Source organism: Aedes aegypti, chromosome 1, assembly GCF_002204515.2.
Source record: "Aedes aegypti strain LVP_AGWG chromosome 1, AaegL5.0 Primary Assembly, whole genome shotgun sequence".
Classification (NCBI taxonomy): domain Eukaryota; kingdom Metazoa; phylum Arthropoda; class Insecta; order Diptera; family Culicidae; genus Aedes; species Aedes aegypti.
In genome coordinates, this window is record NC_035107.1 from 103,090,140 (window position 1) to 103,162,228 (window position 72,089).

The 72,089-nt window shown below is 37.3% G+C and overlaps 1 protein-coding gene across 2 annotated transcripts; it reads right to left on the reverse strand.

Annotated features, from left to right (window-relative positions):
• Window positions 1–36,069: 36,069 nt before the first annotated feature.
• Window positions 36,070–54,024, reverse strand: LOC5569694 (transcription factor btd). 2 transcript variants are annotated; one of them, XM_001658625.2, is made up of 3 exons: window positions 52,840–54,024; window positions 39,239–39,585; window positions 36,070–39,168 (listed from the first exon to the last, which is right to left on the reverse strand). In XM_001658625.2, the coding sequence occupies exons 1-3, from the start codon at window positions 52,912–52,914 to the stop codon at window positions 37,641–37,643; spliced, it is 1,950 nt and encodes a 649-aa protein (XP_001658675.2). In that variant the 5' UTR covers window positions 52,915–54,024; the 3' UTR covers window positions 36,070–37,640. The 2 variants fall into 2 exon arrangements, with proteins under 2 accessions (XP_001658675.2, XP_021699792.1); XM_021844100.1 differs by lacking the exon at window positions 52,840–54,024 and adding an exon at window positions 39,776–39,917.
• Between the last annotated feature and the right edge of the window lie 18,065 nt (window positions 54,025–72,089).

Below are 72,089 nucleotides of genomic sequence, written 5' to 3' on the forward strand. Positions count from 1 at the left end.
TCCCGGGAAACGTCGTTATTACATGTCATAAATGTTACTACATAAACCAATTCTTCAGCAGCTTCAAACACATCCTCATCAAGCACTACCTCAGCAAAAACACCACGAAGCCTACCTCTACCTCTACCTGCAATCATGTGCTTCGTTTTGTTAGAATTAATGGTCAGGCCTATCTTCGCTGTCTCCCTCGAGGCTTCGAGAGGCTCGAAGGCCTCCTCCAATGACAGGCAATCGATTCCAATTAGGTCGATAACGCCCGCAATGTCAAGGTGCACGTGCGATCGTATGAGGATAGTGTCGTTTTTCTGCACGGCAGATCTCCTAATAGCACCCTCGAGTGCAATGCTGAACAGTTAATACGTCTCCCTGTTTCAATCCATCTAATGTCACAAACTGAACACTTGATTTCGAACCATCCACCGTTGTACGTATCAGCCTTATAAGTTTCGCCGGAAAACCTTATTCAGACATTATCTGCCACAGCTTATTTCTTTTCACTGAATACGTACATTGCTTTGAAATCATTAAACAGCTGGTCTGCAAGTTATATTCCCTGAATTAATCTAACATCATCCGCAAGGTAAAAACACCTGTTCCGTTGTCGAGCGGCCCTCACCAGTGTCGTAAAAATTCAGCCGAATGATACCCGATCAGTGCGAAAACGAACAAAAACAAACTCCGCTAGCAAGAAGCCAATCTGACTTCGAGTGCGAATGCGACGAGAAAGAGAGTGGGTGCAACACACGCACACATTCAGTTTCACCCACTGTTGGTGTCATTTCAAAATTCAGTTTCACCTAGAGGCACTGAGATTGAAAATTGAATATAAAAAATTACAAATGAATTTTATGTTACTGGTGTAAGAAAACGGCAATGTGATGCCTCCAGTTGATGAATCATGATTGTCTTTTAATAAAAAAAATACAACTTTTGCAATTTGCGGATGTTTTGTGGGGTATTCTGACGGAAATGATTTTTTTCACTAGTGATATTGAATTTGAATGTCAGTAGTGGATGAGAATTAGTGTAGCAAAAGTAATTGAAAAACTGAATGCACGTTCTACCAGATTCGTGCATGTATTGTCAAACAAACATTCACACAAAGAAGAATTCAACGATGACGGAGCCTACTGAGGATCGGCGTTGTTGACTGTATATTGAAATATGCAGACACTGGCCCTCACGAAAACCAGCCTGGTACGCCAAATTAAGCGGGGTTCTCCCTCTATAATTGGTGCACTCCAATCTGTGCTTTTGCTTGAAGATTGGACGTATGAGGCCATCCAACTAAGCGGTAGGCATTTATTTGTTCTCCCGTACTGTTAGAAATACTCAGTGGTTCGATTGGTTAAACTGCTCACTTCCGTGCCTGAGAAGCTCGACCTTCCCAGCAGCCTTACAGTTCTTCAGCTCGCTGACAGCCTTTTTAACCTCTCCTGTGGTTTATGGGTTCATAGTTTGATCGTCATCATCAATATTCATCCCGTTTCTAGCTATATTTCTATTTTCGGCGTTCAACAACTGCTGAAAGAGCTCCTTCCACCTGACAGCCACCTTTGTTTTATCGATCAGCAAATTCCCCTCTCGATAATTGCACATGGTAAGAAATGGTACGGTAATGTGCCACGTGCCGTTGACGGTTGCATAAAACCTTTGCATATCGTTCCGGTTCATGCTAAATATTTTAAGCTTCAGCTATCACACTTTCTTCGTGCTGCTCTCGCTACCCTGTTCTGGTTTTTGTTCCGCCAGGTGTCGACCACAAGCATTCGGCTTGTTGCGGTGGATCAAATGGCAAGAATTTTCGAACGCCTTTTTAGCAGATTTTTCTGGGAAGCTGAGAAGCCCTAGCGGCTGAAAGCGGTGCCATCCGCGGTGTCAAATGAACAGCTAGATAGACAATGCACCAAGAACATCTCCTCGCAACCTTTCGAACCACACCCAGACAACCAAAATGTACGTATAACGAAATCACCTGGAGGCTTTGTATATGCAAAATTTCACTTATAAGATGTTGCGAAAAGGCCTTCTAGGTACAACAGTGGAGGTGATGATGTATTATGTGATGAATGATAGCATACAATGCGAGAGTGTAATTTTTTTACTGAACTAACTTGAGATCTTATGCGACTTAACTTATGATAACAAATGTTGACTTGACAGCTGTTACGGATTGATTCGATTTACTTTCTACGAGTGTACGGGACGAAACAAAATGTACAAATGAACTCAGAAAAAAAAGCGTTTTATGCGAGGAAACTCATCAGTATGACGATTTTATCCACCGTGTTTTGCGGTTTTGATGCATTTTGTAGGAATAAATGAGTTATTACGTGAACTTTCTTGCGACTTTTGGTTGTCTGGGCAGTTCTTTAGTAAAGTACGTGGTAAATCAGTTTCAGTTCATTGATCACAGTTTCTCGATAACCGTACGCATACCGCTGGCGAAGTCGTTGAACTAGCAACTTAGTAGAACGGTGCACCTTAGGGAGAATTACAGGATGCTTGAGTTCGTATGGGACAAATTCGACCGCATCAATTCTTCCTTCGATTCGCAGCACTCCATTGTCGTCGAGGAATGACAGTTTGCGCAACGGGCTTCTCTTTTCAATCGCTTCACATGTTCCGGCCGTAAAGATTTGTTTCTGCAGGTCGTAGACACTTCATCCGGGTATTCTTCAGCCTGAACCAACTTCCACAGCACAATGTCTGCGTTCAACTATTTCTCTCTTGTAAGTATGTCCAGATTAGTAGGCGCGATCGATCTTTTCCGGCAGCGATCAATCAATCGGAGAACGTATCCGACCGTTCATAGCAACAGTTGAAATTTAAAGAAGCGTTGGTAGTTGAGAGCGTGGATAGAGTGTATTTCTTCCGAAGTATTCGGTGGGGAGTACTCTTGGTTTGGAACCACCGAGAGTCGTTGTCTAAAAATAGAAGCACTTATACACTGAGGGTGTCTGTTAGCACCAAACAGTCATTCGGTTGGTTCCTTGTGTAAGTGCAGCTGATCTGGCGATACTGGAGCAGCATCCACGGGCGGCCAATCAAGCTTAAACCAAGATGGTATACTCTCAAACGACCAGCGAACTGTTTGCGAACAACGATAACAAGCTAGAGTATAACTAATAAAAAACTGACACATTACCAGTTTAAGCAGTTTAAGAATAAGTATTGCTGTTTGCGTTTGGCGTGCAAATCTTGTTGAACTTGGCTTCAAATGCGGTAACACAGGATTCAAAGGAAACTCAACAACCATGATACATATCATCCCCAACCAAGCATAGAAAATCAAAATTTGACTTCGCCTTCCTAGTGAAAAATCTTACCGCATTTGGTGTTCCCGCATTTGATATTTGCCTTTCAAACGCAAACAGCAATATAATGAATACTCCACATCTAGATGATGAAGGTACCATCGGAATAGTGAAATATAGAAAAACAGAACACAAAATCATAGCAAATCCATTATCCTTTCGACTTTTAGAAGTTTGGTCCTATTGATCTTCTGTCCTAAAATCGTATCTGACTCTGTATTTAAGAATAGATAATACATTGTTTATTGATTTTCAAGGCAGTGTACGACTCAGTGAAAAGAAATGAGCTGCGGCAGATAATTTCGAGTATACCCCATTAGGCATAAAGACGTTAGGCATAAGGACGTTAGGCATAAGGATGTTAGGCATAATGGACGTTAGGCATAAAGACATTAGGCATAATGGATGTTAGGCATAATATACGTTAGGCATAATGGACGTTTGGCATAAAATAACTTGCACGTGTGCCATTTGAAACTCGTCTTAAATCGGAAAATTTTCGGGCCCATTTACAAATTCAATTACGCCGATGGGGGTGGGTATGTGTCCTTAAGGTGTGACAGCTCATAAAAAAGTGCGATGTTCATACAAAAAGCGTTAGGAGGGGGTGGATTGATTGGCTGGTATTAAATGACTTTTTTCGGTGCTATGAAATGTGACCAAGAACCGAATGACAGATATGGAAGAAAATTGGTTGTTATTGTTACCATTCTAAAATCCAGCTCAATCCATTTTTATAGGTACCAATTCAAATTTGCGATGTGCGTTCAAAGTGTTAATTTTTTCTTAAGATGTTTATTTTAATGAGTATATGACATTTTTTTGTTATATTTCTCTCACATAATTGAGTTAATTCTAAAGAGGGGAAATATAAATATTCATACTTATAGTGCAAATGAGTACCTTGAAGACAATAATCGAGCGGCAAGTCAAGAATTTATGTTATGATAGGTGACATTATCTTCAGCAATAATTTTCTGGTAGTATGATAACTATCTTCTCAGCGTTACATTGCTACTTCGAGTCTGCTCATCAATTAAATGTAGTGAGAACGGTTCCTTTGCTACTTATGCAAACAATTTTCGATGATTTTCAATGAATTCTTCGAAATTCGTCGAGTTTAAAAAGTAAAATTTGATTAAATATTTATTTTAATTACAAAAGTCAAGTTCAAATTCAACATAGCACAGTATCCAGTATTAAACATGGCGTGCATTTAGGAGCAAAATGATATTCCCAATGTTACTGCATAGAGCTCCTACAACTTATCTGATTATCCAATGTTACTCATAATCAATCAACAGCAAGTCGAAATGAAAATTTCGGTTGGAAATATTTACATCTACAATTCCAAAAACTATTAGACAAATAAGAATACAAATAACAACATATATTGGAAGAAGGTGATTTCTCAAACAGTCTTTTCCTCCAGCCATATAATTAACCGTATTAGTATAAAGAAAAGCCTATGATTCAAAGAAGGGAAAATGTATGATGGAAATATTAAAAGTAATAATGACATTAATGTCTCGAAAGAAGAGCTTATTTATAGAAGAAGGGAAATTTTCTGATTAAGACATTAGCAGCACTAACTCCAATAATTTTGTTGACATTAAAACTATAAAGAACAGCCTTCAATTTCAAGAAGGGATAATCTCTGATGAAAAACTTGCCAGTTATATGTGTAGAACCAAACCCAAAAGATGAGCAACAGATCATGTACAGTGTCGTTATTATTCTTGGCTTTCTCATTTGTGCACGATACACGATTATGCTTCATGGCCAAGAAAGTGAAGAAAACGAAAAGATCCTGGATCGACTAGGAACCGAACTAAGATACCTTCAGCATGGCTTTGCTCTATGGTTAGAACTCACGCCACTCACGCCACTCACGCCGAGGACCTGGGATCAAATCCCATCCCTGAGATAGTCACTTATGACGTGAAAGTAATAGTTACGACTTCCTTCGGAAGAAAAGTAAAGCCGTTGGTCCCGAGATGAACTAGCCTAGGGCTAAAAATCTCGTTAAAAAAGAAAGGAAAAAAATTATCAAAAAAATCAGTACACTTTTCCAGTAAACGATTTCTATTTGCATTTTGAAAATTATGCCTATCGTCCTTTATGCCTAACGTCCATTATGCCAAACATCTATTATGCCAAACGTCCATTATGCCTATCGTATTTATGCCTATCGTACTTATGCCTAACGTCTTTATGCCTAACGTCTTTATGCCTAACGTCTTTATGCCTAACGTATTTATGCCTAACGTCGTGCACCCGATAATTTGATCATGGTTTTCCGGCGAAACTCATTAGGCTGATACGTGCTACGCTGGGTGGTCAAAATCAAGTTTTCGGATCGCAGGCTAGGTGTCAACCTGTTAAGGAAAGGTCAATGTGTCAACGAAGTACATGGTTACAGGTAGATATAGAGGTAGGCTTGGTGGTGTACTACATAACCAGCTTAGGTCCCGAAACTTGCAAACGGAAACAAAATTCGCCCGGTGACTCTCTACGGGCACGAAACGTGGACGTTGAAGGAGGCAGACCGGAAAGCTTTCGGTATTTTCGAGCGTAAAGTGCTGCGGACAATACTCGGTGGGAAACTCGAAAATGGTGTGTGGCGCAGACGCATGAATCACGAGTTGTATCAAGTATACAAAGATGCGAATATTAGCAAGCGTGTGAAATACGGCAGACTTCCGTGGGCTGGGCACTTTGAGCGAATTCGAGGTCGGTGACTTCGTGGAAGACCACGAATACACTGGCTGTCCGCCAGAGGACCTGGCGACCCTACACGTTCGGGGCAACTGGAGAAGTATCGCCCGAGACCGACGAAGATGGAGCTCTACAATACGCCCTACAATGGCGTGACGCTACGCTGAACCCTTCAAGGTATCAAGGAAGGTGATACAATGATTGACAACTGAAGCTTTATGGATCTAGACAGTCACATGATTGATCTTCTGTTAAACGACTATTTCCATACAAATAAAATCATTACATTGGCCATTTTGCATATGGTTAAGACTTACCGGAACCGGATGTTCTCCATACAAATGCTTGTAGCTATACTCCTGTCGATTATGATCCATATCTGCGTTGCTCAAATCACCGAAGAAATCTAAAGTTCGAAAACACCGATGGATCCTAAAGTCAAATGCAATAAATTACTCGTATCAATTAGGTTTGATGATCACACTTGACCACCGAAACCACAACCCTTCAGAAACACTTCTCGGCACTTTCTTTCACTTTCATTCTTCCGTGAGGCACACTAACTACAAAATTTCAAATCAGAAATATTCACTTTTTACTATACAGTGGTCCAACATCTGTATCCTTCCCAAATCAGGAAACTGAAGAAAACAAAAATCCCCGAGGAAAATTATGTGTGATTACGGGACACTCGAAAAAAAAAACTAGTTCCACATCCTGCATCCAATTAAACTCTTCAGTGGTGCTCTGCTCTGTCCGGTACCTACTTGGGAAAATCGAAACCCGATCATCGAATCCGTTCATATACAACAATCGCGGCGTCAGTCTCTGCAGTTAACTTGAAGGGTAGCTGCCGATAATGAGGCAAGCCACCAATTTTCCCAAGTCAGCAGCGTCAATTGATCGGATAATAATCGGAATCACTGCACTCCCCTGACTGTGAGTACAGCATTGGACAATACGTTTGAAACTTTTTCGATTTTACATACAAAATTATCAATTTTGGTTTGCTAGATAGATATCAGCTATTATTTGATCAATTTGAATGATTTTTTCCCAGCACGTCAGACATAACTTGAACTTTAACATTATGTGTTTCTATAATAACGAGATTTTTAACCCTAGTCGTCACTATAACCTTTTTTGTCATAAGTAACTGTGAATTTAATTCACCTGACTATGAGAGAAAATCGCTGTCCATCTAATTAACCTAACTCATCCTAAATATATAAAACAATAATCTTGTCTTGGTAATAAAGGATTGCAAGGATGTTGCTCTAAAATTACAAATGATTCTGTTCGTCATTTATTCCCATGTTTTAATATTGGATATTATATGTAACTCATTAGTACCATACCAGGGAGGGAGCTTCAGAATCATTTTCAAAATTTTATTTTGAATCCTCTGCAGAGCTTTTTTCCTGGTATTACAACAGCTAGTCCATATTGGTACAGCATACAACATGGTAGTCCAGAAAATTTATTTGAATATCAAAATCTTGTTCTTAAGACAAAGTTTTGAATTTCTATTAATAAGGGGATAGAGACATTTTACAAATTTGTTACATTTGGCTTAAATACCGTCAATGTGATTTTTGAATGTTAAATTTTTATCAAGCTCAAGCCCTAGATACTTAACATCATCTGATTAATTTATTGAAACCTTTCTCATTGTGACAACATGTCTCCTTGAAGGTTTCAAATAAAGAGCTTTTGGTTTATGTGGAAATATAACAAGGAAAACGTAGCAAATGTATTGTCCAATACTGTAGCTGAAGGTCCGAAAGAAGCGCCGGCACAATTGCTGACAATCGATCAGTCCCTTGTACACTGGGTATGAGAGCGGGTGTATGAGTCCGAGGAAGAGAAGGAGGAGGTCGTTTTTGCTAGATCTTGTTTCGTTTTTTTGTTCAAGAAAGTTTCTTCTAGTTGAAGAAATGCCGTCGCTGCCGCCACCGTTTCCGACACCTCAATTCACGTCAAATTGTCTGGCGAGGAAGAGCAGAAAATATAGACAGTGGGTGAAAAGATGCTTTTCGCTGCCGTTGAGCTTGTTTGGGAGCATGAGTTGATAAAATTTTGTGATTTTGTGATGATCTAGGATAATTTGACCTGCGAGGCCGACAACACGGAGGAAATAGTGGAGAACGAATGGTGAGCAATGTTATTAGTGAACAGATCCTACCTTAGTCGTTGTCCCGATGGTCATTTGTTTGAATCTTAAAACTTCAAATTTGAGAACGGTGCAGATTACTTAACGCAATGAAGCACCAGAACTCATTTGGATAGGCAGTAATTGCATTCTGTTTTGGATAGGCAGTAATTGCATTCAACAATTCTTTAGAAATTACCAAAGTGTGCGATCAAATCCTCAGAGTTTTTACAATTTCTACCAACATTTTACTATAAATTTCTTTTGAGGCAAATCTAAGAATCAATTATTCAATTAATTAATGAGTAAATTATATGAAAAACAAAAAAAAATCCTTCGACGACTGCTTTATACAGGGTGCAAAATATTGGAAAGATGATCTCGCATTGAAAACAATGAAAAATCAATGTCCTTTTATAATACATCTATAAGTTAACACAAAATACAAAATTTCGAAATGATTCCTTGTTACTAAGACAGGCAAATTTAAATTTTTCGGAGACGTTTTTCCTAAGGGCCGCTAGTCATACTAGAGATCTCATATTGTTATTTGAATAAATCTACAGGTTAGTGGTTTCAGGTTTCAAGACTGGAAATAAAAAAATGTAAGGTTCAAATTCAGTGAGTTCTATGGAAATTTCTCTTCCGCCATAAAGCTCGGAAAACAGCTCCCTTTAAGATACCTCAATACATTTGGGTTAGTTTTGCAATTATTTGAAATCGGAAATGTGTCAAACTTACTTCTTAGGAATATAATAAGCTAATGTTTGAATCCATGCAAGAACATTGAATTCATTATGCTTGATTGTATAGAGCTATGTCTTCAAAGTTTGTACGGATAATTTGCGGACACCCTGTAAACTACTTCAAGAATATTTCATGTCTCATGTATTTAAAAAATAAACGTTGGGAACTTCTTTAAAAAATCTTTCAAGTACACTCCCTTGAATTCTTCCAGGCAATTCATTTAGGTTTTTCTAGGATGATGTTTGATGAACACAATCAAGGATCATTGAAATATATTTTTTTAAACCCCGAAGCACTCATTCTTTCTATATAAGGGCGAACACGAAATTATTGCGACACCGAAAATGTCATGCCAATTTTCTTATAATGTTTAGAACCAAACCAAACATTTAGGGTACAGTCATGTCTCCTATTAGACACATGGTTGGGGACGTAATAGGAATCTACGTCATAGGAGACCCAGGGCTTATGGGATTTCATCACTTTGGGGGTGTTGTTGAATATCTTGTATGCCAAAAGAGATAGCACAGTACTGTCTTCGGCGAAGTTTTAGTGCTAAGAACGATATACCTTTAGGAGCTGAGGATCATCCATGAACCATGAGGGATAAGAATGCAAAATTTTGTAACATATGATATCTCTAGATCCTGATGTTTCGGACGGTTGGTGTCTTCGGAAGAGTTTTTCAGTAGCTCAAGGGCTGATATGCGGTGGTCATTCTGATACGGAATTACGCCACCAGGCGGCGCTAGTGGGCATGGAGTTTTTGTTTTGCGCATAGCTCAGTAGCCTGACCACTTAGAAAGATGGCGTCTTCGGCAAAGTTGCTCAGTATCACAAGGATTAACATTATTTGAGCCTAAAGTTTCGAAATTTTGCCGCTAGGCGGCGCTAGTGAGCAAAGAATTTTTGTTTCGCGGATAGCTCAGTAGCCTGACCACTAAAGGACTGTTCATTTTATAAAGTGAACACCTTGTTTATGCTATATCTTTTTTATTTATTGATGAAATCGTAAACGGTTTTCTGTGTATCGTTCAACTATTATTCTACAATGTTATGAAAATACAGAAACTTACAAAATGCTTTCGGTTGAAGAACTAAATAGTTTTTGCAAAAACTCCTAAGAAAAACTGTTCGTCAAGTTTAAGCATTATTTTTCGCATGAAAAAAATCTTAAATTTAATGAACAAATTGTATGTTGGTATCCTTTACTATTCAACTTAAGGTAGAGCTTTTAAAAACATCAATAATATTCCATCAGTTCCTGACGCTGAGTCACTTTAGTGATCTATTCCTTATGGTCAAATTTGCTGATACACCATCTTTTTACTACCAGCAAAAAAGTAAAGTAATAAGCGTGTTCAAAACTGGTTTAGATTACTAAAGAAACTATATATGTATAAAAAAAAAGCAAAATCTTGAGTTTTAATCGCATTCTTGGGTACCAAATTTACTCTTTATGGTCGTTTTATTGAAAAATCCCATACTTTTAAAATTATATATGCATGTTTATCGATCTAGAGCAAACTGTGAGCGTTTTTCTCAAAATATTTTGATAGGTAGTCTCAGAATAACACATTCTGAAAATAATACATGCAAAATAAATTTGATTTAATTCAAGCAGTGTTCCCAATCTTGATGATTGTCATTGTGCTTTGAGTGGTCTTCTGAAAATAAATTATTTGTTTTTCTATTGTGCTTAAAATATGACGTGGGGACTAAATCAGCAACTATATGAAGGCGTAAGTTATTTTTATTATAAATACTATATTATTACTTCCGTCTGGACGTACTTTAAACCTTAAAATTCTACTCATATCAGTTCCATTCAAATTAAGGATATTTTTCTTTAAAAAAAAAATGATAAAAAATGATTTTATGATATCTGCAAAATTGCTTCTCCAAAAATAACTTGATATTTTTTAGCAAGCTTCTAATTGATGATGCTTTCTAAGTACAACTATTTTTTGAAAATAAGAAATATAAATTGTCGAATTTTCCTGCCGATTTTTAATAATCCTTGATTTTGATAACCTCCAAAAATCGACCGTTCTAAACGTTGTGCCTTATTAGTGTGAAATCATATTATTTTGGTAACTTTTTTATTACCACAGCATTGTACAATATTAGTCGAACGATGTACAGAAAACCGATTTCGATTTCATTGATAAATTAAAAAGATATTGCATGTCCAAAGTGTCCACTTTATAAAATGAACAGTCCTTAGAAAGATGGCGTCTTCGGCAAAGTTGCTCAGTATCACAAGGATTGACATTATTTGAGCCTAAGGTTTCGAAATTTTGCCACTAGGCGGCGCTAGTGAGCAAAGAATTTTTGCTTTGCGCATAGCTCAGTAGCCTGACCACTTAGAAAGATGGCGTCATCGGCAAAGTTGCTCAGTATCACAAGGATTGGCATTATTTGAGCCTAAGGTTTCGAAATTTTGCCACTAGGCGGCGCTAGTGAGCAAAGAATTTTTGCTTTGCGCATAGCTCAGTAGCCTGACCACTTAGAAAGATGGCGTCTTCGGCAAAGTTGCTCTGTATCACAAGGGCTAACATTATTTGAGCCTAAAGTTTCGAAATTTTGCCACTAGGCGGCGCTAGTGAGCAAAGAATTTTTGTTTCGCGGATAGCTCAGTGGCCTGACCACTTAGAAAGATGGCGTCTTTGGCAAAGTTGCTCTGTATCACAAGCACTAACATTATTTGAGCCGAAAGTTTCGAAATTTTGCCACTAGTGAGCAAAGAATTTTTGTTTCGCGGATAGCTCAGTAGCCTGACCACTTAGAAAGATGGCGTCTTCGGCAAAGTTGCTCAGTATCACAAGGGCTAACATTGTTTGAGCCGAAAGTTTCGAAATTTTGCCACTAGGCGGCGCTAGTGAGCAAAGAATTTTTGTTTCGCGGATAGCTCAGTGGCCTGACCACTTAGAAAGATGGCGTCTTTGGCAAAGTTGCTCTGTATCACAAGGACTAACATTATTTGAGCCGAAAGTTTCGAAATTTTGCCACTAGACGGCGCTAGTGAGCAAAGAATTTTTGTTTCGTGGATAGCTCAGTAGCCTGACCACTTAGAAAGATGGCGTCTTCGGCAAAGTTGCTCAGTATCACAAGGGCTAACATTGTTTGAGCCGAAAGTTTCGAAATTTTGCCACTAGGCGGCGCTAGTGAGCAAAGAATTTTTGTTTCGCGGATAGCTCAGTGGCCTGACCACTTAGAAAGATGGCGTCTTGGGCAAAGTTGCTCAGTATCACAAGGGCTAACATTATTTGAGTCTAAAGTTTCGAAATTTTGCAACTAGGCGGCGCTAGTGAGCAAAGAATTTTTGTTTCGCGGATAGCTCAGTAGCCTGACCACTTAGAAAGATGGCGTCTTCGGCAAAGTTGCTCAGTATCACAAGGGCTAACATTGTTTGAGCCGAAAGTTTCGAAATTTTGCCACTAGGCGGCGCTAGTGAGCAAAGAATTTTTGTTTCGCGGATAGCTCAGTGGCCTGACCACTTAGAAAGATGGCGTCTTTGGCAAAGTTGCTCTGTATCACAAGAACTAACATTATTTGAGCCGAAAGTTTCGAATTTTTGCCACTAGACGGCGCTAGTGAGCAAAGAATTTTTGTTTCGCGGATAGCTCAGTAGCCTGACCACTTAGAAAGATGGCGTCTTCGGCAAAGTTGCTCAGTATCACAAGGGCTAACATTGTTTGAGCCGAAAGTTTCGAAATTTTGCCACTAGGCGGCGCTAGTGAGCAAAGAATTTTTGTTTCGCGGATAGCTCAGTGGCCTGACCACTTAGAAAGATGGCGTCTTTGGCAAAGTTGCTCTGTATCACAAGGACTAACATTATTTGAGCCGAAAGTTTCGAAATTTTGCCACTAGACGGCGCTAGTGAGCAAAGAATTTTTGTTTCGCGGATAGCTCAGTAGCCTGACCACTTAGAAAGATGGCGTCTTCGGCAAAGTTGCTCAGTATCACAAGGGCTAACATTGTTTGAGCCGAAAGTTTCGAAATTTTGCCACTAGGCGGCGCTAGTGAGCAAAGAATTTTTGTTTCGCGGATAGCTCAGTGGCCTGACCACTTAGAAAGATGGCGTCTTCGGCAAAGTTGCTCAGTATCACAAGGGCTAACATTATTTGAGTCTAAAGTTTCGAAATTTTGCAACTAGGCGGCGCTAGTGAGCAAAGAATTTTTGTTTCGCGGATAGCTCAGTAGCCTGACCACTTAGAAAGATGGCGTCTTCGGCAAAGTTGCTCAGTATCACAAGGGCTAACATTGTTTGAGCCGAAAGTTTCGAAATTTTGCCACTAGGCGGCGCTAGTGAGCAAAGAATTTTTGTTTCGCGGATAGCTCAGTGGCCTGACCACTTAGAAAGATGGCGTCTTTGGCAAAGTTGCTCTGTATCACAAGAACTAACATTATTTGAGCCGAAAGTTTCGAATTTTTGCCACTAGACGGCGCTAGTGAGCAAAGAATTTTTGTTTCGCGGATAGCTCAGTAGCCTGACCACTTAGAAAGATGGCGTCTTCGGCAAAGTTGCTCAGTATCACAAGGGCTAACATTGTTTGAGCCGAAAGTTTCGAAATTTTGCCACTAGGCGGCGCTAGTGAGCAAAGAATTTTTGTTTCGCGGATAGCTCAGTGGCCTGACCACTTAGAAAGATGGCGTCTTTGGCAAAGTTGCTCTGTATCACAAGGACTAACATTATTTGAGCCGAAAGTTTCGAAATTTTGCCACTAGACGGCGCTAGTGAGCAAAGAATTTTTGTTTCGCGGATAGCTCAGTAGCCTGACCACTTAGAAAGATGGCGTCTTCGGCAAAGTTGCTCAGTATCACAAGGGCTAACATTATTTGAGTCTAAAGTTTCGAAATTTTGCAACTAGGCGGCGCTAGTGAGCAAAGAATTTTTGTTTCGCGGATAGCTCAGTAGCCTGACCACTTAGAAAGATGGCGTCTTCGGCAAAGTTGCTCAGTATCACAAGGGCTAACATTGTTTGAGCCGAAAGTTTCGAAATTTTGCCACTAGGCGGCGCTAGTGAGCAAAGAATTTTTGTTTCGCGGATAGCTCAGTGGCCTGACCACTTAGAAAGATGGCGTCTTTGGCAAAGTTGCTCTGTATCACAAGAACTAACATTATTTGAGCCGAAAGTTTCGAATTTTTGCCACTAGACGGCGCTAGTGAGCAAAGAATTTTTGTTTCGCGGATAGCTCAGTAGCCTGACCACTTAGAAAGATGGCGTCTTCGGCAAAGTTGCTCAGTATCACAAGGGCTAACATTGTTTGAGCCGAAAGTTTCGAAATTTTGCCACTAGGCGGCGCTAGTGAGCAAAGAATTTTTGTTTCGCGGATAGCTCAGTGGCCTGACCACTTAGAAAGATGGCGTCTTTGGCAAAGTTGCTCTGTATCACAAGGACTAACATTATTTGAGCCGAAAGTTTCGAAATTTTGCCACTAGACGGCGCTAGTGAGCAAAGAATTTTTGTTTCGCGGATAGCTCAGTAGCCTGACCACTTAGAAAGATGGCGTCTTCGGCAAAGTTGCTCAGTATCACAAGGGCTAACATTATTTGAGTCTAAAGTTTCGAAATTTTGCAACTAGGCGGCGCTAGTGAGTAGAGAATTTTTGTTTTGCGCATAGCTCAGTAGCCTGACCACTTAGAAAGATGGCGTCTTCGGCAAAGTTGCTCAGAATCACAAGGATTGACATTATTTGAGCCTAAGGTTTCGAAATTTTGCCACTAGGCGGCGCTAGTGAGCAAAGAATTTTTGCTTTGCGCATAGCTCAGTAGCCTGACCACTTAGAAAGATGGCGTCTTCGGCGAAGTTGCTCTGTATCACAAGGGCTAACATTATTTGAGCCGAAAGTTTCGAAATTTTACCACTAGGCGGCGCTAGTGAGCAAAGAATTTTTGTTTCGCGGATAGCTCAGTAGCCTGACCACTTAGAAAGATGGCGTCTTCGGCAAAGTTGCTCAGTATCACAAGGGCTAACATTGTTTGAGCCGAAAGTTTCGAAATTTTGCCACTAGGCGGCGCTAGTGAGCAAAGAATTTTTGTTTCGCGGATAGCTCAGTGGCCTGACCACTTAGAAAGATGGCGTCTTTGGCAAAGTTGCTCTGTATCACAAGGACTAACATTATTTGAGCCGAAAGTTTCGAAATTTTGCCACTAGACGGCGCTAGTGAGCAAAGAATTTTTGTTTCGCGGATAGCTCAGTAGCCTGACCACTTAGAAAGATGGCGTCTTCGGCAAAGTTGCTCAGTATCACAAGGGCTAACATTATTTGAGTCTAAAGTTTCGAAATTTTGCAACTAGGCGGCGCTAGTGAGTAGAGAATTTTTGTTTTGCGCATAGCTCAGTAGCCTGACCACTTAGAAAGATGGCGTCTTCGGCAAAGTTGCTCAGAATCACAAGGATTGACATTATTTGAGCCTAAGGTTTCGAAATTTTGCCACTAGGCGGCGCTAGTGAGCAAAGAATTTTTGCTTTGCGCATAGCTCAGTAGCCTGACCACTTAGAAAGATGGCGTCTTCGGCGAAGTTGCTCTGTATCACAAGGGCTAACATTATTTGAGCCGAAAGTTTCGAAATTTTGCCACTAGGCGGCGCTAGTGAGCAAAGAGAGTTCTGTTTGATCTTCCGACCTTGACGCTTGCTTCTGCGGGAGCAAACATGTCGCGCGTCGGTCGAGTGAAGTGAAAAAGTTCCGCGATCGGTTAGTTCTGTTTGATCTTCAACCTTGACGATTGCTCCTTGGCAGTACGTCAAGAAAGCCCGAGCAGTCGTCAGTTGTTTTCCCTCTCGGGTCGTGCGCCTATTTTCTCTGAGTGCTTTTATATAGCCGAGCAAACGAGTTAAGCTGAATGTGGATTGTTGCTGCTCTGTCAAGGATGACGGAACAATTGGTGAGTTCGTTTCATGCTACTATTTCTAATCTATAAAATATGTATGACTGCACATTTAATCGATACAACGGTAGGACGTAAATATGATTTTTCAACAAACTATGAATGGTTCATCACTGTGAGTGTCGACATAAACTCTAATTCATGAATTCTTTATGTTTAACATTTTTTTGTTTTCAAAACACCCCTTTCTTTTAATCTTTATTTTTGTAATTATAAAAAAAACTTTGAATGGTTCGACACTACAAGTGTAGACTTGCGAAAGGTTCACTTTATTCAACAAACTTTGGATGGTTCGCCACTGTAAGTGTCGGCATAAGAATAAGAGTGTTCTATGATGTTCCAGCCAATCGAGTTTTTGTTTCTTTTCAAATAAGTAAAATATAATAACACATGCTTTCGTCCTGACAGCTGTAGGAATGTTACATTTAGATATTTGTTCAACAAACTTTGAATGGTTCGTCACCTCAAGTGTCGGCATAATTTTCCTTTACATAGAAATTGTTCATATCAAATGAAAATATTATATTTTCATAAAAGCATATTTATATTTGACAAAAAACTATTTATCATGGTCTAATCACTTATCAAAGTGAATCCTTTGACCCAACGATCCTCCCCATTAACAAACATCCTTCCCAGTAACCTTTGTGGAGATGCAGAGGCAAACACGGTCTCCAAATAGCAAAGGTTACACACTAACATTCCTTCCCCCAATCCCACCTGACTGCAAGGACGTGGCCGGCGCCGTTATTGACCCTGTATAAATAGAGGCACTGAATTATGCACACTGAAGAAGATTATGGCCAATCCCAGCCGAACTTCTAGTTGATTCTTTGTGCATTTTCACTCACTTCGGTCAATCACAGAATAGCAACCATTGATATGTGTAGTCAGTCTAAGCTAAGCTAAGCTAAGCTAGGCGGCGCTAGTGAGCAAAGAATTTTTGTTTCGCGGATAGCTCAGTGGCCTGACCACTTAGAAAGATGGCGTCTTTGGCAAAGTTGCTCTGTATCAAAAGGACTAACATTATTTAAGCCGAAAGTTTCGAAATTTTGCCACTAGGCGGCGCTAGTGAGCAAAGAATTTTTGTTTCGCGGATAGCTCAGTAGCCTGACCACTTAGAAAGATGGCGTCTTCGGGCGTCTTCGTTCTTGCTACTGCAAGAACGGAAAAAGGCGCTTCTCGAGGCACTCAGATTTGTAGATCTCGCCATAGACTGTGCCCTTTGTCACGAAAGGCTCACTCCTCAGTCCGCAAGAGCAGATGGCCAAATGAGATATTTGGAGGAGAACTTCGACATTTTCTTCTTCTTAAATTTGTCGTTCACATCGAACTTGCTCTTGCCGGTGAAAAACTCCAACCCCGGAATTTGCTTAAAATCGGCTTTTATATACGTTTCGTCGTCCATCACACAGCAGCCATATTTTGTCAGCATCTTCTCGTAGAGCTTCCGTGCCCGAGTTTTAGCCGTCGATTGTTGCCGCTCATCGGGAATCTCTGTACCTTGTATGTATGTAGTAGCGATGGGCGATTTTGTATCGATGTTCCGAACATCGATTTTTTTGTTCCGATTGATCGATTTTTTTAATCGATGTTAAGATCACTTAAAATCGAGCGAATCTATTTTCTTCATTCGATTTTTGGTTTCGATTCAAAACAATGGAATTGAATAGAATTTTTTTAATGAGTCGATAAACCGTAAATTTAGTTTTGAACCAGCCTTGAAGCGTTAATGTATAATTTCCAATTTAAAACGTTATTTAATTGATGGAATTTTATTATTGAATTTGGTCTTATTTTGAGAGCATGTTTTTGTAAATTTCCATATGAGCTTGAAAATCGAATCGATTCAAAAACATCGATTCAAATGATTCGATTAAATCGGTGAATCGATCCGACACATCGAATTTGAATCGATTCAGTAACATCGATGTTCGGATCAAATTTGCCCAACGCTAGTATGTAGTCCAGCTCTCTTCTTTGCATTCTGGACGTAGCTCTGCGACATGCCGATCTTTTTAGTCAAATCACGGCTTGAGACGTTGAGATTTGCTTTAATCATCCGCTTCACCGATTTTCGGTGGAATACCCATTATCGCCGAGCCTTGCATTAACTCCAACCAAACAAAACGCATTATGAAATTCTCCTTCAAATCAGCCGAAGATGTCACAAAAAACCTCGCCCACTTAGGAGTCCTAGAAGTTGAAAAGAAAGGTTCCAACGTTAAGATGTATTAAGACACCTTACAGTAGAACATGAAAATTAAAAAAAAAATATAAATAGAAATAACAATGGATTGTCTACGATTAGACTCGATTGATGCCATGAAAGAGCATGTGGCCCCATATAGTATATTTATAGGTATACACTGTAGGTATGATAGCACATTCTTGATTGTGCTAGCAAAATTATACGTTATCAGACAAATGTACCAATATCCATGTTAAAGTATTGAATTGACAGCCGATTTTTATCCTTGTTGTAGGTATGGCACTTGAATTTCTCAGATGTCATTATTGTGTATTTAAGAGGCTTTGGTAAAGAGTACATGTTTCAAATACATAAATATCTTTACACACAATAACACCAACATTTTGCATCGCGGGAACGATTAGAAGCATTTTGCAATAAAATACTAGTATCAACTCAATGAAGCTTAATATGCGAGTCATATCATTTTTTTTATTTTAAGGGCAACTTCACCGGTGGTCCAAATCACTGGACTCTTTTTGGACCCTGTTAAAAATTTGAGCGTACACTGGTGTTGCAAATAATGTTCCAATTTTGTTTACAACAGTTTTCTGAAATATTTTTTGGAGCAGGCTTTTTGCTTTTGAGCTTTTGCTTTTGCAAACCTGGAGCGTCTGTACTCCATGTTAGGAGCGGCTCACAACAGCGTCTGTTCCCCATGTCAGGGGCGGCTGATCAAAGTCCGAGTGCCAGAGAAGGACTCTATGCTAAACTGCACACTATGGTCCTCCGAACATTTAGGGGGAATGGTCTTCCGGAAATCTAGGCGGTTGGTGTCAGGCCCTGCAAGCCAACCTTTAAAACACACCAGCACAGGAACGTCAACGAGAGAATACGGACCGGAACAATCGGCAAAGACCACAGCGACGAAAATGGACTAGCGATTGGAAACTCGGTACGTGGAACTGCAAATATCTTAACTTCATTGGAAGTACTCTCATACTCTTCGATGAACAGGAGATTCGCAGGATGACAGGATGAGAGCGAGCTCGATGGGGCCCCTTTTAAGGACTGCTGGAGGACAGTCAAAGCAGCCATTAACGACGCTGCCGAAAGCATTGTCGGATATGTGGAACGGAGCTCAAGAAACGATTGGTTTGACGAAGAGTGCCAGGAGGTTTTAGAGGAGAATAATGCAGCGCGGGCTGCAATGCTGCTGCATGGTACGCGACAAAACGTGGAACGATACAGACTGAAGCGGAAACAGCAAACCCGCTGGACAAAAAGCGCCGCCTGGAAGAGGTGGAATGTCAAGAGATGGAGTTGCTGTACCGTTATCAAGAAACGCGGATGTTCTATCAGAAGCTCAACACATTCCGCAAAGGCTTCGTGCCGCGAGCTGAGATGTGCCGGGATAAGGATGGACGAGACCATCTTGACGGACGGACGAGAGGTGATCGAAAGGTTGAAGCAGCACTACGATGAACACCTAAATTGCGCAGAGAACACAGGCACAGAAGGTCAGGATAGCGAAGGCGATGGCTACGTCAGCACAGCGGACAGTGGAAACCAACTAGCTCCCACGATGGGGGAAGTTAAAGATGCCATTCAACAGCTCAAGAACAGCAAGGCCGCTGGCAAGCAGGCTTGATAATACTCCTCAACATCATTAGAGTTTGTTGAAATACTGTAGAGCAGCGTGCTGCCTTTGTCCCTTTGCGATGGAGCGCAAAAGTGCTAAGCAGAGAGGCAACGAAAAATGAGCGAGGAAAATGCAGCACAAAACACAACAGAGTAAAATTCCATCAAAAAAGTGTGCTCTCCCAACTCCCCGAGGACTGTCTTGTTCTGGCGGCAGACTCAAAAGTTCTTTTGAAGTGTGAGTAAAGGTGAGCATCGCCAGGGATGCCAATTCAATTTTTCAAAAATCTGGAAGATTTTGAAAATTTGTCTGGAAAAGTCTGGATCGCTTTTGTCGTACATTGAGAACCTTACAAATTATTTACAAAACCTTACAAATTCATTACAAATTAAATCTGGATCTTCCAGATTTTTGCAAAATGGGGCCTCAAAAATCTGGGATATTCCAGACAAATCTGGAAGGTTGGCAACGCTGAGCATCGCAACAAAAGAGAGAGAGAGTACCCGAAAAAATCCTCGCATTTTTTTGCACTCTCACTCGAATTGATTGAGGATCTGTGTTGAAAATTTTGAGTTCAGTTTTTCCTCCTCAGAAAAACGATAAAATCGGCTCCTCTTTGCATCGCAAAGGAGTTTCTATCAAGCCTGGTGATCTACAGCGAAAACGACGTGATATTACAATTTACATATTGTTGACTACGAGGGAGGCATATTTTGCTCTAAATCCGAGTACTACAAAGTTGGATAGCGGTATGTACTATAACCGTCATATGGTAGTCAATAAATTTATCAACCCCTCCTCTTGTTCATTAAACTCATATTGCTTTAACTCCTGTTCTACATCCCCCACTTTTTTGCGTCTCTTTTTCAACATTCACAACAAACTATCCAATCTATTTAACACTAGTTTTCAGCACAATCACCACGTTGAAACTTTCCTCTCTTCTGGCGCAAAAAGTCACCAACCTTCAATTACGCGCGATACGCACAGAAACCCGCAGAACTGACCGAACCGAGCAAAACAAAAACACGTAAAAAACAAACGGTCACCACCCGGAGCCAATTGATTCTCATTTGCAACTGATTTCATTCGAATTTCTACCACCCAACCGGCTTTTTACAAACAACTCAAAAGCCTTCCAAGATGGACGCTACGGCAAATGAATTGAAAGTCCTCAGCTATGAGGGGGCCAATCAGTGTGGAGGCACCCACAAGCAGTAGCTAAAGATAATAGTGGGATTGGAGCGCCCTCCTAGATGCTGATCCCCAATACGATCAACATATAGTACAACAACTGGCCAACCAACCAAGAGTCAAGCAAGAGTGATCTAAAACAACAGGAGAACCAGCGAAGGTGCCCATCGTCAGTGCTTCCGTAACACGACGTATCTTTGATAACTTTGATAGTGCTTACTTAATGAAATAGCAATATTTATAACGCAAAACGAATGCAAAAGTAAAAAGTGTTAGTAGGACACTCCATGTCAGAACGATTTTCATGAGAATCAATAACATTTGAGACTTCATATTCGAATACTAAAAGTTGAACATTTGGCATTTTAGAAACTCATACAAAAAATCTGTTCCATGATCGATCGATTGTCGAGATTTTATCCTTGACAGCCTAGTTAAAGTTCAACTTGAATTCGGACTGTAATCTCTTAACGAAAATCTTCTTTACAAACAGGGACCATTTTTGTAGTCAAAGTAACGATACATGCCTTATCTGCTTTACGTCATTCTTCCGATTTTGTTCAAAATATACTTATTATTATTATCATTTATCTCTATTTGAGTGGCTTTTTACCCTTTCCCTAAGTTTGTGCCACTTAGCAATAAACAAATTTATGTTCCAAAAACGATTGATTTATATATATATATATATATATTTTTTTTCATTTAATTCCACAAGATTTCACGATTCATGTTGAAATCAATGCGAAAACATAAAATTTAATCCACTTTTTTTTATTTATTTTGTGTTTTTATGTATAAGATCTTTTTCCAACCGTTATTATTGAAATCGACTTTCCATTATATGGACAATTATACGTCCACTCTAAATAAATCGTTGTCCAATCTTTTAACTGCAATCGATTTCTGAGATACCACACTCCCTTCAATAAAATTGAAATCTTTGAGAAATAATCAAATTTCCTTCTTAAAATCTATCAAAGTTACCCCATTTTACGGTGCCTCTTCTTACTCTTTGACCCAATGCGCGATGGCGGCGGTATGGTTTATAAGCGACGAGAACCCCCGCATTACACATTCGATTGGTTCGGTGCGCTCGCTATTCTTCTGATGCGACCATGGTCTCCCTTCTGTGGTGGACGAAAAGTATAGCCCCTTGAGTTCACAACGGTAGCTTCATGATTGAGTAGAAGGCAACCGTTGGGGCAAGCTACTCCAGCAGAAATTGATAACCAAATGAACAGAAATTTTGTTATCTGGTTATCACCATGGGTGCCCGGCCGTTTGACCGAATGCCATTTGGCTAAATGGGTCGTTTGTCCGAATGCCGTTTGGCCGAATTACGAGCTAAAAAATATCAAATTGCAACAATGCTGATTAGACTGGCCCTTAAAAAAGTTGTAAAACTCAACGGGGCACCCCCTAGATACGTGCCTTAGGGCAAGAAAAAAGGTCTCCCAAAATTTCAACTCAATTGGTTGCGCCACCAGCTGGCGCCTTCAATTCGAAGTTTGTATGGAATTTTCATTTCAAATATATTGAAAATTAACCCTTTGTTACTGTTTCGTTTTGTATACTAATTGATCGTGTTTAATTGGGCCCAGAATGACAAATACACTAGCTGATACCCTAATGAACATAATTGCAGAAGGTTGTATCTGGATTTAAGCTCATTTTCATTACCCTTTCAGTTGTTGAAAGTTAGGCTCAGATCAGAACTCCCGTACAGTCACATATATGCATGCGCCTTGCGCAGCAGCTCGCCCAGCGTCATAGGTGGCTATGATACGCCTAGTGGTAACCATCATGCTATGTTGAAGAAATGCAGAGCTGTATTGCAGATCTACTTCAGATAGTTAAAACACCAAGTTTATCACTTTTAATCATGATACAACCTTCTACAATATTGTTCGCAATGGTATCAAGTAGTGTTTTTGACATTCTGGGTTCAACTGAACGCGATCAACAGTTTTCCTGAACCAAACAGTAGATGATGTACTGTTTCCCATATACTTGAGCTGGGAATCCCATATTAACTTCAATTCAAATGCGCCAACTCATGGAACGACCAAATGAGCTGATATTTTCAGGAAGCCTTCCTCTAACCCTAAGGAATAATTCTGGGGGGTGCCTCGTGGAATTATACAAATTTATTTTTCTTCCATACTGAGCTGGACCAGTCTAATGCTGATGTGTAAGATTTTTAAGTGTGCCCCAATAATTATTCAGCTAATTAATTTATTTACTTTAATCATGTGACAAGACGTCATGATTGTCGCTATATAAGTTCATGCAAGTTCGATAAAATGTGTGTTCCAGCACACCGTGAAGTGCTTATAAATAATTTACTTAAAAATAATCTAGTGATCCAGATCGTATATGCTACGACAGGAGTGACGTCACATGTTTACAATCAAATTGTTTACACATGTAAAGACACGGTGCTCCCCTGACCGTTATTATCAGAAAAAAATCTCCATCAAATCTGTGCTCACCAGCCGATTTCTATAGCTAAGCTGCATGTCTGGGCAAAATTTTAAAAATCGTAGGGCCCGTTTTGAAGTTACGCCCTTTTGAATGTGTAAGTCTACTAATTCAAAGGAAATCTGAGATATTTAAACGAGTTTTCATTGGCCGTGATTATCAGAATAGATATAATATTGAAATTTGAATCAAAATTGGTTTGTAAAGTTATTTGTAACTTCTAGGAGGAGTTTTGAATGAGAAGATAGACGAAATTTGGAGTTACGTCCTTTTGGAAGCGTAACCATTCAAAACAATAATTTCCAATAGATAAATTAGGCATTCTTATACCTTTGAGCATATTCAAATGTTTTCAATGGCACATTGCACTCATATGCCGCCGAAGTATTTCACAATCAACTGATTTTCCATAGGCTCAAGTGTTTTAAGGCATTACGGAGCTAATTTCATCATGTAACAAAATTAGTTCTTGTAGCACAATATTCTGGCTAGCTTGGTGAAACCATGTACTCACGATTCAGATTATTTTACATGCAATTGGTTGTTAACAGTTGTACATCGAAGCGAAGTATACGTCAAGGAATACTTTATGAGTTAAGTTTTCGGCTATGGGTAGCAGTGTGTGGAATAAAATAAAATTAAAAAGGTAGAAAGCAGCGATACAAAATGGAAGAAAAGAATGCAAAGTTTAGAACATCCGTTGTTATTTTGTTTAATGGAATTCAAAATTGTAGCGTTTACAAAGCTTGATTTGGAATGTTTGTCTCTGTGAATTTAGAAAACTCAGAGAAGCTCCTAAAATATGTTTTTTTATTCGTTTGTACTTTTGAGTCATTGAGGATTGAAACCATATTCTTGTATGTAGACCAGCAGGTTATCAACAGGGCCACAGAACAATTTACAATTCTCCGGTAATCAAAACTAAAATTTATGTAAAATCCATGAACAACTCTGTTTTAACTATGTTTTATATATCTTTTCAAAATTATACCCCTTGACTTTGAATTCCATTACCCGGATACCCGAAGACCATCTCCGTAAGCTCCAGTATCTAGGATGGCATTACTTCGATTTCCATTTTCACAGGACAATGTCATGCAAGGTAATTATATATTCGGGATAATAACAATCAGTGTGATAGTGCGTTCAGGGTGATGACACTCGGGTTCATGAAATTCGGAGTTAAGGTATAGAATCTTCTCAAGAGAGTTTGATTTTCAAGAGAGACATGTAACATAAAGCTCTGAAAGTGTTATGATTTTAAATTCAATGAAACCAAATAATACCGAATGTTTCTTACTCTTCTTAAGCATATTTCAAGTACTGAGGCTTTCTCTTCACGTGTTATCACGAGAATGGATTGATTGATTTATACAATTCTTTCACTATTGTATTTATACAGAGCTCTTACGTGTTTGTGTAATAAAAAAGACCAAGAAACCCAAAGGTAAAATTTTAGATTTTTGAAATTTATATTGTAATGTAATGGGCCCAGATAGCCGTAGCGGTAAACACGCAGCTATTCAGCATGACCATGCTGAGGGTCGTGGGTTCGAATCCCGCTGGTCGAGGATCTTTTCTTAAAGGAAATTTTCTCGATTCCCAAGGCATAGACTATCTTCGTACCTGCCACACAATATACACATGCAAAAATGGTCAATCGGCAAAGAAAGCTCTCTGTTAATAACTGTGGAAGTGCTCATAAGAACACAAATCTGAGAAGTAGGCTTTGTCCCAGTTGGGACGTAAAGCCAGAAAGAAGAAGAAGATTTTAATGTAGTAAAGTATGCTACAAATGATCACAAAAGTATTGACAGTGGTCTAGAGTTCTATAGTTTGGCCAATTGTGCATTACTCAGCAATTTAAGTTTATGCTCTGATGCAGTACAAAATTATCCGCAATAGCCGGTATCTTCTGTTTTTTCTTATTGGCATTACGTCTTCACTGGAACAGAGCCTGCTTCTCAGCGTAGTGTTCTTATGAGTACTTCCACAGTTATTAACTGAGAGCTTTCTTTGCCAAAGCTGCCATTTTCGCATTCACATATCGTATGGCAGGTACGAAAATACTCTATGCCCAGAGAAGTCAAGGAAATTTCCATTATGAAGAGATCCTGGACCGACCAAGAATTGAATCCAATCACCTCCAGCATGTCTTTGCTTTGTAGCCGCGGACTCCAGCCACTCGGCTAAGGAAGGCCCAAGGTAGCTAGTTGGACCATAACAATATTTTATAAATAATAATGAGACGAAAATTGCTCCGTAATGCCTTACAGCGCTTGAGCCTCTGAAAAAATAAACAATTGTGAAAGAACTTGGTGACATATAAGTGCAATGTGTCATTGAAAATATTTGAACATGCTTAACGGAATGCCTGCTTAAAAGAATGCCTTTTTAATCTATTGGAAATTAGTGTTTTCAATAGTTACGCTTCCAAAAGGACGTAACTCCAAGTTTCGTATATCTTCTCATTCAAAACTCCTCCCAGAAGTTACAAATAACTATATGAACCAATTTTGATGCAAATTTTAATATTATATCTAGTCTGATAATCACGGCCAATGAAAACTTGTTCAAATATTTCAGATTTCCTTTGAATTAGTAGACTTACACATTCAAAAGGGCGTAACTTCAAAACGGGCCCTACGATTTTTTTAAAAATTTTGCCCAGACATGCCGCTTAGCTATAGAAATCGACTGGTGAGCACAGATTTGATGGAGATTTTTTTCTGATAATAACGGTCAGGGGAGCACCGTGAAAAATACTGCCTTGTCTTGTGTATTCCATGATAAGTCGTGAACCGTTTTAGTCACTGTCAAGAGCTGACTACAAACATAATGCAAAAACCTCTGCTGGCCACTATTACCGCTAGCAGAGAAAAGAAAAAATACTCACATGCTATCTGTAGTTCACTATTATTTTCTGTTTCGGCTAAACGGCATTTAGCCAAATGACCCGGAACCTCACCATGTAATAACTAAGTTTGTTATCATATTGGATGAATTAACAGCCAACATTACATAAATGAGATCACAAATTAGTTCGTTGAACATCTAAATAATACTAAATTCTGTTACCACTGAGTTCAAGTTGATTACTAAATGTGTCAGGGCCGGATTAACAAATGTGGAGGCTCGTGAGCCACAGTCTTGTGGGGACATTTTTCCCGAAAAAGCTATTTTGATATTAACCTTCCTTAGTCCCTAACAAAAAGTTACAAATTTTGACTTAGGGTCATTTTCGACCCGAAAATTCAAACACCTCGCAAAAATCAGTGTGTTGTCCGAATTTAGTTCTGTTGGGCTTAAATCAAAGGCACACATGTCTAGTTTCAGAAATCCTCCCGGAAATCCGGATTTGATCACCGGAGCTCTGCTACATCTGAAAATAGTCCTTTTAGAGACCCTTACTTTGACAACCTGTAGTTTTGTAACTAAACATGTAATTCTGGAAACAAGGAACATCCGAAAAGTAAGTTTCCATCGCAGTTTTGAATATGTTATCCACACCGGTACTATTCGGTTGATGGATAATAAGAAACCAATTACCGGCGCACATCCCCTGAAAAATTTGGTCCAGTGTGGTCCAGGCGGAACCGGTTCCTGGAGTCCCGAAAATGGGCAATCTGGACAATTCGATAAAATTACTCGGATTTATGCCCCAAAACCAAATGGATTGTGTCGAATTCCTTGTGGCGATTTTTTATGTTTGGATTTAAATTTAAATTTAAATAGTATTTCAGTGTCCAAAACCTAACTATTGTAATATTTTGCAATGTGAATTGTTGAAACTATCCTTCATCTGGAGTATAGTGAGGTAAAAACAGTTAATTTTGAAATCAAAAACACATTTTTTAACATAAATCTGAAGCTCTTCCTTCGTCTCATTATTGCGGTATACCAAAAAACATATATTTTATTACATTCAGTATACTTTCAATGCCACATATAGTTCGAGCATTGAAATTATGCTCCCTTCGTGCTAATGACACTGCACGGTGTGTCTGACTTGAGTTTGTGTGACTTTGGACATATCTATAAAGAAATTCATTGATTACTTTATGTCTTGATTCGAAAACAAATCAACAAAATCGAATGATTTTTTGCTGGTTTCGTCTCCTTTTTCATCATAGCTGGATAATATTAATGTTAATAGTCTACGTTTTTCCATCTGAGACCACTAGTCGCTAAATGAGAAAAAAATCACCAATCCAATTCAATTTTAAAAGATTGCTTCCCTGTGATCATCTTACTTCTTAGTTTCTCAACGCGTTTTTGGCATGTGTACCGATTTTCAATCAGTTTTCGTGATTTTTGTTGTGTTTATTTGAAATGTGTTTATAAATAAGATAAACTAAAAAGCAAAGGTAAACAGAATCTTTTGTTTGAATGGATAAATGTATGAATGACCCAAAATAAAGTCACATGATAGTATCGTAATAATATAAAACATGTTTGTAGCAATAAAATTTAGTATAACTATAGAAATTTTGAATTTTTGAGTGTGATTTACAGATACCGCAATAATAGGCTGAAAGCAATTTTCATTGTCCTATTACTGCGGTATATGCTTTTTCACAAAGAAAAAAGAATTATTTTCAAAATTCCACATTTATCATGTAAGTTAAAAATATAGGCTTTTCTTGATGCATCACTTAAAACTGTTCTTCCAACGATCAAAACCGTTTAATTTTGAAAGCATTCATTTGGTCAATTTGAGAATAGTATAAGCTTTCATCATCATCAATAACATCCAAAGAAAACAGAGTTTTCGAATAATATGGAGGGTTTTATTCTTATACCGCAATAATAGGGAATACCGCAACAAAAGACAAACCCTATATGCGAAACTTCACGAAGGTTCACCAAGGTCTACTTAGGTATAAAACTAATTCCAAAAATGTTCGCGAAAATGTGTGAAGCGCCGCAAATATGCTTGAATATGTTCCTATGAATTCCTACCGGAATTTGATCATAAATTATCCAAAGAATTACTTCCGGGATTATTTTAGGAAAATCTCTACAAAATTCCTCTAGTAAATGCTCTACATTAATTCCTTTTGGAAAATCTCTTCATGGAATGCTCCAAAGATTTCTCCTGGGATTTCTTCAAGAATTATTCCAGGGATTTCTTTAGAAAAATCACTACAGTGCTCAAACGACACAAACGAGGTCGAAAACGGGACTAAATAGAATATCTCGGCTGGGTAACGGAATCAGATTATTCCAGACCGAGAAAAGCCTGCTGAATTGATTGATGACGGTCCCGTTGACCGGAGACTTAACCCTGGCCAGTTAAAGCCAAGAACCAACCTGAGTCCCCTACGGTGTACGATTGTAAATATATTGTCGTATTATTTAATCATCAGAGTTGCAGTTAATTGTATATTTTTTGTGTTTTGTGTGGCCAAATATTTTCTTCTTTCTGGCATTAACGTCCCCACTGGGGCAGAGCCTGCATCTCAGAGCACATCTACAGTTATTAGCCGAGAGCTTACTGAGCCAATGACCATTTTTGCATGCGTATATCGTGGGCAGGTACGAAGATACTCTATGCCCTGGGAAGTCGAGAAAATTTCCAACCCGAAAAGATCCTCGACCGGTGGGATTCGAACCCACGACCCTCAGCCTGGTCTTGCTGAATAGCTGCGCGTTTACCGCTACGGCTATCTGGGCCCCTTGTGTGGGTAAACATGGTTCCATAATCAAACCGGAACATCCGTAAAACAGAGCTGGAAGAAGAAAATATCACGATAGTTCATTTATCCCGTAAAATTCAATTTGCGATAGAGCTGCGGCCAACAAAAGCAAACTTAATAGTAATAACCATGTTCAGAAATTTTTTCTAGTTAACGGGAACCTGGTCTTGGTTCATCTGTGGACTAGCATCAATCTGAGTTCCCATTGAAATATAAAATACTTGGTACCAAAAGCGTCCAAAGTGAGTGGCTCATGTAGTAATAACAATAAAAACAGCTCCATAGATTCATGTGGACAGATTTGGTCCCCGAAAAACCCGGAACATCAGTAAAGTGATGAATCAGATGGAATTATGTAAAAAAAATAAAAATAAAAGATATTTACTTGTTTTTAATTATGAATCGTGGTTTACGGCTAATCATCCGAGTGGAAGTTTAACAACTACCGAAAAGCTAAAAATTACATATAATTTGGCTTTTCGGTAGTTGTTAAAAGATATTTTTTCTAATAGTTATCCTAGGTTAGATTTCTCACCTATCCGTATGAAATTTTTTAGCAGACTTAATTTTTTTGTATTTCTTTGAGACCTTAATGGAACCTTAATGAGCTCTACAAGAATTTCTTCAATGCAATTAGTGAATCCACAGAAAATTTTCCAATCAGATCCCCCGAAAATTCATCATGGGTTCTTTGATTACCACAGGAAGCAATTGTTGAAGGATTTCATGAATATTAGTTGCACAGTTCCTCTGATAGCCTTGTTAAAGCCCTCGAAGCATTCTTCAGCAACTCTCGTAATATTTTCTTTGAATATCTAAGGAATTTCAATGAAAAATTGCCTTTTTTTTTCAAAGATTACAAGTAATTTTAAATTTAAGCATCTCCGTTTATTTTATTTTTTTTGCGGGATGTATTTTTTTATGAATATAAACTTTTTTTTATGAACACTTCAGCTATTCCTCTACTAAACTCCCAGGACATATCCAAGATTTTCAAATCGATTCTCAAGACAAAAAAAATCAAAAAAATCTATAAAAATTTCTCTACAATTCTACTAGCCTTTCTCGAAAATCTCAAAGATTTTTCCAAGAAAAACTCTACAGATTTATTTGTAAATTACACCAGGTATTTTCCATAATAGGGGCCCAGATAGCCGTAGCGGTAAACGCGCAGCTATTCAGCAAGACCAAGCTGAGGGTCGTGGGTTCGAATCCCACCGGCCGAGGATCTTTTCGGGTTGGAAATTTTCTCGACTTCCCAGGGCATAAAGTATCATCGTACCGGCCACACGATATACGCATGCAAAACAATGGTAATTGGCATAGTAAGCTCTCAGTTAATAACTGTGGAAGTGCTCATAAGAACAGTAAGCTGAGAAGCAGGTTCTGTCTCAGTGGGGACGTAACGCCAGAAAGAAGAAGATTTTTCATAAAATTTCATCGACGAATTTACCAAGAATTTTTCTTGAAAGTTGTCTGAAGGCATTAATGAATTCCTAATTTTTTTTTTTTTTGAATTACTACAAGAATCATACAGAATATTCCTTTGAAATTCAGTAAAGAATTCATTTGCAGGCTCAAATTTGAGTCTCTCCAAAAGTTTATCTAAGAATTTAGCAATAGGATTATTGATTAGTTTTATCGTATACCAAAGGAATAACTTCATAAATCTCTCTAAAAATTCCGAGAGAAATTCCTGAAGTAGGAATACTTATTAGGATCCAATTATAAAATAAATAACGGATTTAGTATTATGCCATTCAATTCCCTTAAAGTTTGTATCATTTGACAGAAACGCGTATATCGACCTCAACTGTAAAGCCGTCTTCAGTGTCGTGTACTAGTAGACTCGTTTATTATCCAATAATTCCTTAAAGTTATTCTCTTTTTGTTCCTCCATGCATGCATGCACGGGGAAAAGTCCCCGTGAAGATTTTTTTTAACTCTATGAAAAATTCTTTCAGTATTCAACTATTTGTTATGAGATTCTTTTAAAATTCTCTCTGAATGTCTGAAACTTCTCCAACTATTCCTCGAGGAATTTCTATAAGTTTATTTCAAGAGAATTAGAAGTTCTGCTGAAAACCTCACAAGGAAATTTCTAATTATTATTGAGAATACTCATGGAAGTATTTATTCTGGATTTTTCCTAATTCTACTAAAAATCATCCAGACAATCATTCAAAAGTTCCTCATAGAATTGTTCTAAACAATCTTTCATATTTTTTCCAAATATTATTCCAATTGTAGTCAAACCTATTCCTGTAAGTTTTTTTAGTTTTCTTCGTGGAATAAAACATCCCTAATTCTTTTCAGTATTTAATTTCCAAAATACATGTAAAAACTTCTAGTTCGACATTCTCTAAGGATTTTCGTTAAAGGATTATCGCTACAGCTTCCATTGTAAAATTTGGAATGTACTTTTTATTGCTTCCAATAAAATTGTCACTTAATCTTGTCATGTAATTTCTCTTGATATACGTCCAGGAAAACCTCTGAGGGTTTCTACAGGAATTCCTTTAAAAATAATTTCAAATCCCTACCAAATTATGTCAGAGGTTTCCTTGAAGGATTCGTCCAGATGATTTTTGGTAATCTTTGGCTTATTATTTTTTGAGCAACTCAGAAATTTCTTTTGAAGTATAACCACAAATTTATTTAATAATTGTGAAAGTTTTTTCAAGTATTTTTTTTTCCAGAGATTGATCTAGATTCTAGATTCTAGAATCGAAAATATCTTCCATCTATCGTGTAAGGATTGTCTATAGGAATCATAATGATCAACTCAAAAATGAATGTTAATATACATGGTAAAATTTATCAAGAATTTTGGACATAAATTTCAAGAAGATTCTATGAGCAATTTCGGCTCCAAGGAAAGCCATTTCTATACTAATCTTTTGGAGAAATATCTGAAGCTATCTCTTGAAGAATTCTTGTAAAATTTACTGAAGGAATTTATAGAGCAGTTCTAGCAAGAATTCGGGTGTGAATCCGTTGAAGAAATTTATAATCAATTTTCTCTATTATTATAAAACACATATTTTCAGTGCTAAAAATTTGCATAACGTTAAAAATCCGGGTGTTGACCTGTAAGAAGGCTGTGATTAATAGAACTTGATGTACTATTTACCTTATAAGTACCTCTACTTTGAATTATGATAGTAAGGTAACTTTTCGATCAATTTTAGAATATATTAATTTTTCTTACATCACTTCTACTTCATCACTTTACGGATGTTCCGGGTTGTTTCGGGGACCACATCTGTCCACGTGAATCTGGAATTCCGATAACAATTCTTACTACGGAGCTGTTTTATTGTTGTCACTACATGGGCCACTCACTTTGGACGCTTTAATATGATTGAATCAATTTCATATAGGTTGATTCATTAAGAAGTTGGGTAAAATCACCGGTTTTGAGATTTGCAAAACAAGTGGTCTGTTCAGTTTATATATTTTTCAAACATAACGATAAAATAAATTGAAAGGTTTCATATAATGTATTTGCAGGCTTTCCATATATTTATTAGAAATATATTTTCTTAGGCTGGCCAACACCTATGCCTCTAACCTAATACAAAATATTTGAAACAGCAATGCACACCAGAGCTGTTGAATTTCTAAATTTAAAACAATTTAATTTGTAATCGCATCCTTCCAAGCATAATACATATCTTGCGTTAAGTATAATACCGTGCACCCCCGCTAATTTGAACGATACCTCATGCAAACCATCGGGGCTCATTTTGAAATTGAACATCTAGTCACACTAGAAATCTCTTTCACTGTTTTGTTTTGATTCTGCACTCCGTTCCACAGCGTTCCATTTCACTTTACTCTGTTCCAGGAGCTAAATGACGTTTAAACCATTTTTATTTTGAACGATGTGGAAATTAGCGGGGTAAAGATTAAAAAGTGTTCAAATTAAATGTGGTCAAATCAACGGGGGTACCCGGTAATTACCTTGTTTTGTGCAATTTTTTGATGAAAATTTAGTGTATATTTTACAGCAAACAAAAGCTCACGGCTTGTATACAGTATGCCTATCATAAATGCATCAATATTTTGTGTTTTAGCCAGCGAACTTTTGCCTCACACCACATTCGAACTCTTGCCCTGGGCAAAAGTTTTTTTTTAACTATCAATTTTGAAACTGTTGAAACTTTTATATCCTGTAAATAAAGAATAAAATAATATGTTAATCAATTCAAGAAGTCTCTTTTTTGCGCCAGTATTTATTGCTCAAAAATTTTGTAGGTACAAACAAGTAAAAGGTACCAGAGTCATATGGTAGAATAATGAATATCACTTGAGATAGGTAGACATGCCAATAACTAAAAATGAGTAAATATTTTGACACAAGTTAGTTCAGCAAAATTATAGCACATATGTTGAAGGTTCACTGTATGATATTTATTTTGTTTCAACTGCTATTGTATTTCTGAAAATTTTGATTATACCACTAAGGTCGAACTTTTGTCCCACCTTACTCTAATCGATTTCTCTTCATAGATAGTTAGGCTTATTCTACGAGTGGCGTGAGGTGACAATTGTCGGTCTCGTATAGCGAGGTGACAACTGTCTACTCGGGTGAAGTGACTCTCCATTTGATTTACACGGCAAGTCACTTCACTCGAGTTGAGAATTGTCACCTCGCTATACGAGATCGACAATTCTCACCTCACGCCACTCGTAGAATAAACCCAAGTATCTTTGGATTACAGTAGTAGTACACGAAATCCAAATGATCCAAACTTTTGCCTCAAGCACCAAAATATTGCTACTTACTTAAGTAAGGGTTGCTGAATCCATTGCCATTTTCAAAAATATCATAAGACGTCTAGTTTTTGAGAATGCAAAACTTGACTATTTCAAACAACTTGCATGCAAATTCACCTGCTTGTATGGCAATTTATTTGCTCAATTTGCCAACAAATTTCATAATACTTTCGATGCTCAAAATATGGTTCTATTTGCATGCTTGTTGTATAAGATTACAAAAAAAAAATAGATAAATCATACCTACTTTAAATTTTATGTAAACATCAACAGAACCAGTGTTTTATACAACTTTGGTGACCTGTAGCTAAAAATTGTGACGTGCTGGAATATTTCTGAGAACGCCATCAGATTCTGCAATCCCAAATCTACTAGAGACATATAATTTGATCCTTAAGACACGTAAAAATGTCATTTTTGTTACGCTGTGTTATTTAGGCAAACCCAAATCATCGAATACATATTTTTTCCATCAAGAAATATTGTTATATTATACACAAGCATTGCAGAATTCGCTCTAATTTGAGTATGAAGCACGATCAAGGCAAGCAAAGAAAAACATCCCATCTGTTGCGGTCCACGATCGTCATTGTATCGCAAGGTGTAACAAGTCTGATAAATGGAAGCAGCGAGCGAGAGCCCCAACCAAGAGCGATGATAAAATCCATTTTTCTCGCTTGTTTACCATTGGGGATAGGTATTTTTCTTTACTGGTACGATAAACAATCCACGAACTTCCAATAGCAATAGTGTCCCCCAGACTTGGAGCGTGTTTAGAGGGGTTTTATCATGCACTACTATCCCCTCAATCTGATCAAACTTGTAGCAGTATACGATAAACAGTCTCTCATAATCTGCAGCATGTTACAGAGAGCGATACGTGAGAGATTCTCTCAATTTTCTCAGGATTCAATCTCTGATTCAGGCTTGAGAACTGTGATCACAATTTGCCACAGTTCATCGATTCTGCCAGTCAACCAAAACACAAAGCAGCAGCAGCATCAATACCATCAGGTGTTGCGCTGCCAACGGTTCACACACTGCTTGACTGTTTTTGTCTCTCCACTATGACCGTTTTCGGGCAGCCATCTCGAAGTGATTGATTGAAAAAAATGTTAAATAATTCAATCGCTAATATTTCGCTTGTGTTTTCAACTAATTGAAATCTATTAGCGCTAACAGCAAGAGCACAATCATTCCGTTGCGATACATATAAACAAGTTCAATTTCATGCTGCCTTTATCGAGTAAAAATGCAAAACCCCGAAAACCGGAAAAATCGTGGCACCACTGTGCTCGAGTCATTTCGCATTCGGGTTTGAAAAAACGTTGCGAAGAAGAAGATTACAGTTTTGAAGAGCCGTGATTTTTTTTTTAGTTTTGGACGTTCATGGTTTGCTTTGGATTTTGACAGTCGTGTAGACAAATGTGAATGTCGAGTTGGTAAATGTTTGCTACAGTACATTTCCCATCCCTGCCCTGATTATACAACTGAGGGCTTATTCACAAATTTCATAACGCTGAAGGGGGTGGGTGGGTGTCCTCGCGATGTTACGACTCATACAAAATTTGTAGAATATTCATACAAAAAGCGTTACGAAGGGGTGGGTGGGTGGGTGTCAAAAATGGTCATTTTCAGCGTAATGAAATAAATGAATGAGCCCTGATCTGGACCGAATCAGATAAATAACAAAAACGTATAGTAACCGTAATGTGGACATAAAATAATACTAAAACATCTTGATCTAAACTATGAACTCACCCGTAATAATATGATACCTCTGTCTGGATCAACATTTTGACCCTTGATTTGGGCTTTCTTTACGCTCGAATATTTTTATCAAATTTGAACGTTAAGCCAACAAAGTGATTAACCCATATAATTACTGATCGTTTTATTCAAAAAGTATAAATAGTAGAACCCAATAACACAACGAAATTCAGCTTCATCAGATGCATAATATGGGGGTGGGAGATGAGTACATAAAAACCAAATGAAGAAAAGTTGACTGCAAAATTTGAGGCCAAAGCACAAATCCTTTCAACATTGATCCACCAACTTGAATGGCATAGGGAAATTGTCATCATCATCTCAAGATAAACGTGTTTTTTCTTTTAATTTTTCAAATGATATTTGAAGTTTGTTTTATTCAAATTGGAATTCATAAATATATATTTATATAACATCGAAGAGATTCTTTTTTTTCATTATCATTATTATTCACTATTTACTTTTTTGAGGTTTTCATAAAACAGCATTTCATTATCGTTCTTCTATCTTAATTTTCGTCATCTTTGTATCATCCACGCTTAAAAGGTACTGTAAACTTACATCGATTTGTTTTGTGATTTGTAGTTTGAGTTTTTGCCTCAATTTTTCTATTCAATGCAATTTCTCCATAAAGTCAAAGTGCGCAGCTTGTTTGCAGACTGCAACAAGCGACGCATTGTGTATAGATTTAATTTGTTTGATTGGAAAGTAGTAAACGTATGCGTATCGTATCTAAAATGGGATGGGACAGTATTTACATTGCGCTTCGAGTCGGGGCTGTCCGAAATCGTCGTCGTCGGTCTCGGACATTGGGACAAATGACTCCGAATCACATTATTGCTTGTTTTGCTTCCAGTACATTCGAACAACAGAGAGCGAAAGAGACAGAGAGTTACGAGAGGTAATCAAAGCTACATACACGGAAATGTACAACGTTTTCCCCCATCCAGCAACTCGAAGAGAATTGGATTGGATTGAGCAAAAACGAAACGCGAGAAAACGGCGGCCGCTACTATGCACTACTTAATTTAAAAATTTATAAATTACTGTACATCAACACGCTCACATGGGTCCAACTCCAACGCCAGAATGGATCTGTTTGCATTACTCTTTATACAATTATTACTCCGGGGGCTCTAGCCTACTAGACACGGAGAGAAAAAGTGGACAAGAACAAATTAATTAGGTTTAGCGGCGGCAGCTACGCTTCAATGAGGAGGTGAAATTGGCGAATAAAAAGATTTTAACCGCTCGCTGGCCCTCAATTTGGTGTTTTTCTCTCGGACTCCGTTTTTTTTCTGTCTTGCACAGAGGACTTTGTTCGGTAGATGGCTGGTTAGTGGTCGCCTGCTTTGTGGCTAACAGTTTTTCTTCTAAAGTGAGAGAGAGCAGCACAAGAGGGAACAAAAAAAAACTACGACAGCACCGCAAGCGGCTGTATGAGATGATTGATGAAAATATAAATAAATTTAATTATATTTTACAATTGCTAATTTCACCGCTTTTAATGGCGCATTCGAGTGTATGGGTTAGCACATCCGCACGTTACGAGTGTGTTTTGTTTTCTCTCACTTCAACGAGGTTTCTCAAGCCACCCTTTTCCTTTTATGAGTATATTATTTTCCACGTCTTTTCGCCCGCTGACAATTGTAGGAACATAAATAAATCATGACATAATTTAATAGTTTTCTGTTTCTTTTCACGTTTGCTTCTCGAACAGAACAAAAAACAACAATATCTAAAGCTTTTGTATTGGCACTCGGGAGAGGGGTTTTTATTTCCTAACCGACTAAAAACACATTTTTCATCGCGCGGTCTTTCGCTCTTAACTTTAAAAAAAGAGGAAAAGTAAGTGTTTAAAAACAAAACATGCCGTGCGGTTCGGTTCGAGCCTACTTGGATGCACAGACAAAAGGAACGTCACAAAAATCTCATATTTTTGACAGGTTGCTTCGACGGACGGCAACAAAGACTGCGTTGTATCTAAAATGCGCGCGCAAAACAATAGGCGCCGCCGCTGCCGCGCCTGACAACTGACAGTTACGCAGTTATTTGAATAGTTCGATCTCCTGTTGGTGGTGGTGTTGCTGCTGTTGTTGTTGCTGACTGAGATGGTGATGGTGATGATGATGGATAGTGTAATTGTTCATCATCATGTTGTACGTGGCGGCGGCCGCTGCTGATGAAGCCGCCGATGATGCCGCCGCTGCGGAGGAGGAGGTACCGTTATTGTTGTTATTGTTCGATTCGTTGACAGATGAACCACCGTGTGATGTTGGATTAACGTCACCGTAAGCACTACTACTGCTACCGCCATTACCGCTACCATGCTGATGCGGGTGGTGATGATGATGGTGGTGACCGGGGTGGTAGGCGGCCGAACCTAGCTTTACGTTCGAATAGGCCGCGTAATTGGACGCTATTTCTGATGGGATGTGGTACACTTGAGCTTGCGAATGAGGTAGTAGATTATTATTGGAGCTACTTCGCTGATGGCCGCTGGCACCGTTGTCGTTGTTCAGTAGACTGTGACTGTTGGTATACTCTTCCAGTTTCACTAGACTATTGCTAACCTCACTACTAGCGTTGTTATTATTTCGTCGATCTATCGAATCACACCCACTGCTACTATTCGTCGAGGTAGAGAACAAATTCGATCGGCTCTGGAAGCCACTATCGCAGTACGGATTATGGAACAAATTTTTACTCGGATTACTCGCTTCTTGTAAAAATGCACTCTGGAAGTACGACGGATGATGATAGTTCATTGCCGATGATTGATAGCCGCCACTCTGGCCGTACTCCCCCATACCCGAAAACAATGTCTTACTCGCGCTTTCATACCCTTTCTCTTGCTTGATCTGAGGCATTCGAATGTTCGCATTGATATCCTCTTGCTGTTCACTGTTCTTCAGTTTCTTCACCTTCGGCACTGTCAACTGTCCTACCTTATCACTGACTTCCAACCGCTTCCCACTGCACTCCACTTTCCCTAACTTCGCATCCTCCTTCTTCATCTTCGCCTCTTCCGCTTTCTCACTTTTCTTGGCGATCTTCTTCGCTTTGTTCTCGTGTGTCTTCACGTGCTTCGCTAGATGATCACTCCTCATAAATTTCTTACTACAAATACTGCACGTGAACCGCTTCTCCCCTGTATGCGTACGGAAATGCCTCTGCAGCTCATCCGACCTCGTAAACCTTTTCCCACAGAACAACCACTTGCACAGAAATGGCCGCTCGCCGGTATGCCACCGAAGATGCGCCTTCAGATGGCTCGTTTTGCCGTAGATCTTCTCGCACCCCGGTATATGACAAATGTGCTGCCGTTTCCCCTTCTCATCCGGACCGACCACCGGTGGCAGACCCGACAGTTCGTTGATACAATTAGGGCAGGTACAACGAGCGCAGCGACGCTGCGCCTGAGTTTGGTGCGAGTAGTCTTCCAGCTTCAACCCATACGCTTCCCCGTGCCATCCCTGGTACATGGACTCCTGCGCGAACCAAGGATTTCCGGCCATGTTGTTGTAGTAGCTGGCCGCCGGATACTGATACGAAGGATAGTGCATCTGCTGCGACCTGTGAAGGAACCAAAGAACATAATCAATTAGGAACCGCCTTAGGAACCTTAACCCCCCATCAAACTCACCTTGCGGTCATCTCCAGGGCTGCCGCCGTGGCAGGACTCTGCTGGACCATGGCGCCGAAGCCGTAGGCAGACGAGGCGGCAACGGCAGCGGCGGCGGCTGCTGCACTGGTCACTGTGTCTGGGCTGGCGGCGTTCGAACCGCCTCCACCGGTCGTACTGAAACTGCTACTGGCCGTGCTAGCTCCGGCACCTCCACCACCAGCTCCCCCTCCTCCGGTTCCGTTCGAGGAGGCAATCGACTGCGTCGGAGAAAGTCCCGCCGAACCGAGCGATGCCACCGAGCCGAGACTGCTGACGGACGGGGGCTGAGGCGGGTACTGATACGGAAGGATGTTGAGAGGTGACAGCTGGAATAGAAAGAGAAGCGGAGGGAAACAAAATGATTAGCGAACGGGTGTTTGATTGTTTGCGAAGGTGTCGGGATTGACGAGCGAAATTTATGGGTACGGATCACGAATTGGAGCAGTGACGAACACCTTTCTGATTGATTTTTACAAGATATCAGCTTATGAAACCAAAATTGCTATGCTTACTTACCGTCGTATACATTATGGCGATAATGTGATGTTTGTCCTCAATTCAAATAGAAAAGTGAGGGCGTTACTCATAAAGAAAAAAACTTCCAAACAAACTCAGACTAAGGGGTGTTACCGTATTCTTCAACTAGAACTTACTGAAAAGCATTGGATCGAAGCAAATTTCGCTTTAAATCATAATCGGCAGGTATCAATACTCGGTGCGGTAGTTATCGAGAAAAATACCCAAGATTCGTGGACTGTTTTGCATTGAAGAGAAAAAAAAGACGCAGGTCAAATAACAAAAAGCTTTGCATTCGACTGATTTTTGGTAGTGCATACCTAAGTATAAAAGAGATGCAACAAACAAAAACAAAGCTTAACAAATTATTTCAGAAATGATTGAATTCAAAATAAATTAAGTTCATGCAAATCATGCAGTGTTGATAGACTCACACTCAAAATCTCAATCAATACGCTCTTCCGTGAGAGCTAACTCATTAGAGATCTGCTTCGCAAATCTCACGCTTGAGATTTTGATGCAAAATCACTCAATCAACTCAAACCGTAAAAAATTATTCAGTCGAAAAACCCGTCAAAAACTCGTGAAACCCGAATGTTGTTGTTTACGTTAGAAAGCATTAACATAATTTTACCAGACTAACAAGAAATTATTGCCGTGTGTGAGTAAACTGTGGAAATATGAGACAATGAGTCAAAAAGGTGAGCCAACTCATCCATGTTTTTTTGACTGTTGAGTTACGTGATCGACAACTCACGCATGAAAAATATCAAGCGTGAGTTATGAGAAATTGAGTTTTTCACAACACTGAAATCATGTAGATGTGTCGATTACTCTAACCCTGATCATTGAAATCAAGTTCAATCTCGGTTTCATCAAGTACATCGTTTTTAAGAAAAGTATGATTGTTCAAAACTTTTGCTTTTAAAGGATCTTGTTTGACATATTATAGTGCTATTACTAGACTCAAATCCACATTTCACATTTCAGACACCTGCCGCTCCCTGATTATCATCAATTTTCATATAAGACATAACATCATAAAGTTCGTCCATCATGCTTTCCTAAGTGGAAAAAATGTTCTTCAGAAATTTGACCAGCTCTTTTTCCAGCTCAAATTTCGGACATTGGTGACTTTTTTGAAAGACTGGTTCAGTTAATTTAGAAGGGATTTCACTACAAATATCTCTATTGATAGATATATGTTTTTTTTTCAACGGATTCTTCAAATACCTTCAGAAAATCCTTAACGTTTATCTTCAAATATTATCACAAGGGATTATTTCTTAAACTGTGAAAAAAGCTTTTTCAAATATTACTCTAATGAAAAATGATTCTCTTAAATGATGAAAAGATTTCTCTTAAATTTCCTTCAATTATTTATATATTGAATTTTTTTAAATTATTTAAAAAAAATCAGTAATGATTTTTTTAGAGAATACCATTTGGAGTTCTTTGGAGTATCAAGTAATGATCGTTTCATATTGAAAGGATTCACTAGATAAGTGCCCTTGAAAATTTGAGATCGGTTTTGATTCATCTTCAGCTTAATATGAGAATTCTCAATGTTTTCTCTATTTTACGTTTTATCAATTTTACCTCAATCGTATGAGCAAATATGTGTAGCTTATCATGGTAGGATGGAGTGAACTCAAATTAACAAAATTTAACTACGTTGTAAAACATCTTTGTATTGGTAATAAATCTACGAGCTATTTAGTGGAATACTTATAAGTAGATGAAAAACCGAATTTAGTACTATACCATCACGATTATTTACAATTGTACTGATGAGTTGGATTAATGGATAACTTTGCAGTCAATAATTTCTCTCGAGGCTGTAGTAGGGTACCAGTCGTATTTAAGATCCTCTAAATTAGTTATTTTGAGTTTTTGTCAAAATATATTAAATACATAGTGTAATCAAATCAACGAATATGCCAACTTGTAGAGAAAAATATCCTCTATGAGATGAAAATGCTCACATGGCCATTTATAGTCGAAAATACATCGGAAATAAGGCAATTGTGAAGCCCCAATACATTTTGAACCCTCAAAAAATATATTCTGGACAACCGAAATTTACATTTGATGGGAGTCGAAGCCTACGATAGTATGCTTGCACATATTCCAATCAATCGATTAACAACCGAAATCCGAAGGAGCTTGACTCTCAGAAATTTGAATAAAATTTTGCTTCTATTCGAAAAAATCTGAATTCAACTTCTGCGTGTAACGTGGTGTAACGGTTGCATGGATGAACTGATCGAATGAAATTAATTTAGGTCAAAATAAAGACACTTTTCACGCACAAACGGTTAATACAAGTGTAAAACAGTTCAAACGAAATTCAAGCTGAGTTGTACTTTTGAATAAAACTGATAAATTTATTGGAAAATGGCTCAGAAGGTCCAAAATATATAGGGGTCCTACTTATATGGTAACCCCATAACCCCCTAACATCTGATGAAATTCCCCGACTTTCCAGGTCAAAAATCAAATTCCCTGACAACTCAAATTTGCGATAGAAAATTGATCAATCGGTCAACACCATCGTGTAATCAATCGATCAAATATTCAGTACGAACGGTTGTCTAGTCCACTAAGTTTGTGCTATTGAAATTTCGTAGTTGTCTTTGATAGATCTCAACCTTGAAATGAAAACTATTCTTTAATGCAAGCCTAGAGAATTCCGATTAGCCGAATGTCGTTCGCCGAGTGCCGATAGGTCGAAACAAGTTGTCAAGGGGCAGATAGGAAATGAACACACACAGTTAAAAATAATGAAGATTACACGTCATGTAAACTTCATTTATGTACTCATAAGATGTCTCGAAAAGGCCTTCTACGTACAATATACGTGCATAAATATATTATGTGATGCATAATAGCATACAACGCGAGTGTAGAAATTTTCTACCGAACTGATCTTATGCGACTTAACTTGTGATAACATATGTTGATTCGACTTACTTTGTACGAACGAAACGAATACGAAACAAAATATACAAATCAACTCAGAAAAAAAGCGTTTTATGCGAGGAAACTCATCAATCTGACGATTTTATCCACCGTGTTTTGCGGGTTGGATGCAATTTGAATGAATAAACGAGTTATTACGTGAACTTTGATGCGACTTATGGTTGTCTGGGATCTACAGAGACTGTTACGCTTCTTCTCAACAAATTCTCCAAAGTTTTTTTTTTCCATCTGGAATACTTTCAGGCACTCCTACAGGGATCTTTCCAAAAATTCTTGTAGAGATTCCTCTACCAATTCTCCCAGAAATTTTTCCAGCGATTTCTCAAAGAATATCTTGAGACATTGTTCCAGTGTTTGCTCCAAAACATTCTCGGGCACTTCAACGTTACTATCTCCAGTAATTTTTTCAAGGGTTACTTTGAAAATGTTCACAAACACTAGCTTAGGACTTCCTTCAGATATTTTTCCACTAATCCTTCAACCGAATTTTTCAGTTGTTACTCTTTCAGGGGTTTTATTCTCCAAGAAACCTGACCAGAATTTCAACGTCATTTCATCCACGGTAACTACTAAGAACTTCTCAAAAAAAAACCTTGAAGGGGTTATTCGAGAAAATCTTCTAAGAATTCCTCAAGTTCGATCCTGTGTTTCATCATTGAGTTCCTCTTATTACTATTTTGTCTAGGAATTTCTCCAGAATTACAACAGTTCTTCCACCCCATCGAATCTCCTACTTCTTGGCATTTACGTCCTCACTGGGACAGAGCCTGCTTCTCAGCGTAGTGTTCTTATGAGTACTTCCACAGTTAATAATTGCGACCCCGGGAATCGAACCTAGACACCTTCAGCATGGCTTTGCTTTGTAGCCGCGGACTCTAACCACTCGGCTGAGGAAGGCCCCTTTGAGCAGCCACAATCCCATCGAATCTACAAAAGTTTAATCATAAGTTTCCATTCAAATCAACACTGCAGCATTTTTTTTTTCAGAAAACACATTTTTTGAAGGATTCTGCTCGTTTCTTTTTTCAAAGATTTCTAAAGTTCCATCAGAGATTACTTTAAAATTTGCTCACTCTCTTTTTTTTTAATTCTCTGGAAAATTTAATTTACATTTTCATGGAGAAATGCCTAGATAACATCCTAGAATAGTAGTTGAGAAAATATTTAAAGACTTCCTTGAGAAATCTTAAAGAATTACTGTAGGAAATCCTAAAGAAATCTCAGAGTAATTTCAGGAGATATCCTTAAGTTCCTGGAGGCATCCTTGGATAAACTTCTGGTTAAATTTTTGAAGAAGTTGTAAACGAAAGTTTTGGAGGATGTCCTATGAAAATCTATGGAAGAATCACCGGGTAAAATCCTGGAGAACTTAGGGTTTTTATGAAAAATATCTGAAAGAATCTTGAAAGAAATTCCTGATGATCTCAGAGTTAATTTCTGTGGTTATATTTGGCAAAACCCACGTTGTGTTCTTGAGATATCCAAAACAAAATTATTTGATGAATTCCTTAGGAAAGTTCTCGAAGGGATTCCAAGGGAAATAATCACTAAATGAACTCCTGAAGAAATATAACAGATGAGCTAGCCTCCGGCTGCAAATGTCTCAAATACAAAAATCTACCCATCTATCCTTAAGTAAGAAAATCTTTCGAGTAGGTAATATCCGAACTTTTGGGCAAATACTTAAAATAATTTCTGATAAAATTCTTTGGGAAAATCATTGAAAATGCATATAAATACGAGCAGTATTAGGTATTTGTCGTAATATCACCAGAAATTACTAAAATAGGACTTTTAAAAAATATGACTTTAACTTCCATTTTATAAAAAATTTGGTTGAAATTTCACGATAAAATTAGGGTTTAATCTATTTTTTAAACATGCTTACAGTCTCCATGCGAAATTCTTGGCTTCTCTTATATGGCAAAATACAATACTTTTCTAAATCAACGAAAAATAACTTCTGAGCATCGGAAGTATTATGAACTTTGTTGATAAGTACTGTTATACACATGAAGTTTGAGTTCTGAGGCAAATTAAGCAAATAAATTGCCATGCAAGCTGGCTGAAATAGTCAAATTTAGCATATCTCAAAAATTTAAACATGTTTAAAGAAATATCGTAAGCTAATTTTTGAATCTGATGATATGGGGTACCATTGATCACACATGTAAACAACGTTCGGTAATATTGAAAATGTCGTTACTTACTTAAATCATATCCCCTGAAGACGAATAATAATGCCAAACTTTTGCAAGTCATTTAATTTTGAGTTATTTTAAAATTGAAGGCACCTTGAACTTCGAAATACGCCTGAATGTAGGCAATTTCATAAGCAAATTCTAAATTCCTAATAATAATTCATTGATGTTTTAGTAACATTCATATTTTCCTTGCTTATATCGTTTGCAGAACACTTGTAAGACATGAATCTTTGGTAGTGTTTTTAATGTTAGAGCTCAGTGTTTTGAAAAGTTGACAAATTTACAGATGAACTCAACGCAATTTTTGCAAAAGCCTCAATTTTCATTGGCTCATCAATATAAGAAATAAAAGCGCTATACAGGCTTTAAAAATGTCCCATCAATAAATTGTAATTCGAACGTTTTACGAGATGAGTCATTCCGATCAATGTTACCCCGCTACTGATCAATGTGACCCCAGATCACGGTGCAAACTTTTGGCATTTTCCGATTTGTTTACCGGGATTGGCGCTTTTAAACACTCAGAAAATCTGATTTTTCTAAAAGATCTTATTCACATTTAACTGAATGTCAGCTTCATTATCCCGTCGTAATTTAGCTCAAAGTGATCGCAACGCGGAAACTACTAATACTATGTCAAATATCGTGAAGAATCGAAAAAAAATAGTTTGATGACCTCATACCCATCTATCCCTAATTTCCCGATTGTATTTGGTTTGGATATGCTTTGGAGTTTTACAGGAACAAATAACTATTCAAAGCCAAAACAATCTAAGAAAGTGAGTTGAAGAATATCAACTGAAAACATGGTTCATTATCCTGCTCTATTGTACCCCGTTTGGCATAAGGCCGATTGGCATAATGATCGTTTGGCATAATGACCATTTGGCATAATGAGTGATTTTAAATGATCAGACAGCATATGATATATAATTAGTGATTTCTTCTGCAACTTTGAAAATTAACACAGATTTTTTCTTGAATATCATCATTTTTCGTTCCTTTTATCGAGATTGGCACCACTGAGTCCATAGTAAAAAACTGACTGTTTTAGCAGACTAGAGCACAAGGCAGTGACAAAAATTGCCAAACGCAATTTTGGTTGTGTTTACATCGTAATGTTTTAACTTAACCAAACTCCAAAAATTCTTACAACAATCAATTTAAAAAAAATAATGACAAGATCCTGAGAAGAGTTCTTAATTCTTATAACATTTCATTTTCAAGAAAAACAATTTGATTGAAAGCAGGTTTATGTATGATTAAAATATTCACAAACAGATGTTCAGTAATTATTAAAAAGCATAACTTGATAAAAGTACATAACACTTGATGGGACAAAATTTATATGCAAAATAGTTCTATTCGTATGGAAGCAGATGCAGGGTGGCCACCAAATTTCGATTTTGAAATTCCCGCTTTTTTCCCGGTTTTCCCGGTAAATTTCACATAATTTTCCCGGTTTTTAATCCATTTTTTCCAACGACTTTAATTGACTTTTCCTACATCAAAAATCGTTTCTTTGAAAACCACTTCTTTTTTTAAATCGGTTTAATTTTTTTTAGTTGTTTTTCCATAGTATTTGATTGTTTATCAATAGTTTCACTGTTGGACCAATATGTTGACTATTTGATTGATCTAATGTATATAGAATCTTATTCTGAAAACTATGGCATAGTATAGTATTCATATGAATCGATTTGTCTATCTATCATGGGAAAGAGATGGTTAATTGTGCTAATAAAACAGATCCTATTCTTGATACGACAGGGGTTTAATTTGAATGCTATTTGAACCATGTCTACCAACAATATGCCCTTTAAGCCATACTTCAAATTTTCAAGCTCAAGTTTAAAGATCTAGAGAACATGACCACCGTTCGCGTTGAAAATTTGTTGGATTGGTTGCATTATGGTGATGAATAAACGATCAAAATTTCAGCTCAGAGCTCGGTTTGGTTCTCAAGACTCGTGCTCTTGAAATTTCGAGACGACTTGGCTTTGGTTTATAATCATCCTAAGTGCATCTTAAGCTGGATGTCAGATAATTTGGCCGACAAAAGCCCCAGGTGCCTAAATAAATCATCAAGATGCCCAAGTGGTTCTTTACCGCAATTGAAATTATTTTAATTCTTAATCTTTTGATTTTTCTTCATATAAATAAAGAGTTCTTTGAAGCAAATAAGTTCAAGATACGAATGAAACAAGGCCACACATGTAGAAGCACTTAACTTAGGGCTCACTCACAATTTCAATGAAACGAAAATTATCATTTTTATCATCCACCCACCCCCTCTTAATGCTTATTGTGTGGATATTCTACATTATTTATATGAGCTGTAACAGTTTGATCGTTATTAAAATCGGAAATGAGCCCTTATTCAAAACTTTGTCGATTAGATAACTAGTGACATATTAAGAGCTTTTATAAATAAAGGCTTGTTTTCAAGATAAGTTGTGCTATTCAGCCAGTACAGAAGAGTGCTAAACCAATCTGCAATAAGTAATTAAACTTTGATACAAAAAGTGGCGTGAAAAAAATTAGAGAAAAGTTCAAAAAATATCATCCCTGACAGTGCGAGAACGAAATTTCAAAAAAATATTTCAAAACATTGTGAAAGATTTTAAAAAAATATGGTGTAGCATGGAAGAAATTAAATCATTTCTGTTTAAAAGATATTTTTTCAAAATTGCGGATGCCTCATTGCAATATCATTAAACATAACTACTTTCCATAACTTATTTTGGAGGTTGGTTTGTAGATCACAGCTTAAAGATGTTCGTTCAAAACTATTTTCCCGGTGATCTTCTCAAATTCCCGGTTTTTCCCGTCTTTTTCCCGGTGATTTCAAATTCCTGTCTTTTTCCCGCTTTTCCCGTTTTTCCCGGTTCGGGGGCCACCCTGAGATGGTTTTGTTTAAACTGTTGATTTGATGCCAACAAACAGTACATTTTGAAAAGCAAATATATCTGTCCAAATTCAAAATATTTTGAATGCCTATTTTTGATTTAAATTTTTTAACAAATTTTGAGATTGAAAAAATATTTTTTCGAACATGTCTAGAAACAAAATCCTGTGTTTGTAAAAAATAAATGTTTGTTGCAATATAGGCAGGACTCAAAGCAATGATTATTCTAACAGAAAGACTTGAAAAAATGAATCAAACAGCAAAATATAAAAATATAAGGTTTTACAAAATATTGCCTTATAACAATCAAACTCTGGAACAGTCTATATTTAAAAGAAGGAATAATTAATGAATAAAACAGTAGAAGATTGGAAGCCAAAAACAATTGCAACGTAAGGAATCGGAAGAAAAGCAAAAACTGCGCTCAGTATCGTCTGAGTAACGGCAGCAATCGATTTCTCTTATTTGATTTTTCTTGTTGCTGATAAATTGGGCCGATTAATATATTCGTTTGTCAGCCTTATTTCAGTATGAAGTTCAACATCAGCTTTGAAACCAAGAACTATCGGAAAATATAGCTCCAAAAAAGCATGTGTTTAAAGAGGGTAAATTTAATTTAAATTTAACTCAAGAGCGGTCGCGCATTCAACCATCGCCAGCGCCACCTCGCTTGAGCTGTGTATGAAAACCGAGCTTTTTTCAAGGCGCGTGTACTCAGTACACGCATGCGACCGATCTAATGAAATTTCCAGTTGCAATAACTATAATTGTTGTCATATAAATCAAAAACTTCAGAGCCAAAAGTTATGCCGATAACGCAATTCAAATCAATAATTTCAATTTGAAAGGAGAGCCTGTGGGTAAATAATTATATAGGGTAGGTGTACCAGTTATGGACACAATGGTTCCATATTTCGCCATACGTGATAATTCGATTGTCATCAAATTTTTAATAATTGTGTGTGTTTAAGGAGTTTGATATCAAATATATCTTGATGTTAAAACGTTCAAAAAAATTTGAAACATGAAAGTTTTCTTACAGGATGGGCAGTGAGTTGGATTCGACCGATGAAGTGTTACAACGGATGATAGTGCTATGCTTCCCGGGAAGTATTTTAAAGAAAATTGATAGTTTGTCTGGTGATACAGTGCATTGAACATTTTGTGTTACACCAAATTATGCCTTCAGAGAAGATGCATATAAAAAATCAAGTGATAGGAACAAAAAGTTAACCTAGTACTAAACATTATAATAAAATTAATTGTGGTGGGGTATTGAGGAAGAATCATCGATTTTATCAGAATTTGTGTGTGACACGTGGTTATATGTTGACTGATAACTTTGTACGACAAAGATGACAAATTATTTAGAAAAACAGTGAAAAGTGATAACATAAACTTGTCAGCTACCTTTTATAAAAAAAAAACAGTTTTACAAACTACTGTTCTATATTTTTTTATATTGGGCATGCATAATTGCAGTTGAATCATGGAAACAGTTCCACTACGTTTAATCATCCTGTTTCGTCATGAAATAAATAATGATTTGTTAGAATCTCTGACTTCCACGGGAGAGAGGTCAGAAAAAGTTTTCTTCTCGTTTCAGAGAGAGTGATGGCGCTTAAGCCTAGGCTTTAAAGCCAGGACATGAGGGAGAAATATCAGTGTCCCATCCCAGGAAATGTAAAAGGACTACAAACGGAGTGTGCATCAACATTCTTAGCAAAGCCATTTCCAACGATCCAATCTTTATCCCTGAATTGGAACGGTTGGTACGGTTGTCCCCGTTTCTTCCTCAAGAAAGTCGTCGATTCATGTTATTTATGTTATAATCTAATTGCCGTAAATGTTTGAACTATCTTAAAACCCAAGTCTGCATCTTGGACCAAAATGGCCACATTTTAATATCTGTATCATATTCCAGATATGCTACAAATATTAATTCTGGCAAGAAAGTACCGGAAGATGTTCCGGTATTTCCAGGATGCTTTTCATTATTGGCTGTGTAAGCACTTAGAATAGAATAGAACTAGGATGGTCAGTGAGAAATTAATTTGAAGTTCTATGTTTTCTCCTGTTTGTTTCTCTTAACGGTATTTCCCGTTTTAATTTACGATTTTTTCTACCGTTTCAAACGACTTCAAGTGCAGTTTTTTTTTGTCATACACCAAAGCAGTCCTATTAGGATTAAATGGAATTCAGATTTTTTGCCACGTATTAAAATTTTGTAGATCAAATTTCAGTCGTGGATTTTTTATGGAAATGTCTAGAGTGAAACAAGTTTGACCATTGTTCCTATGATAGGATCGAAACAATCTAAAATGAATCATAGTTTTGGTTTTAAACAAACTCACAGGCTTGATAGACTTTCAAACGAGTTTATCAATTGTCATACATTTCCCGATCAAAAAAAATAAGGTTTGCTACTGTATTACTACGAACTGTATATTTTTGAAAAGATAGATAAACTTTCCCATAAATTGATTCCGAAAAATGATTGGAATAATATTATCCCAAGGAAACCAAAAACATAGCAATAAAGAACAGAATTATTAAGTAAAGAGGCTTTTAACTAGAATGCATAGAAAGTTGTGAATGCAATCAATAAGAGCTTTGCAGTTTTCTTACGGTGAATTGATTTTTTTTGCTTTTTCCCAATTTCCCGATGCGTGAGTCACCTTGACGTTAGAATTTTGATTTTGTTTTAAGTTTAGAAAAAAAAAACAGACTTTAAACATTATTCAAGCGTTATTGACATTTTTTCGTGTCAATAATGTTTGCAATAAATAAATAAATCACTCAAATATGTATCAAAACCACTCTTTGAGTAAATCTTATATGATAAAGGCTGGCACATCTTGAACTACTTTTGATACAAGTGGCCTTTTTAAGAAATTAACTGTTCTATCTTAAACAATGTATAATACTGAAGGCATGCTAGAAACTTCGGTACAAAAAAATGCATTAAGCTTGAAGAACAAATATCTTGACTATTGCTAATTATGTTTCGATACATTGCCCATAATAGCAAAACTGTCCCATATGGAAGTAGTAGGTATAGAGAAAATAATGGTTAAAAATCAATAATGCTATTTCATCCCATATCTACATATCTGCATGCCATATCAATTCAACATCACCGCATAGATTGTTCATTTTGCCACTAATGATCAGCAACAATATATAAATTGAGCATAATATACTTTTTGTCACAGTAAATGTTTTTGTCATGTAAACTTCATTTATGCGATGTAAACATGATGTCATGTAAATTTAAGTCTTGAATCATGTAAATTTATGTTATATGTCATGTAATCACACAGAATCCTGCTGAATTACATGACATATAATTGAAGTTTTCATGGCATATCATGTAAATATCCATTATATACCACGCTCCAATTATGTGCATTATATGTCTCAGAAATTTACACGTTTCGTTCGAACTGTGTAGTTACTATTGGAGTTAAAAGTTCATATAAAAACTGTTGTGCCTTTCTTTTCAAATATAAATCTACATTGACTTCATGTTTTTGCTCAAACAAAGTTTGTTAATAGCACAGTGTAATTTTTGTAATATCATAAGTTTTGTTATATTATACATGGAATAGCTAGACTATGTATTTCATTTTTGCAGTGAATCATTACATACACTCGACAACAATCTAGGGGCCTTCATAAGCCGAGTGGTTAGGGTTCGTGGCTACCAAGCAAAGCCATGCTAAAGGTGTCTGGGTTCGAATCCCGGTCGGTCCAGGATCTTTCCGTAATGGAAATTTCTCTGACCTTCCTGGGCATATAGTATCATCGTACCTGCCACACGATATACGAATGCGAAAAATTGCAACATTGGCAGAGAAAGCTCTCAGTTAATAACTGTGGAAGTGCTCATAAGAACACTAAGCTGAGTGGCCGCTTCTGTCCCAGTGGGGACGTTAATGCCAAGAAGATGAAGAACACTCGATAACACTCCCATTTTTCCACATGACTTGCTACTGTTGAAGCTACTTATAGCGATCTAAACAGCTGAAATTTGAGCAACAATTTGTTAATATACTTAAATTTAGTCTGCAGTGAATTCAATCAAAAATATTCATTTTGAAAATCAAAATGTTGAAAAATCGGGCCAAATGTATACTTACACGATTTAAGGTTATTAAAAGATCACCACTTAAATGCAGGTTGTAGATCCAATCGTATACATACTATTGAAAATTGAATTTTGAAATGTTCTATATATTGTATGTACACCCAAAATTTCGAGATATTGATTACAAACTATTTGTATTGTATAAATAAACATGAATAATTAAGCCTTCATGACCGACTTATAAAGTTTCTAGTGTTTTAAAGTTCCAATGATAATTAACCAAATGTTAAAAAAGTTTCGTTCATTAATTTCTGTTAAGCTTCATTGATTTCTGTTAAGCGTGAATTTTGCTCTTGAAGATGATTTTCTAAGACAAAAAAAATCAAAAGCATTATTTGTATGACGTGTGTTAAATAAACTATACAAACACACATATATTTGATATTGATAGTTTAGATAAGTTATCCTCAACTCAGGAAAACTATCAACATCAAACATATGTTTTGAAATCATAACTTAAATGATATTCGTGTTTTGAACGTGCGATGCCTTCAATACCTCACTAATGGAAAGGCTTCACCATTAGCACAAGGCTATCCTACCCACAAATTACTAACGGTCGCTCCATTCATAACAACAAAAGACCTGGATAGGTAGGTGCTATTCAGGTGTCATGCTGAACACAGACCCAAGAGGTACGACATCCCTCCAGGTAATCCCCTCTGATTGGATTTTACCGCCTTCGATTGTCCCGGACTTTACGCCATCCAAGCTACTTAAGTAGAGCACGTATCCCGGATGAAAAATTTGTCCATCTGTGAGTGACGACCGTTAATCGTCGTAGGACTCGAATGTTCTATCACCTATATAGTCTACTAACCTGAGTCTGATGGCTGCTATTGTTCCACTGATGATGATTATGATACTGGGTCATGAAACTCGGTGAGGCCATCATCTTGAGGACTCACACGGGATGCCCCTTTCCTATGGGGATGTTCTGCTTCCGGCGCTAACTGCAATTGGAGTTATTCCTGGTCCAAACCACTCTTCGTCAAAGGGTAATCGATGTTCATCTCCCTATCGCTCAACACACACCACTAAGCTCTTGGTACGGCTTAAGTATCACTTTAATCCAAGCCCGCTTGCTCATTTAATCTCATTAATTACGGATATTTCCACGCACCACATTTTCCGCAACCTTAAAACACACGATTTGCACAGTGGGTCAAAAGCGGTTCGCACATTGGTCAAAAAGCACACTGATTTGTACACGTCACGAGGCAGATGAGGGCGTAAAACAAAGGGCCTTCATACAAAGCACGTAAAACACACCAAAATCTCCGGGATTAGCACTATGTAATTCTACCCGGGGCCGGATAATCGACTCCGTCCGTCTGTCCGCCCGAGCGCCGTCGTATTCTCGTTGGTCCGTGGATTGGCGCGCGCGGTGTTCAATTTTTCTTCGCCAGGGATAACCACCAAAATTGGACGGTCCAGATCGCGGTTTTACTCCAGCATCCGAGCGTTGTGTTGTATAGGCTTGCTGCTGCTGTTGCTGCTGCTTGCTACGGCTGCCGAGATGCTCTTGATGAGAGAAGCAGAAATTAAACTCTAAACACTATTATTAAGTCCTCTTCTCACTGGCGTTCATTAGGTCCCGGGACTTGGAACGGGGCAAACACAGAGGCAGGGTTGGCTCGAGCTGCAGTAGAAAGGGTGAGAGCGAGAGAGGCGAGGATACGCGCTGCGGCGAAGGCCCCCGAAATATCGATTCGCACACTCTCGCGCAATGCTGCTGCACTCTAGAGGGAGCCGAAGCGCACCCGAACGCGTCATACACACCTATACACTCGCGAATGCCTTCCCGACGAACGCTCTCTTCTTCAACCGATAGCACCTTCCAGTCTCTTACCCGAAGCACGTCGTTCTCGTTCGTTCGTAACGTGGTGCGCCTGCCGCCGATATGCCTTCGAAAGCCCAACTGAACGCGAAACGAAGAAAAAACTTATAATTATAGGTTACAGATTGTACTTTTTTCCCTTCTCATCCGGCAGACGAATTTCAACTGAGATCAATTTTTGATTTTATTTTATTTTCCTAAAAAAACACTACAATCCCGCTTGCAGCGCTGAGGCCGTCCCTTTCCTTCCTACCCATCGTGTCATCGATGACCTTCGCATCTCTCATTCCCGCCTACGGCAGGTATACGCCGCTCGTAGACTACCCTCGTTCGGGACGCGGGACGAAGCAGAAGGTGACGATGATTCGGTACTTTTTCAGTGGCCTAGCACTCACACCGACAAATCTCAGCACTACCGCACACACTTGCAACCAAGTACAAGAAGGATCATCACTCGTCTACAATAGTCACGTTTACGTACCCCCGAATACCGCCAACTTGCGGCAGTGTGCGTGCATTAATAGTAGGGTCCAATCGCGATAGGCTATATTTAAGCGGGCGTGGCCGACACCCAAACAGTTTATTAGCGACACGCACACGCACACACACATCCAACGAGATGGGATAGGTAGGCTCTCGCTACGTTCGTACGTACGTAAGCAATCTATTTCGCTTGCTCCTTTGATGGCAATAGGCCTTTGAGTGCGGGTATTGTAGAGCTCATTTGCACCGACCGACTATTATTGTTTGTTTGATGGTGCATAGCATGGCATGCACCGAGAGCGACGACGACGATGACGATGATGAATGATGGTGGCGTGATGACGTTGGACGACGACGGCACGATGATGACGATTATGAGAATGATGATGATGATAGTTTGCCACCATGTGTTATGGGAAGCATTTGGCACTTGTCTGATGTTTTCGACGGTGTTAAAGAGGCTCGTGTGACCTAATTCCGAAGTTTCGATTGAAGTGTTTGGTAGTTTGTAATTATCCACTAAAGTCGAAGATTAGCTCGCACCGATGCTTCACATTTCGTTCTCTATGAGGATTTGGCACGACTTCGGCATAAGGTTTTGGATATCGAAATCATAAGGGATGTAACGGTCTTAATTTGTAAATTCGAAGTATGATAAGGCAAAGCAGGACAAGCATAGCAAGACTCGTACAAGTCTGATTGTTGCTAATTCATTGCATGATATCGAAGTAATGATAATCAGTTGGTTTTGCACTGGCATGGGAGAAAAAGTATCAGCATCACGGCGTATAATGTAGAACAATGTAAGAATCAATAACGATGCAAGTTAAAATTTAATTTTAAAGTGTATCCTTCTTTTTTCTGGCGCTACTTCTCTTTTGGGAAAGAGGTTGCTTCTCAGCTTAGTGTTCCTATGAGCATTTACACAATTGTTAACTTAAACCATTTTTTTTACCAATTCACAAATTTTGCATTGTGTGACAATCACGAAGAAAATCCATGCCCTGCACAGTAAAAAAAAAAGAATTTTAAACAATATGTAAAACGATTAGCTGTAAGTGTAGATTACCTAAAACATAGATAAATTCTCGCTTAATTTATGATTTCGCCCTAAAAGCCATTGGTAACCAAGTGTGTAGCTTGTTATTACTGAGTAAACGAGTGGATTTACACTTTATTTACCAATGCTGCGGTGAAGAGAAGATATTCCTCTATCTCGCAGTGGTGATAATTTTTGTCTTGGTTAATTCATTTGCTTAAAAACTACGAGCTAGACACTCGTTTAAGGTGAAGATGAATCGAAGCCAAACCTCAAGTTTTCAAACTTAATCGATTGGTCACCTCCAGCGAGTGACCAATCGATTAAGTTTTCAGCTAAAACGGATGCTTGGATCTCCAGATCCGTGCTCTTGAAAATTTGAGGTTTGGCTTCGATTAATCTTCACCTTAATAATGGCTTTTAGGGCGATATCACAAATTATGCGAGAATTATAAGTTGGTGAGCTTCTTATACAATACATTGTGGGGTACTGACTGGCCGGGAGCACGAAAGCCAAGTTCGGTCAACTATAACATTGTTAAGAACTTCCGTCGTTTACTTTTCACGGTGGGTTCAAATTTTGAAAGTCAACAACCGGTCACTTATGTTATCGTGACAATGATTTTGTTTGAAGATAATTCTATATGCTATACTCAAGGCAAATGACTATAGTTGACCCTGTCTTACTCATGGTAGCACAGATGATCCACAGATTTTCGACAAACGTAAGCCTATTAGAATTGGTACGATTAGCTCAAAAACGATCGGAATAATTTTTAAGACCTTGTCTTATCAAACATCGAAATAAGTAAGTGGCCTTAGCGTCTAACTATTGATAAATAATTCACTTATTACACAGCGTAACAAAAATGACACTTTCGCGTGTCTCGAGGATCAAATTATGTGTTTCTAGTAGATTTTGGGTCGCTGAATCTGATGCCGTTCTCAGAAATGTTCCAGCACGTCACCATTTTTAGCTACAGGTCGCCAAAGTTGTATAAAACACTGGTTTTATTGATGTTTACATGAAATTTAAAGTATGATTTATCAAACTTTTTTGTGATATAATCTACCAAACACGCTAAATAGGACTTGAACTTTCAATTTAGATACAAATCAGTTGAAATTTTACGATGAAATTTAGGTTAAATCGATTTTTTTTTTTCAACATGTGAAGTCTTCACATAAAATTCTTCGTTTCTCTTATATGGCATAATACAACACTTTTCTGAACCACCAAAAAATAATATTTTACTATCGAAAATATTATGAACTTCGTTGATAATTATTGTTCTATACATAAAGTTTGAATTCTGTGACAAATTGAGCAAACAAATTGCCGTACAAGTTGGAAAACTTGCATGCAAGTTGGCTGAAACAGTCAAATTTAGCATTTTTAACAGTCAATATCTCAAAAACTAGACGTGCCATGACATTTCTGAAAACGGCAATGGATTCAGCAACCCTTAATTTAGTAAATATCGGTATTTTGGTTCTTGAGACAAAGCCGTGTTCCGCAGTGTTATTGATTTTCAATCAATTTGTTGATAATTATTTTTAATAATTTAGTTTATTTTCAACTACCTTTCTTCAAGAGCTTTTTTATGAAAAGGTCTGTCCAAATTTAAGTATCAAACGCTCAAGTTTGGTCCAGAAACAAATGTTTTCTAAATTCGTAATTTTTTTTGTTTGTTCATTTTGTTTATTGGCATATTTTGTTTTCCCCTGGGCTTCGTTTTATATTTTCCAGGAAGAGATCATTTTAGATATTTGATCACGGTATTTTATAGTGTTGTTGACAGGCTCAATGATTTTCCAGACAGTGGAAAAGCTTCCATTATAATAATCATATATTTTTGTTAGTTTTCTACATCCTATCAAAAGTTTGAAACTACCGATGAGAATATGGGTTCATTCATTAATTTCATAACACTGAAAAGGAATATTTATTATACCCACCCATCTTCTTCTAACGCTTTTTATATCAAAAATTCACAAATTTTTAGTTATTTGCTACATTTTAAGAAATCCCATCCACCCTTTTCTGCGTCATGAAATTTGTAAATAGGCCCTGTGCGATGAAATAGAATACGTAAAATATTATTAGTTTAGTCTTGTCAGCACATTGAATGAAATCAGTGAGCTTGTTGTTTATGAAGTGACCTTCGTTAAGGTCAAGATAAATCGAAATCATATCATAAAGTTTCATGACCACAAATCCAAAAAAACAGTTGAGAACTTAATTGCCTACTTACTGGTGGTAACGAATCGATCAAATGTGCAACGTAAACCGCTGTCTGTTTTTTTTAGAATTTGTGTTCTTGAACATTTTAATGATACATATCTTAAATTTGTGCTGCTTGACTCATCCAATGAAAATAATACATATTGAACATAATATTTGTTTTATTTTTCATGTTTCAGATGTCGGCAATGGCAGAACAGTTATTTACGTATACGCGAATGGAATACGGGTGTCCGAGGGAGCGAGTGACGTGATCGCAGCTATGGAAGATCTTTTTATGATTCATTATGTCCATAATTTTTTGCTTTGTCAAAGTTCTTGGAGCTAATCCAAGAATATTTTCTAAAAATCATCACCTTTGTAGCGTCAAAATCGGCTGCTAGCCGCGTAGGCCGAAGGGAACGAAAAATTAGAAAAGTAATTTCCGCATTAGCTAGCTTTGACGTAAGGGATTAAGTCAAGTGAAAAATGTGTATGATATGGAATACTTTAAAAAACTATACTCAGATGAAAAATAAAACATGTTAAGATGCGACTATCTGTTGAATTATTTTATTAAGTAATAGAATATGTGCTTCGAGTGGTTCTATATGAATACTACAGTCAACTCTCCTAAACTCGATATTGAAGGGACCTGGGAGGGAGGCACCGATACTACACACGAAATATGACACAAAAATATTTCAAACTACAAGAAAACTCCAGCATGCCAAAGGCAATCAAGGCAGACTTGATGAAAATCGCTAGTTTTCTTTTGTTGTGTACCTTCGATCGTTCTGGACAAATATGGAAAAAGGGCCAAAGTTTTATCTGCACTTTATTTTCGTTTCTATAGAAAAAAGTGTAATTATGCGTATTTGAATACATTATGTTCAATCAGAACAAAAGGTGCTATCGTGACATTACTTTTGAATAAGCTTGAATAGCTTTTCAATCGATTTCTTGTCACATTTGTTAAAATGCAAAAACAAGTTTTGATCAATTACGCGCTTTTATCATGTTAGTCCATTGTTTTAGATCTGGGCTCACAGTGACAGTTCGTGACAGCAGAATCTCGGCTCACTATGACGTACATAAATTTCGTATCGGTTTCTCCCTCCCAGGAAGGGACTATCGAGTTAAAGAGGTTTCGAGTTATGATTCACAAAATCAGTGCAAATGCGTGCAAGAGACCATCGAAGTAGCCATGAAAACAAATTTTTACTTTGGTTCTCTAACTTGACATCAAAATATAAAATAGCGAGTTAGGGAGATTTGACTGTAATACCTACTGGTCACCCTAATTTTGAAAAACACAAAACAAAGGGCTAAACTTATACAAACAACTTTGCAGAAGACAGTTTTCGTCTTATATTGCATTTTTCTACGTATTTTCGCTTTTTGGACCATAGCGCACTGGCACATAGAAAAATGTAGGGGTAATGGTACGTTGCGGCCGTTACTGCTTCAGAGATCCTTGTAGGCATTCGATGCTGGAGTTCTTAGAAATTTTCTCTTGCTTCTTCTTTTACTGCAACAGCATCACACATAACAGGCGAAAAGGGGGGGGGGGGGTTGACGGCATAGGCTTTTGTAGCGTATGGCCTTTGTTCCAAAACGTCCGGGAAGTGGTACACTGCGCACATTTTTGGGTTTGTGGTCTTTGAGCGAGTAACACCTCTTTCTTGACCTACGCCAACAGTCTTGGCGTTATACCACGAAATACAAAATGTCCGTCGGTCACCACAAACACTTTTTCTGGACGTCACAATTATGTTCATTAGCACCACGTACTCGCTCGGCATTGATTGTACGTAAATGGCCAATGGTGTCTAACTCGGCCAGCACTGACTTTTTAATTTTTTAGGTGCATTTCACTGACCGTCCGTGGTGCGGCACACCACTGACCCGTACTTACGATTTAATTTAAGGTATTATCGCTGTTGGGTTTATTTAACACGTAAGATTTAATAACTGTAGATTAATTGTGGAACTCAACCGGCTTGTATGGTAGCGAACAAAACCGGACCGTCACTTCCATCACTTCTCCGGACCAAACTTAAAAGAGAGATTCCCCAAATCTTGCTATCCCATTTATAGTAGTCGTCAGGGGGGGGGGGGGGGGGGGGGGGGCACTAGCCACTCCCCTTATCCACCTGCTATGTCCTTGATGATAGATCATAAGATGACGTCTTCTTTTATTGTGATGAGTGGGTCTTGGTAACGATGAGTTCCTTACACTCTAAACAAGTTTTAGTTATCACGGTGTCTTACAAAACTTTTAAAAATAAGATTCCGATTGGGCTACATCTTCTTCTTTCTGGCGTTACGTCCCAGCTGGGACAAAGCCTGCTTCTCAGATTAGTGTTCTTATTAGCACTTCCACAGTTATCAACTGAGAGCTTTCTTTGCCGATTGACCAGTTTTGCATGTGTATATCGTGTGGCAAGTACGAAGATACTCTATGCCCTGGGAATCGAGAAAATTTCCAACCCGAAAAGATCCTCGACCGGTGGGATTCGAACCCACGACCCTCAGCATGGTCATGCTGAATAGCTGCGCGTTTACCGCTACGGCTATCTGGGCCCATCGATTGGGCTACGTGCGAAGCCTTAACAAGCCTTAACCTTACACTTGTTTTCCTTTTTTTGTAAATAACGCAATATGAAATTTATGTAATATGAAACATAAATAAACAATCTGAATAATAATGTAAATAAAAAATCTGGGTAATTAATAAATGTGTAAATACAAAAATGAATGAATAAGTAAATAAATAAATAAATAAATAAATAAATAAATAAAAAAATAAATAAATGAATAAAAAATAAATAAGGAGCAAATCTGCAATCGGAATCAACAACAAAATAAAAAAATAACGACACCTTAAGCTACTAAGCATAAAATAAACATCACTCAAACACAACCGTGGAGACAAACGTTTATCGTACACTTAGACATTTTAATAAATAATTTATACAATACAAAATAAAAAAGTATAACAATTGAATTAATCTGAACCATCAGCTTGCCTTTCCACCACACAAATTCATTGTTACCCAAACGAGTGGTAACAACACTCTGCTTTGTATGGGAAATATTTCACACGAAATGTTTCAATTCTTGCTGTTCAAAAGTTCTCATTTTCTAAGCTAAATTAGTAAGCATTTTCCAACGAAATTTTATAACATCCAACTGTCTTGGGCCACTCTTTGGTGGTTTGACGATTTCAATTGATAATTTGACTTTCCTTTTTATTATTTTCATGAGTTGTCCCGAATTCGAAACAAGATGTCCGGAATATAAGGCAAAAGTAAGGAAGCGTACAGAATAATAATCATAAAAAGTCTACACATTTCTCTTTATTTAAAATTATCCTGTTTGCAGAATCAAAATCTTTACTCACAATTCGAAAGTTAAGTGTTTTGAAGACTTGATAACGCGGAGAAATCCTAGGGAAACATGGTCCGATTCGGGATAGACAAACATGTTTTCTACCCAATAGTAGAAACAGCTATCCATTTTAACTTTTCTGGGGTTTATAAATTAAGTTTAAAAAAATGCTTGCTTAACTGCATATTGTTTTGCGGGGTAAAATGCCCCGCTTCAGTCCGGCGTTATCCATGCTGTAAACGTACGCACACATTCATGCTTGTTTATAGGTTGCATACATCCGGGCGTTTGTTCAGATGTTATTGTTCAATAATAGTATACATGCTGATGCAAAAATGTGCATTTGTAAGGTGCCAATTTTTGCGTAACGTCAACGTGGCATTACGTTTGGTAGAATTTGAATTCAAACGGCTGTTTTGGTGTTATGAAATAGGGGTGGGCGTTTTGCCCCCAGAGTTGATTACAGTTTGGGTCCTTCAATAAGCTTTTTGAGGGCAAATTTAACATATGTTTTGCACGTAATGCAAACTATGACAGTGCACAAGTTGGCTCATGGCAATAGTTTCAGAAATTTGGTTATTTATCGACCTTGAAAATGACATTGAAAATCGCGCAAAATTGCAACGAAAACAGCGAAAAACGTTTTTATACAATTTTATCGATTTGGTTGAGAAAAACACATAAAAACATATTAGGTAAAGCATTTTTATCAATTTTCTATGATCTAGGGTGAAAAAAGCATTCTAAAACACATCGTTTGCCCCCTATGGGCATATCACCCCCATTTCCCCTAACAGTTTTTTGGTCATATCTTTTTAGCACGATGAACGGCATGAAAAGAAAAGAATGTTTTCTTGAAAGCCAGATTTAGCGCGCCCCATTTTTTTCAGAGATTTTTGTGATATCTCGTACTAGGACAAAATTAGACATGTTTGAATAAAATTCTCCAGAATGCTTGAATTGGACCACTTCTATATTCAATTGTTTTAGGGGCCTTCCTTAGCCGAGTGCTTGGAGTCCGCGGCTACAAAGCAAAGCTATGCTGAAGGTGTCTGGGTTCGATTCCCGGTCGGTCCAGGATCTTTTCGTAATGGAAATTTCCTTGACTTACCTGGTCATAAAGTATAATCGCACGATATACGAATACGAAAATGGCAACTTTGGCAAAGAAAGCTCTCACTTAATAACTGTGGAAGTGCTCGTAAGAACACTAAGCTGAAATGCCGGCTCTGTTCCAGTGGGGACGTTAATGCCAAAAAGAGAAAAAGAAGCATAACACTGATGATGTGCTGCAAATATTAATACCGACAAGAAAATAGCAGCAGAAATGCTGATATTTACATTTTTGGCTTAACACATATAAAAAGAATAGAAACTTCCATGCAGTGAGATCGATTTTTTTTTGCAAAATTGAATATACAGCACTTCGATGGTTTAGGCAAAATCGTTGAGAAGTACATTTGGAACGCGTTATCTATTGAGTTTTAAGATATATGGGTCATTAGAGTGGTTCAAAAAATCGTTTTTGCTCCACACCGCTCATTCGATTCTAAATCAAATTCTGAGTGTCCTCCGAAAATTTGAACTCATTTGGATGAAAACTGAGACTGCTCAAGTCCTTTGAAGTTTATATGGGAATTACTATGGGAAAAGCAAGCAATTCATTCAATCGGTTATAGTTGTTACCCATGTGCTCTTGGGGATTAGAGCTACATTGATACTGTGAGATACATTCATCAGCTACAACTTTGCTCAAGATCGTTTTTAAATCGGACGCCTCAGTAATTAGTTATTGATTTATATCCAGTCACAAATTCTTCAGCAGTGCTCATTTAACTTCTGAACAGGCAACATTGCTACACCTGGCGCGAAAGATAGCACGCACAAATCATGGCTACTATGTTTTACTGCATATTTCCAGTGATGCCCGCAGAACAACCCAATAATTATAGACAAAGTTTAACAACTCATTCAAAAATCAATAACTAATTACTTGGGCGTCCGATTTAAAAACGGTCTTCGGCAAAGTTGTAGCTGACAATTGTATCTCACAGTATCAACGTAGTTCTAATCCCCAAGAGCTCATGGGCAAACACTATGACCGATTGAATGAACTGCTTGCTTTTATCATAGTAATTCGCATATAAACTTCAAAGGGCTTGTGCAGTCTCAGTTTTGATCCGAATGAGCTCAAATTTTCGGAGGACACTCAGAATTTGATCTAGGATCGAATGAGCGGTGTGGAGCAAAAACGATTTTTTGAACCACTCTAATGGGTCATTTTTATGTGAATGACCCCCTGAAATTACAGTCAACTTTCCCTTACTCATAATACATGCTACACTATTGATTTTTCTTGTTATTATTTTCTTGTCTTACATATATGTAGAATTCAGAAAATGTTTCCATTTCCATTTGAGTTATGATCTCACCAAAGGCAAAACGCCGTAAAACCAAATTTGAATAATAATAACACCGATCGACAAAAAAAAAATTTGGATGGATCAGGGACGCGTTCATATGGGTCTTGAAGTGCAAGAAAAGTGTAGAAAGTGGCCGTTTTCAAATGATTTGCAGCACCCTTGAATAATTTTTTAGATCAAGTTTGAAAATTTGGCATTTTTAATTACAAAAAGTGTAATAAGCAAACTATCAATATCTTTTGAAATTCAATTTTTCAACCATTGAATTTGTCAAATCAATATTTTTTAGCACTGGATGACTTCAGGGAAACGTGCATCATTTCAAAATAATATTGGCATCAATTTTGTATATGAATTTGAAATGTTAACGATCATTAATCAAGCATATGAGGATGTGCACCATATAAACACTACTTTTTTCTATTTTACACATCTGGTTCATCATATAATAATTATTATAGGTTCAAGAAGACGCTTGATTAGGATTTTATTCTTTGCTCCATTAGATAAAGCTATGAGCAATGCAATCCAGTAACATTTGATTTCAACAAGGATACGACTACGGAAAATTTATGTGTCTGTTATGTTTATATGGGCTGGTTGGTCTAATTAAAATATGATGACATTGTTATTTGCGATTTCTAAATATTTCGTTAGGTACTCATTAAGAATAGTTTACTTATAGTGAGATTCATTTTCATCAGAATATCCCTAAAAAATACAGAATATCATAAAATATCAGCAAATAATTTAGGACATTTCTTGCGAAAGCCGCTCAGGCAGGCATGAGCTCTTTTTATTTCAGATTGTGCATACTATTCATTTGTGAAAACTGATTTAGTGGTAACATGCCTGCTTCTTACTTGTAATATGAAACAATTTCTGGTTAAACCATTTCCGATACATTTTTTTATTTTTTGGTTTTACATTTAAAATATTGTTTGGCAATTTTAATCAAACTTTCAGTTTTGAGATTTATAATAAATTTCACAAATAATTGCGATATAATCTAAATGAGTAAAACACTTGTTTTTCAATGTCTTCCTGTTTAAAGAAAGAAACACAGCTATTACGTGAAGGTTCGCACAATTTTTTATCATAAATGCACGGATAAATTGTTTCTTCACTTAATTGAAAGGCATTTTTACTCGTTTAGAAAATATGGAAATGGCGGTTCATAAATGGACACGTTTGGCCTCATATTGAAAACGAGTTTAAAATTAACCTTAATGGTCGACTTCTTTATGTTTCCAATATGCTTACAACTAAACCCATTTGAAGAAAACTTCCCATCGAACAAGAAACTAACGCTCCACTTGAAAGTTCGATTGAAATTGCCGAAAACAAATGTGAAATATAAAAAATTGGAAATGGTTTAACCAGAAATTGTTTCATCTTACAAGTAAGAAGCAGGCATGTTACCACTAAATCAGTTTTCTCAAATGATTAGTATTGTGCACAAACTAAATCAAAAAGAGCTCATGCCTGCCTGAGTGGCTGTCAAGTGGTGTCACATAAAATGTGAAAATGTTGATTACTGAATTATTGGTTGCTATTTTACGTTATTCTGTATTTTTTCTAGGGATATTCTGATGAAAATGAATCTCACGATAAGTAAGCTATTCTTAATGAGTACCTAACGAAGTATTTAGAAATCGCAAATAACAATGTCATCACATTTTTTACAGACATCGTCTCCTGATAAACCAGCTAGTGCGTGTAAGACCACTTACATGTCAGTGTCCAACCTATATAAATGTTGTATTTCTGCTGAGAGTTTATTAGACCAACCAGCCCATATAAACATAACAGACACATCAATTTTCCGTAGCCGTATCCTTGTTGAAATCAAATGTTACTGGATTGCATTGCTATTGCTTTATCTAATGGAGCAAAGAATAAAATCCTAATCAAGCGGCTTCTTGAACCTATAATAATTATATTATTATATGATGAACCAGATGTGTAAAATAGAAAAAAAGTAGTATTTATATGGTGCACATCCTCATATGCTTGTTTAATGTTCGTTAACATTCCAAATTCATATACAAAATTGATGCCAATATTATTTTGAAATGATGCACGTTTCCCTGAAGTCATCCAGTGCTAAAAAATATTGATTTGACAAATTCAATGGTTGAAAAATTGAATTTCAAAAGATATTGATAGTTTGCTGATTACACTTTTTGTGATTAAAAATGCCAAATTTTCAAACTTGATCAAAAAATAATCCAAGGGTGCTGCAAATAATTTGAAAACGGCCTCTTTCTGCACTTTTATTGCACTTCAAGACCCATATAAACGCGTCCCTGATCCATCCAAAACAATGTTTTTTCGTTCAGTGTAATTATAATTAACCTTTTTCAAGGTAATATCGTATCATATTATGATAAAATATGGTAATATTTAACCTTTACATAAAATAATCTGTGATTTTTAAGGCTTGAAACCAACCGCATTCAGATTTTTCTCAAAGTCTATTTAAAAAAAAAAAAGGATTCAACTTAAATTAGAATGTCGAATCTCGGCTTATACCGCACAACCGTGTAGTCGTAGTCGGTAATCAAATTTCATTAACTCTCAGGAAATAAAAGCCAAGTATCAGTGAATCGTGCTTCTTTACTAAGCGACCTGTTATTTTATTAGTTGAATTTCTGTCAAAATTGTTAAAACGATATTCGTACAGCCAAAAAACAACTAAGAGCACAGTGAAAAAACTGTGTGTGATGATTTCCGTCTTTAGTTTTCAAAATTTGTACATTTGTTTGTATTCAAAAATTTGGAAATGAGTAAATTGTGTCGATAAATTTGTCATCGAAACCCGGATGCATACACATTAGCTGCCTCCCAACAGAAGATTAAAAAATGACGTTCAAATTTTTTTATCTAGGGTTTCTAGACCCCCCTCCCCTCTGTCAAGCTTTTTCCAATACACATACTGTCACACTTTTGTAGACCTCCCCTCCCTTAAACAATGGACGTCATATTTGATTGACCCCTAATCCAATCAAGTTCTCGACACAGAAGATATGAAAACTTATTTTAGATTTTTGAATCAATTTTCCGAACACTCGACATTTTATAGTGATTTTTCAAGAAAACCACTGAAATTTCAATTCTTCTATTGTCCAAGTTCTCTACCTTTGAACGTTGTAAAAATTATCAATTCTTACTGCCAGTGTTCGGAATTTAAAACAAAACGGTAAGGCGCTGTCCATAAATTACGTAACGCTCGAAGGAGGTGGGAGGAAGGCTTGAGCATTAGGAATCATACAAAGCTTTGAAAAAAATCATACTAACAAAGTGTCGGAGGTGGTTAAAAATTTCTAATTTTAGCGTTACGTAATAAATGGATGCTGTGATCGTTAAACATTTTTCTACTACGAAAATGCAACAAATGATATCGGTAACCACAAATTATTGAGGTTAACGTTAACATTTTCACCCCCTTCGTAGCTTTTATTTTTCGTCCCCTAAATTTAGTTTCACAAATCATCGCCCCCTGGATCTGAAAATCGCCCCCAGGGGGTGAATTCACTCACTTTGGAAATCACTGTTGTAGAACAAAAGAAAAATCTTAAAAATATCCAAACAAAGATATAATCACGGAACTGGTTTTGGGTGATTTAAAGGTGGATTTAAGGACAATGTAAATTTATATGGAAATTATTATGGAGAAATTTTGAAAATTTTTTCGAACATGGTAGTACTGTAATGTAAGTAAATATTTATTATCTCATAGTGAAAACTCATTCTTTTAACCATATTGAAAAAAAAAATAGAGTAATTCAATCCGACGGATAGGAGAAGAGATATTCATGAGTTTGTTTGCTATCATTTAGCTTCATATGGGATTATAGCCCTACAAACATCTACAAAAATTCCAAACAAAGTTAGCTCATATGGGATTGATTTCTGATGATTTTATCTGAATTTTGAGAGCAAGAAATTAAAATTCAGCTGGTACAAACTCTATAGTCTATAGAATGAAGGTGGTAACTAGTATTTTTGAAACACTCAAATATCTGCATGAGTTTTATTCACGGCTCTGCTAAAGGCTCCATGTACGTAAAATCCAAAATCCTGATTGGAGTCGATGTGGCATAAGTATGTTCGTTTACGCGGACACCTGATCAGAGTCATACTAAAATCGAGATATATTTTCGCACTACTGACCTTTGCTCGGTGATCGATGAATGCATTTTTTCAGAGCCATCGGTAATCGGTAGACAGGCGTTTGTCGATACATTCTTGATCGTTTTATTTCGGCTCCAGACATGACATACTTGTGTCTTCATTGATTTAATGGCTTGCTTATTCCAATCGATAAACTTTATACGATTTTTATATAATTTTAAGTCAATTATAATTAAAATTGCAATGTTTAAAAAAGCAGTAATGAAGTTATTTTTGTGTTATATTTATATTCGCAGCTTATTTGAAAGCAAACTGTGAATATACTCTAAAGATGTATTATAAACGTATATTACAAATATTTTCAAAACCTGCTATTGTTATTAAACTGCAAGCCGTACACTGATAGGCAAAATAAAGTGCCCACCTTACCAGTTTTCGAATTTCTTTCATTGATTTGGTTAAAATTAAAGTTAACACACCTAAATCTTTTGTGATATTTTATTTTTGATGTTCTTTTAAAGTTGCACTTACGAAATTTTGATGAACAAAGAATTTTTCTCAAAGAAAAAGAAAATCAATTTGTATTGAAAAAAAATTAGATTACAGTACCGGCCAAAAATATAAAATTATGACTGCGGGAAATGAATATCCTATTCTTTTGGTTAAAGTTCTGCATTCAATTTGGTGATGCGGTGAAAAAATGTGATATTTGTAATAGTCCAATAATATGCATCTGAATCAATGTGGCCGATTATTGTTAATTATTGAAATGTATTTTTTCATATATGAATTACTTTGAATTATTTTAAGATTTCAACACAACATCTGCTTGAAACGTTAGCCATTTCATAAATGTTTGAACGGCGCTGTAAGCTTCGCATATAATCCGCCATATTATTCCTCCATGCGGATCAAAACAAATCTTACAAAATAGTAAAGCTACCCGAGGAGGAACAAATAACTCCCCAATAACTTATGCATACCATTTTTTGGTATCATACCAAAATTAGGTATTGTTCAGTTGTCAATACCTCAATTTGGTATTATAATGGTATTGAAAAAAAACAATTAAAAATACTTCATTGAGGTATTAAACAGCTATTGAGGTCTGCTGGAGGTATTGAACTACAATTGAAAAATTTCATTTTTATATGAAAATCCATCAAGTATTATTGAGGTACCTGATCTAGTTATCAGTTTGGTGTTCGTAGAATATGCTTGAGATATTATTTGAGGTATTTTACCTCTTATGAAGGGCTAATTCATACCTCATCCAGGTATATAGTATTGGAAATTATCTGGTATGGAATACCTCAATTTGGTATTCAGTAGTTATTTTCTTCTGCTCGGGTAGGTATGCTGTTCCGCTCAAGAAAAGTAACCATTTCTACGGAAGAAATGGTCAAGAAATTGTCCATAGTGAGCTCCAATTGAATTGACAATAATTCTTTTCAACAACGTACAGCGATCAAAGAAAAATGCTTTTCTGGAGCATTTCAATCAACAAACGTCTCACGCATCGATGTAGGCGATTACTTTTCTTTTCAGGTGCATAGTGCCCATAAAAAATTGTTGATTATATACATCGTTTTTCATTCGCATTGTTGGCGCATGAATTCTTGTAGAGTTAAATTAGCAGTTTCACAATAAATCTTTCAGCGCAATAAAAATATAACTACTACCTACTACTGCTATCAAATGAGATACATTTTAAAGTTTTTTTTATCTGAATTCAATTGTGGTCATCTATTTCACCATTTGTGAATATTTTTTTCTGGTCAATGTAGCCATATTATTCTAAACATAGTTCCATTTGTCAGTTTTCTATGAGACTCTGCACTTTGAATGAAGATTTATTTTCAATTGATAAGTTTGTAATACAAAAGTATTTTGTGGATTAAATCACTCGCAAATAGCTATATTTCAACTAATACAACTGACTGCATTGTATATTGATGAGATTGTGATATAACGTATTGTATACGTTATATCGCTTGTATTCTGCTCGATTTCAACAAATGAATGCCGGTGAGTTATACAATTTTTGCTTATTGCTTATAGCTGGAAAATAACTTCATTGTATTGTAACTTATAATTATTTCTGATTCAATGAATGCTTACATAATGTTGATAATACCTTAATGTATCGCCCATTAAAACGATCTTGCAAATTCTTCGAGATGTTATATAAGCCTTCATTTTTACGCTTTTTCAGTATGATATTAACTGAATAATACTAAAAAAATATATAAACGAATATGTATGGGACGTTTACTTTTAACTATTATATGACAAGCTGTTAGCCGACAGGTTAGAGTCCACGGATACTAAGCAAAGCCATGCTGAAGGGGTCTGGGTTCGATTCCTGGTCGGTCCAGTATCTTTTCGTAAAGGAAAAATCCTTGACTTTCTTGGGCATATAGTATCACCGTACCTGTCACACGATATGCGGATGCAAAAATGACAGCTTTGGCAAAGAAAGCCCTCGGTTAATAACTGTGGAAGCGCTCATAAGAACACTATGCTGAGAGGCAGGCTCTGTCCCAGTGAGGACGTTGTTCCAAGAAGCAGAAGAACGATAAGGATGCATTTGAGTGGAATTGTAATTTGGTTTTGAATTGATTTAATTCGTGTTATTATAGAACCTATAATGTTTTCGAAAAACATGAGTTAAATATTTGAACAATTGCAATAAAACTCGGATAATTGTTTAAAATTTAGGAAATGATTTTCCGGGTATCAAAATAGTACGATGGAACATCTACGAGTACGATGGAAATTCTGAATTTAGATTAAAAAAAATTGAAACTGGTAGTGTGTTGCTGGGACCTATCTGTTGAATATATCTATTTTCTCAATTAGCAGTTTCACATTGGTTTTCAACTCACCATGAAAGATGCCGACTGGCAAATGTCAACCAAACATCAACAATAACCATTAGCTACTGAATTCCAAAAACCAACATTCCCGGACAGCGGGTGTTCTACCAGCAATTGTTGCCCAGGTTGCTTCCCTTGTCTTATTGCACAATAAACTTCAATAAACGGTCCCAGCAAGTAGCCCGACATAAAAGAAATACACACAACCTTCTTCGGGTTTCTTTCATCCCGTTCCGACCCTAAGGACAAAACCGTTTTTTTTTTACAACTAGAGCAATCATTCCCTACGCACCTTACGGACGCGGTTTGCGTTGACCATCCACTAAGGGTGACCCATTTTTAGATGAAAATATCAAATTGTAAAAATCTGAAGATAGACTCTCCAAACTTGTTTAGAAGCCAGAAGCTACTATGAAAGTTTGAGCAAAATTGGTCAACTCTAAAGACAGGCTAAACGAGCTTGAAATGTGTATTGAGAAAATAAAAAAAAAACCGTAATTAGGGGTAACATTGATCCGTTTTTATATTTCTTTAAGTAAACGTTCAACGCTCCGTCATCGTAATCATCGTCATCATCGAAACTTGAAAAGCCTGATCAAAATGAAGAAAATTTTCAGGAAAATGTTTGCTGTGTTTCGGTTTGTGTAAAATTTCTTGATATTGAACGAAAAAACTGCTTTTGATATTTCCGAAATCAATGAGGGATTCCCACCCAAAGCACGTGATTGTATAGTGCATTTTGTATTATGAGTGTTCTAAGCATGTTTGAAAAAGTGTATAAGTTGATTTTTTGAGTTTGCTGATATGAGGTATCATTGATCACCTATGTGAAGAATGTTCGGTAAAGTTGAAAATACCGAACTAACTAGATAGGATCCTGAAGCTTTTGATAAAATCTTGTTTCTATTGAGTACCACAGCAGATCGTGTTCTTGCTAATATTTTTAAAAATTTTCCTGCTCAAATAACGGCCTAAATTTAAGCGTTTGGTACCAAAATTGGAATAGCGTTTAATAACCCTATTCATGGCCTCTTAAGCTGAATATGAAAGCTAAACGCTCATAAGCCATTTACTTTAAAAAAAAGTTGTAAGTGGGAGAACTGTAGTTCGTGTTTCCCATGAAATGGAACGGGTTTGTGATTTGTTCATTATGGGCCACCCTACCATCCACATCTATCGTCAAAGGACCTTTTGTCCATAGTGGCACCCTTAATCTATAAGCGTTTCTGCGAAATGGAACACTAGTTTCGTCGGCCTGTTATCGATTTGTTCATTTTTGGGTCGGTGTCTCCTTTTACACAGTAACCTGTCACACTTTCGGGCAATACGCAACGCATTCACTGCTCATAAACACATAACTGTCCCATATGGAAACAGTAGGTTTGATGTTTGTTTTCTCATATAAATGTTCATAATTGCCTACTACATTTATGAATGCCATAATCATCCAATATCACCACATAGACTTTTTATTCTGCGACTACTGATAGAAAAAAAAATAAAATTGGACCTCATGGACGATTTGTAGTTTCAAATAGGGACTAAATTAACCTCATATATTTCCGCAAACATTTTCAAACAAAGTGTGTTAATTTGTATAGTATACATCAAAACAAGAGAATAAAAATGTAAGTTTGGAAATCCTTATGGGA

Bases quoted from the DNA above. Each gene is read 5' to 3' on its own strand.
- LOC5569694 (XM_001658625.2), bottom strand. From the start codon at position 52,914: ATGATGGCCTCACCGAGTTTCATGACCCAGTATCATAATCATCATCAG. The intron at 39,586-52,839 runs GTTAGTAGACTA...TTTCTATTCCAG, and splicing joins ATAGCAGCCATCAGACTCAG to CTGTCACCTCTCAACATCCT. The intron at 39,169-39,238 runs GTGAGTTTGATG...GTTCCTTCACAG, and splicing joins GCCCTGGAGATGACCGCAAG to GTCGCAGCAGATGCACTATC.